General features: G+C 41.7%; 1 protein-coding gene across 2 annotated transcripts; it reads left to right on the top strand.

Annotated features, from left to right (window-relative positions):
- The first annotated feature begins 19,305 nt into the window (after window positions 1-19,305).
- On the top strand, window positions 19,306-26,962 carry LOC114913158 (uncharacterized). 2 transcript variants are annotated; one of them, XM_073252836.1, is made up of 5 exons: window positions 19,306-19,761; window positions 19,889-20,459; window positions 22,560-22,911; window positions 25,618-25,791; window positions 25,877-26,962. In XM_073252836.1, the coding sequence occupies exon 2, from the start codon at window positions 20,005-20,007 to the stop codon at window positions 20,419-20,421; it is 417 nt and encodes a 138-aa protein (XP_073108937.1). In that variant the 5' UTR covers window positions 19,306-19,761; window positions 19,889-20,004; the 3' UTR covers window positions 20,422-20,459; window positions 22,560-22,911; window positions 25,618-25,791; window positions 25,877-26,962. The 2 variants fall into 2 exon arrangements, with proteins under 2 accessions (XP_073108937.1, XP_073108933.1); XM_073252832.1 differs by lacking the exons at window positions 25,618-25,791; window positions 25,877-26,962 and adding an exon at window positions 25,007-25,318 and having other exon boundaries at window positions 19,307-20,459.
- Window positions 26,963-72,089: the final 45,127 nt, after the last annotated feature.

Genomic DNA, 72,089 nt, shown 5'->3' with positions numbered 1-72,089 from the left:
TTCAATTTAAACATATGATTTGAAAAAGAGTAATTTTTAAATCCTGAAGGTTGTTCTACAAATACTTCTTCAGAGATATAACCATTCAAAAAAGTATTTTTTACATCTATTTGAAATAATTTAAAGTTCATGTAGTAAGTAAAAGTAAGTAATAGTCTAATGGCTTCTAATCTTGCTATAGGAGCATATGTTTCATCAAAATTAATTTCTTCTTCTTGATTATATCCCTTAGCTACTAGCTTAGCTTTGTTTCTAATTACATTATCATGTTCATCTAATTTATTTTTAAAAATCTATTTTGTTCCAATTATGGGGTGTCCAATAGGTCCACTAACTACAGTCCAAATATTATTTTTTTTAAATTGATTAAGTTTCTCTTGCATAGCAATCATCCCGATAGAGTTATTTTCAACCTCTTCTCTACTTTTAGGTTCAATTTGTGAGACAAAAACAAGATAATCAAAAGTATCTCTAAATGAAGCTCTAGTTCTTATCCCTTGTAAAGAATCACCAATAATAAGATCTTTTGGATGGTTATGTACATACCTCCACTCTTTGGATAGATTACTATGCTCCCTAGTTACCTCTTGTCCAGCACTCTTCTCTTGTTCATCATTTTTTGTTGCTTCATCATCTCTTTGGGTTGATTTTTCTTCCAAATTGAGCTCCTTCAATCCATTCTCTAGGGTACCTATATCATCATCAAGCAAATCTTCCTTTTCTATGGAAGGATTGTTAACTTCATCAAAAATGACATAAATGGATTCTTCAATAATCAAGATGCATTTGTTGAAGATCCCTGTATGCTTTACTGGATGTGAAGTATCCAAGAAAGATACCCTCATCCGACTTAACATCAAATTTATCTAGATTATTTTTTTCATGATTATGAATAAAGCATTTGCAACCAAAAATATGAAAGTAATTAATATTGGATCTTTTTCTTTTTCAAAGCTCAAAGGAGGTTTTCTTTAAAATAGGTTGGATTGAAACTCTATTTAGGATGTAACATACTGTGTTTATGGCTTCAATCCAAAAATATTTAGGTAAATTTTCTTCACACAATATGGTACGGGCCATATCTACTAGGATTCTATTTTTTCTCTCAACTACACCATTTTGTTGTAGGATTCTCGATGTAAAAAAATTATGTTCAATTCTATTTTTATTGTAAAAGTTTTTAAAATTTTGATTTTCAAATTTTGTTCCTTGATCACTATGAATACAAACTATTGTAGTATTCTTTTCATTTAAAACTTTTCTATAAAATTTTAAAAAAATAAAAAAAAATTATTTTTATGTGCTAAAAGTAAAATCTATATAAATCTTGAAAAGTCATCTACAATCACAAGTCCATATTTCTTACCACCTAGGCTTGTAGTCCTAGTTGGTCCAAATAAGTCTATGTAAATTAATTCAAGTGGCCTAAAAGTTGAAACTATATTTTTAGATTTAAAACTCTTTCTAGTTTATTTTCTTAGTTGACAAGCATCACAAATATGATCATATTCAAAATTTAACTTAAGTAATCCTTTAAGTCATTTGCAGCTAATTTAGATAAAGTATGCAAACTTGCATGTCCTAATCTTCGATGCCATAACCAACTATTTTTTTTTATTTTACCATCATTAGCAATAAGACATTGGCCACTTTTCATGACTATCTCATCTAGATCAACCAAGTAAATGTTGCCACGTCTATGTCCAATAAATTTGATACTATTATCAAAGGGACTAGTGACTATGCATGAAGATAACTTAAATATTATTTCAATTTTTTTATCACATAATTGACTTATATTAAGTAAGTTATGCCTTAAGTTATCAACTAAGAGAACATTATTAATGAAGGTAGTGTGAGTAATCTGAATTTCACCAATATCAATAATCTTGTCTTCATCGTTGTCACCAAAGGTGACTACTCCCTCTTTCTTTTTTGTTTTAAGAGTTAAGAACTGCTCCTTGTCATTTGTCATATGCCTTGAACTGCTGCTATCCAAATACCATTTTCTTTTTGATCCATTGGCTGTAAGGCATTCCTGTAAAAAAATCAAGTAACTTTCTTAAGTATCTAAGTTTTCTTGGGTCCCTTAAAGTTAGCAGTCATAGTTTCTTTTGAAATTTAATTTTTTTTAATTATTTTTTTATTAAATTTTTTTGTATTGCAAACATAAGCCTTATGTCCTACTCTACCACAACTAAAGCAAGTGATGTGTGAGGTGCTGCCAATAAATGGTGAGGCATTAAAGAAATTTTTAAGAAATTTTTGCTTATTGTTTGGTTTATAACCTAGGCTAGCTCTATCATATACTTCTCTTTGATTGTTTAGTATCATTTGTAATTTCAGAGCTACATGTGAATTTTTTAGTCAATGATTTTAGTCTATCTACTTCTTTCTTTAAGATCTCATTTTCTCCCTTCAATTTATTATAGTTTTCAAGGGTTTCTTCCTTCTCTTTAATTAGCATCTCCTTCTTAGTTTTCAAATTTTTATTTTTCATACTATTCTTCTTAAAGTCTTCCATCAAATCATAGAAAGCATCATGTAGCTCATTGAATATAAATTCTAGAGAAGGTTCTGAATTTATCTCATCCTCTTATACCATAAAGCATAAGTTGGCTTTATTTTGGATCTCCTCATCTGAACTTGACTCATCACTATCGCTCCATATCATGACCATTGCCTTCTTCTTGCTCCTTTTGAAGGTCTTCTTCAATGTTGGACAGTCGACCTTGAAGTGACCAGATCTTTTGCACTCATAGCACAAAGATGGCTTATTTTTCTTTTCTTTTTCTTTATCCCTGCTTGGCTCACCTTCAGATAGATTTTTCTTCTTAAAATCTTGCCTTCTCCTTCCCATGAACCTCTTGAATTTTCTGATCACCAGGGTCATATCCTCATCATCTTCAACTTCGATGGATTGCCCTTCATCTTCTCCAGCTACAGTGGACTTCAAAGCTATTATTTTCTTCTTTCAGCTCTTCTCTTCCATGTGCTACCCCATCACCAACTCGTGTGTCATCAGCGATCCAATGAGCTCCTTAAGTCGCAACTTGTTCAAATCCTTCAACTCTTGGATAGCTGTGACTTTTATCTCTCACGTTCTAGGTAAAGACCTAAAAATTTTTCTTACTAATTCACTGTTAGCATAGACTTTTCCTAAGCTCTTAAGTCCATTAATAATGTTAGTAAATCTAGTAAATATGCTAGTAATAGACTCGGTAGAATCCATTTTAAACAACTCATATTGGTGAAAAAGCATGTTAATCTTAGATTCTTTCACTTGATTTGTCCCTTCATGCGTTACCTCGAGCCTATCCCAAATTTTCTTTGCAGAATTGTATGTGAAAATTTGGTTGAACTCATTTGCATCAAGGGCACAGTAGAGGACATTCATTGCCTTGACATCCAATTGAGTATTTTTCTTATCCATTTCATCCCAATCCTTTTCAGACTTGGGTGAAGGAATACCATCTATAATGATTGTCTATATGTACAGGCTATTAATGATTATATTCTACATGTCATAGTCTAATGCTTGTATGAAAATGCATATGTAAGCTTTTCAATAAGTATAATTAGATCTATTGAAAACAAATGGCCTATTTGTGGACTGTCCCTCGACAAGTGAGCCTCCTAGTTGGATTGTCATGAACTTTAGCTCTTGACAGTTAGGTCAATAAGTAATATTAGAGTATCTACTCTGATACTAATTATTTTCTAGCCAAACAACCCAAGAAGGAGGGGGGATGAATTAGATTTTTAAAACTTAAAATAAGTATATGCTGAATTATCTAATTTGCCTTTAGTATAATTATGCAGTGAATGCAATATATGAATGAAAGAATGAAGAAAACAAGCACACAAACAAAGACAAAAAGATTTTTATAATAGTTCGGTGTATGTCCAGCACCTACGTCCACTCTCCAAGCAAGACTCTTGAAAATTCTACTATAATCCCTTAAGATTATAGATGGATAGTTTTAACCAAGCTCACTATTCACAAACTTAGTTGATTGTTCTTTAAGTTCACCAACCACAACCTTTACACACTTTGATCAAGACTACACAATTCAATTACAGGGGTGGATTAAATCTTTCTCTTAGTTTCAGCCCTTGCTAAAACTAATTACAGTAAATAGACAAGAACAGGAATGTTACAACAAAAGAAACTCCTTAGCTAAGCAAATTTGTTATTGATGTAGCTTAGTAGTTATCCTCTTGAATATTTGGAGTTAATACTCTTCAAAGGCTCTTTACTGCTCTCAAAGAAATAAGAGATTTTGGTTTGAAAGTAGGTGAACTCTTTTGAATATTGAAAGTTCAGAAATTTCTTGTTTTCTCTCTGTTGGTGCAAAAATCCGTCTGCGTCGGAGAAGCTGGAGTCAAGGGAGTCGCGGTCGCCGCCGAGACCTGCAAACGAAGTCTAAACCAGAGTTGAGGTTGCTCCGGCAAGATCCCCAGACGCTCAAGTCAGTTCTCTGCCTCAACAAGAATGGAGTACTCGAACGAAAATTTTAGCAGAATTTTTGAGATAGAAATTAGAGCTTGGAGAATAACGTATCTGGGATCCCCCTTTTTATAGGCGGAGAGGGCAACAGACTGATAGCGACATTTATAACCGTCTGGCAGTGGGCCGTTCAGAGCCAGAAGGAGTTTGTTATGAAGAGTAGTGGAGTGGAATCGTGGCCATCACCGTGACCTGCCACATGAAGTCTGAAGTAGTGTCTGTTGTCGCGACTTGCCAAAAGGTGGAGGAGCCGCGTGGTATCCATCGCAAGAAGTAGAGCAGAGTTGTGGCCATTACCGTGGCCTGCCAGGGAGTGATGGAGCCGCACGAAATCCGTCGCAGGAAGTGGAGCAGAGTTATGGCCGTTACTGTGGCCTGTCAGGGAGTGATGGAGCCACGTGGAATCCATCGCAGGAAGTGGAGCAAAGTCGTGGCCATTATTGTGGCCTGCCAGGGGGTCCAGGCCTATCGACCGAAGTTCGGTTGAGGTGCCTGGTGGAGAGAGGTAGCTATCCATCCGAGAGGAGCTCGGATGTTGCAAATCCTGTTGAGTGCCTTGGGCGTCAAGGCTGCAGGCGAGGACCACTTGCCGTAGGAGCTCAATCAGAGGCTTTCTGCAGATGCAGTCCGGTTTCGTGCAGCCTTCGGCAGAGGGTCGACCGACGGTGGATGTCGGATGGCACTGGAGAGGTTCATCCATCGGAGGGGTCCAGCTGCTGGATTTCGTGAGCTCGGCATTTGCCCGCTTATAGAAGTTCGGTCGGAGTCTGATTTTCGTAGAAGTCCGGATGGGGATCATTTGTCGAGGAATCCCGACCAAGGCCTGTCTGCAACAGAAATTCGAAAGGAATTCATCCATAATGGAAGCTCGGGTGAAGGCTTACAGTGGGAATCCGGCACGGATCGCTCATGGTAGAAATTTGAAGTAGATCATTTGTAGCGAAAACTCGAAGTGGGTCGCTTACAGTAGAAGCTCGGGGTGAGGTCTACCTACAACAAGAGTTCAGGGTGGAAGTCCAGCTCCCGTGGGAGCCCGGATGAAGTCTACCTGCAGTTGGAGTCAGGGGCGAAGTCTGGCTCCCGTAGGAGTCCAGATGAAGTCTTCCTGCAGTTGAAGTCGGGGACGAAGTCCGGCTCCCATAGGAGTCCAGATGAAGTCTACCGGCAGTTGAAGTCGGGGATGAAGTCCGGCTCCCATAGGAGTCCGGATGAAGTCTTCCTGCAGTCGGGGTCGGGGATGAAGTCCGGCTCCTGTAGGAGTCCGGATGAAGTCTTCCTGCAACCGGAGTCGGGGATGAAGTCCGGCTCCCGTAGGAGTCCGGATGAAGTCTACCTGCAGTTGGAGTCGGGGACGAAGCCCGACTCCCGTAGGAGTTTGGATGAAGTCTACCTGCAGTTGGAGTCGGGGACGAAGTCTGGCTCCTGTAGGAGTCCGGATGAAGTCTACCTGCAGTTGGAGTCGGGGATGAAGTCCGGCTCCCGTAGGAGTCCAGATGAAGTCTTCCTGCAGTTGAAGTCGGGGATGAAGTCCGACTCCCGTAGGAGTCCGGATGAAGTCTACCTGCAGTTGGAGTCGGGGACGAAGTCCGGCTCCCTTAGGAATCCAGATGAAGTATTCCTGCAGTTGAAGTCGGGGATGAAGCCCGGCTCCCGTAGGAGTCCGGATGAAGTCTACCTGCAGTTGGAGTCGGGGACGAAGTCTAGCTCCCATAGGAGTCTGGATGAAGTCTTTTTGCAGTTGAAGTCGGGGACGAAGCCCGGCTCCCGTAGGAGTTTGGAAGAAGTCTAACTGCAGTTGGAGTCGGAGACGAAGTCTGGCTCCCGTAGGAGTCTGGATGAAGTCTACCTACAGTTGGAGTCGGGGACGAAGTCTGGCTCCCGTAGGAGTCCGGATGAAGTCTTCCTGCAGTTGAAGTCGGGGATGAAGTCCGACTCCCGTAGGAGTCCGGATGAAGTCTACCTGCAGTTGGAGTCGGGGACGAAGTCCGGCTCCCGTAGGAGTCCGGATGAAGTCTTCCTGCAGTTGAAGTCAGGGACGAAGCCCGGCTCCCGTAGGAGTCCACATGAAGTCTACCTGCAGTTGAAGTCGGGGATGAAGTTCGACTCCCGTAGGAGTCCGGATGAAGTCTAGCAGGTAGAAACTTGGGTGGAGTCCATTCGTCATGAAGAATCCGATCGACGCTGGTGGGGGTTTATCCATCGACAGAACTTGAGAATGTTGCGGAGGCTCAGCCATCAGAGAGGTTTGAAAAGATGTCGCCGAAGGTCGGACGTCGGTAGAACCCCCGGAGGGTCACTCCTGATACGAACTTCGACTGGGGGGGTATTTTATGTCCAACACTAGTCCCCCTACTTCCGAGTTCGAGTTTCGAATGAAGAAAGTACAGAGAAATTTTCACAGCTGAAGTTGTCCCCCTGAATCCTGTGCACGATCGTCCTCAGATATCTTCGCATTTAATGCGCGCGTGCCGGAGTCTTTTTCCAATTAGGATGATCCGAAGGGTCCTTTCGGAATTTTCGTCGGAGCGTAGTCCCAAGCGCCACACCATAATGGTCCCGCCAGCAGTCAGCCCTACGCCGCGGTGAGTGGGACACGTGGCGGGCATTGGTTGACCTAGGGATATCCACCACCATAACTGTGCCAGACCCCATCGCTTATTTAAGCCCTCTCTTTCCCTCCGGGGACTTCATCTCGCCTAAGAGTCGATGCCTTTCTTCTGCCTGAGAGTTTAGCCACCCCATCGGTGCCCTTTTTGACTCTGGGCATTCTTCGCACCAATTTTCACCATCTCCATCGGCTGCCCGCCGCCTTTAGTCTTTCGAGCCCTTTCGAGGAGTTCTCCCGCCGGGGCTTTTGCCCCGGAGCCCAATCTCGAGAGGATGTTGCGGATCGAGAGGAGTAGGAGGGGGAAAACAGTGGTCTGCGAGTTCAGCGGCTACTGAACCGTCACTAAGGGTTTCCACCACCTCGAAGGGGGCTCGAGGAAGAATTCCTTCAACAACAGGAATTTAATAATGGAACCAACCGGTGAGCGCATTCCGTCCGAGAATTTTGAAGTAGTTGAACGAGGTGACACCGGTCAAGGGGGTAGAGTTGTCGTCATAAGCTGTGGCGGATTTCTTGACATCGTCGGGGTCAAGGGACCAGAGGCGGTCGGTACTGACGGTGGGGCAGTAGAACTTGTTACGGGGACAGTGGAAATAGCGCATGCCGAACTTGCCGAAGTACTTAGGATGGCGGTCGTCGTGGAGCACGCGGTGGTGGTGCATGCCTCCGGCGTCATCGCGACCTTCGGGGTACTTCTGGTTCTTCCTGATGCAGGTTGTCGTCGCCGCTGCCGTCGCCGTCGCTGCCCCTTGAATTCTATCCCTCCTTTTCCCCCTAGGATTGGGGTTTCGGCAATGGAGCGGAACGAGGCGGGGGGTGAGAGCCGAGAGGTTTATTACACGCACTAGAAAATGCTGCTGAGAAGGACAAAATCGGAAGGAGAAGTCGAGAGCTTGAAGTGGTCCCTAACGTGTTCCTTTCGAGTCTTGTAGTAATGTTCTTTTTCCTCGGCCCTCAGGGTCTTGTAATGTACATCTTGTTAATCGAGAATGAGAAGGAGATCTTGTTACTTTGTCCGTACTTTGCATCAAATTGTCGCCTGCCGAACTTCTTTCATTCACCATTGTTATTGTTGTATTCCCCTCCTCTTTTCCTTTTCGTCTTCTTTCTCTCTTCTTCCCCCCCCCCCCCCTTTTTTTTTTGTCGACATCGTTTGGAGGTTACTGGTCGTTGCCGCATCGGCCTACTTTTTCGGTCATCTTTCTTCTTCAGCCTTAAGGGCTCTATAATGCATATTTAGTAAATAACATGAGAAGAAAATTTTTCGTTACCTCTTTTGCTCACGTGTTGAATTGTCGTTTGCCGAGCTTCCTTCGACTTTCGCCTTGTTCGATATCGATGCCATTCGGAGGTACCTGATCGCCGTCGCATAGACCCATCCTTCTGCTTATGGCCGCTGATTGGTCTGGGACCACTCGAGTTTGACGCCTCCTTTCAGAGTTCGAGCTCGGAGATCTAAGCTTCTCATCGTCCTGAGGAAGCCGTCTTATCCTTGGCCTGCATTGAGAGCTCTTTTGGAGACCAGAGATTTCGATGAGAACCCCCATCCTCGCTGAGATGAGGTCCCCTGTATTTTTAATGTAATTTATTTTTTATTTGTCCCTGATGTAGTTCGTCGCTTTCCTTTTTAACCCCTTCCCCCCTTTTTTTCTTTCCTCGAGTGAGGGTTTTTCCCCTGCTCTTAGTGGGGTCGCGGGAGCGCAGAGGGGTCGCTGGGAAGGTTCCCTTTTTCTTATCCGATCTTGAATGACCAGACCTTAATTGATGTCAGGATGAGGTTCTTCCCCTATTTCTGACATAATAGGTTTCAGCTCAGGTTAGGACGAGGTCCTCCTCTTATCTCTAACAGGGCTATGGGGGCATATATGGGCATTGCAGGGTCTCTCCCCCCATCCGATCTAAGTGTAACCGGGCCTTCGACCTTGCTCATGTTAGGACGAGGTTCTCCTCCTGTTCCTAACAGGGCCATGGGGGCACATGTGGGCATTGCAGGGCCTCTCCTCCCTTCCGGTCTAAGGGTAACCGGGTCTTTGACTTTGCTCAAGTTAGGACGAGGTTCTCCTCCTGTCCCTAACATAGTTTGTTTTGACTGTCCTATCGATACAGGCTCATGTCAAGAGAGAAGACATGTGGATATAAGACTTTTATTTAAAATAAAGTTATCGGTAATACATTCGTAAGTTTTTCGAGCTCCATGGTCGCGGGTGGTCTGCTCCTCCGAGCTCCTTGAGGTAATAAGTTTCGGACCGGACTACTTCCTTGACTTCGTATGGGCCTTCCCAATTTGGGGCAAGCTTCCCTCGATCCTGAGGTTGCGAGACAGCGGCTCGTCGAAGCACTAGGTCTCCTGCTCTAAAGACTTTATTTTTGACCCGAGAATTGTAATAGCGGGCAACTTTCTGTCTGTAGGCTGCTATTCGAACTTGAGCTACCTTCCGCTTTTCTTCCAGCAAGTCAAGGTTGGCTTTAAGACCTTACGAATTGTGATGTTCGTCGAACGCCACGACTCATGCCGACGGGAGCTTGAGCTCAATTGGGATAACAGCCTCCATTCCGAAGGCCAGAGCGAAGGGGGTCACCCTCGTGGGCAGTCTTTGGATAGTTCGATACATCCACAATATATGATAAAGCTCGTCTGCCCAAGTTTCCTTCATTTTTTCGAGCCTTGTCTTGATCCTCTACAGCAGAGTTCTGTTGGTCACCTCGGCTTCGCCGTTCGCCTGAGGATGGGCTACCGATGTGAAGTTGTGGGAGAGATGTTTAGGTCTTCACAAAATTTGATGAATCTCACTCCCACAAATTACCGTCCATTATCAGTAATTAGGGTTCTCGGCAGGCCGAACCTGCAAACGATTGACTTCCAGATGAAGTCTTGCACTTTAGCTTCTGTGATTTTCGCCAGCGGTTCGGCTTCGACCCACCTGATGAAATAGTCAATTGCTACCAGAAAGAACTTCCTCTGCCCCGACGCCATGGGAAAGGGTCCGAGGATATCCATTCCCCATTGCACAAATGGCCATGGGGCACTTAAGGGTGTAAGCTCGGCGACGGGCTGTCTCTGGATGTTGGCATACCTCTGACATCGATCATACTTTCTGACGTATTCAATGGAGTCACGATACATTGTCGGCCAGTAATACCCTTGACGGAGCAACTTATGGGATAAGGATCTAGCCCCTAGATGGGTTCCGCAGATTCCCTCATGCACCTCCCCCAAGGCATAGTCAGCTTCCGAAGGTCGGAGACATTTTAAAAGGGGCAAAGAGTATGATCTCTTGTACAGCTTGTCCTCATAAAGGATGTACCGGGAGGCTTGATTTCTGAGCTTTCGAGCTTCTTTTGCATCATGAGGGAGAACCCCGTCCCTGAGATATGCCACTAGTGGGTCGATCCAACTGGGCTCATGATCAATTTCCATCACGGACCATGATTCTTCCGTACTTGGGCACTTCAAAACTTCAAAGAGAACACCTTTGGGCAATTCAGCCGGAGCCAACGTAGCCAGCTTGGAGAGAAGATCGGCCCTGGTATTTTCCATTCTTGGAATCTGCCTGATGTGGAAGCTACTAAAGGTGGGGACGAGCTCCTTTACCTTTTCAAGATACTTAGCCATGCTGTCCTCTCGTGCTTCATAGTTTTCGCTGACTTATCCCACTACCAATTGGGAGTCGCTGTGAACTTGGAGCCGATCTACTCTCAATTCTTTGACAATCCTCAATCCTGCGATCAGAGCTTCGTATTCTGCTCCATTGTTTGTTGTGAGGAATTCAAAGCGCAGAGCGTACTCCATGATGATTTCCTCCAGACTGATCAAGATCAAGCCCGCGCCTGCGCCCGACATGTTGGAGGATCCGTCCACGTAGAGGGCCCAAAAGCAATCAGGGGGGTCTGCTTCTTCTTCGGAGGAGTTCGGTCGGGAATCCAAACCGTCAATTTCACCCTGTTCATGTTTGGCTTCCTCCATGATAGTGCATTCTATTATAAAATTTGCCAATATCTGGGCTTTCACTGTCGGTCTGGGTCGATAGTTGATGTCGAATTCTGTGAGCTCGATCGCCCATTTCGCTATCCTCCCGGAGGCATCTGCCTGGTGCAGGATCGCCTTGATCGGCTGGTCGGTGAGCAACATCATGGTGTGCCCTTGAAAGTAGGGTCGAAGCCTCCGGGCTGCAATCAACAGGGCGTAAGTTAGTTCTCCAATTTAGTATACCTGATTTCGGCATCTCTCAACGTGCGACTGATGTAGTAGATCGATCATTGAATTTTTGCTTCTTCCTTGACAAGAACTGCTGCGAGAGCCATAGGGGAGACCGTCAGGTATAAGAATAGCTCCTCTCCAGGCTCGGGCTTCGCCAATAGCGGAGGTGAGCCGAGGTAGTCCCTTAGTTCTTCGAACACCTGTTGACACTCAGTGGTCCAACAGAAGTTCTTCGGCCGCTTGAGGGTTCGGAAGAAGGGTAAGCATCGTTCGGCCGACTTTGCAACGAAGCAATTCAGGGCTGCCACCCTCCCTGTAAGGTGCTGGACCTCCTTTATCGACTTCGGGGTGGCCATCTCCTGGATGGCATGAATTTTCTCTGGATTGGCTTCAATCCCGCGCCCCGATACCATAAAGCACAGGAACTTCCCCGAGGTCACTCCAAAAGTACACTTAGTTGGGTTCAGCTTCATCTTATATTTCCGAAGGGTGCCGAAGGTCTCCTCGAGGTCGGCGACATGGTTCATGGAAGATTTGCTTTTCACGAGCATGTCATCCTTGTAGACCTCCATGTTGCGGCCGATCTACTCCTTGAAGATTTTGTTTACCAATCGCTGATAGGTTGCACCTACATTTTTTAGGCCGAAAGGCATGACTCTGTAACAGTAAAGACCACGATCAGTGATGAAAGCAGTCTTTTCTTCATCTTCTGGCACCATCCTGATTTGATTATAGCCAGAGAATGCATCCATAAAGGTGAGAAGCTCATGGCCCGAGGTTGCATCCACCAGTTGATCAATTCTGGACAGAGGGTAGCTATCCTTTGGGCAGGCTTTATTCAGTTTTTTGAAGTCTATACACATCCTCCACTTTCCGTTTGCCTTTTTGACTAGGACAATGTTGGAAATCCAGTCAGGATAATTGACTTTTCTAATGAATCCGACTTTTAGGAGTTTGTCCACTTTCTCGGCTATCGCTTTCTGCCTCTCCGATGCATGACCTTGAATTTTTTCTTTCGTCGGTCGATGCTTTGGATCGACGGCCAGACGGTGTTCCATGACTTCTGCGTCAATCTCCGGTATGTCTGCTGGAACCCAAGCGAAAACATTCACATTCTTTCGTAGGAAATCAATGAGCTGCGTCCGCACCTTTTCCCCCAGGTTGGAGCCGATCTTCTCCACATGCTCCGTATTCCCATCATTCAAAGGGATCGAAATCAGATCTTCGATTGGGCTGCCCCTTTCCTCAACGAGATCGTTGCGGGCGTCCAATCCATCAACCAGACAGAGGTCAGATTGGTCACTTCTTTGCAAGGCTATGTTGTAGCAGTGTCTGGCCAGGGCTTGGTCTCTCTTGACTTCTCCGACCCCCTGGTTGGTAGGAAATTTCAATTTCAAATGATAGGTTGACACCACGGCCCAGAGAGCGTTGAGGTCAGGTCGGCCAAGGATTGCGTTGTAGGCTGACGGCGCCTTCACCACCAGGAAATTCACTAAAGCCCTGGATTATCTTGGATATCGACCTGCAGCTACAGTCAAAGTTATTACCCCCTCCATCGGGACAGCATCGCTGGTAAACCCTACCAGAGGGGAGCTAATCGGTCCCAAATGACCGTCAAAGATGGATATTTTTGAGAAGGTGTCGTAGAATAAAATGTCGGTCGAACTTTCATTGTCGACAAGAATGCGGCGGATATTGTAATTAGCTATATTTAAAGAAACTACAACTGCGTCGTTATGAGAAAATTGAACTCTCCGAGCATCTTCTTCAGTAAAGGTTATGGATTCCTCAATCCTTTGTCACTTGGGAGGTCCGGCCAATATGCCGGTTGTTCTCTGTCGGGATTCTCCCGAGATAGTGTTGGCGAAATCTGTCGGAGGCCGATCATCGGACTGCTCCATGCCGAATGCTGTTGTTGGAGGAGGAGGAGCCTGGGAGATTGGAGGTGAGGCTGAAGCTTGAGATCTGGCCGCGGAGGCTGTGGATCGCCATGTGGATGCTTTGCGGGGAGGCATCGGGTGAAGACCTAATGGGGGAAGGAGGAGAGGACGTCGGAAAAGATGACCGAAGGCAGTCCCGTTGAGCGCTCCTTTAAGAATAAGGGTACTGCGAAGACACAGACCCCTTCCTCTAGCGCCAATCCTGTTGGTGCAAAAATCTGTCTGCGTCGGAGAAGCTGGAGTCGAGGGAGTCACGGTCGCCGTCGGGACCTGTAAAGGAAGTCTAAACCAGAGTTGGGGTTGCTCCGGCAAGACCCTCCGACGCTCAAGTCAGTTCTCTGCCTCAACAAGAATGGAGTGCTCGAACGAAAATTTTAGTAGAGTTTTTGGGATAGAAATTAGAGCTTAGAGAATAACGTATCTGGGATTCTCCTTTTTATAGGCGGAGGGGGCAACAGACTGATAGCGACGTTTGTAACTGTCTGGCAGTGGACCGTTCGAAGCCAGGAGGAGTTTATTATGAAGAGTAGTGGAGTGGAATCGTGGCCATCACCGTGACCTGCCACGTGGAGTCTGAAGCGGTGTCCGTTGTCACGACTTGCCAAAGGGTGGAGGAGCCGCACGGTATCCATCGCAGGAAGTGGAGCAGAGTTGTGGCCATTACCGTGGCCTACCAGGGAGTGATGGAGCCGCGCAAAATCCGTTGCAGGAAGTGGAGCAGAGTCGTGGCCGTTACTGTGGCCTGCCAGGGAGGGATGGAGCCGCACGGAATCCATCGCAGGAAGTGGAGCAGAGTCGTGGCCATTATTGTGGCCTGCCAGGGGGTCCAGGCCTGTCGGTCGAAGTTCGGTTGAGGTACCTGATGGAGAGAGGTAGCTATCCATCCGAGAGGAGCTCGGATGTTGTAAATCCTGTTGGGTGCCTTGGGTGTCAAGGCTGCAGGCGAGGACCACTTGCCGTAGGAGCTCGGTCAGAGGCTTTCCGCAGATGCAGTTTGATTTTGCACAGACTTCGGCAGAGGGTCGACCGGCGGTGGATGTCGGATGGCGCTGGAGAGGTTCATCCGTCGGAGGAGTCCAGCTGCTGGATTCTGTGAGCCCAGCATTTGCCCGCTTATAGAAGTTCGATCAGAGTCCGATCTCTGTAGAAGCCCGGATGGGGATCATTTGTCGAGGAATCCCAGCCAAGGCCTATCTGCAACAGAAATCTGAAAGGAATTCGTCCATAATGGAAGCTCGGGTGAAAGCTTTTGGTGGGAATCCGGCACCGACCGCTCGTGGTAGAAATTTGAAGTAGATCATTTGTAGTGGAAACTCAGAGTGGGTCGCTTGCAGTAGAAGCTTGGGGTGAGGTCTACCTGCAACAGGAGTTCAGGGCGAAAGTCCGGCTCCCGTGGGAGCCCGGACGAAATCTACCTGCAGTTGGAGTCAGGGGAAAAGTCTGGCTCCCGTAGGAGTTCGGATGAAGTCTTCCTGCAGTTGAAGTCGGGGACGAAGTCCGGCTCCCGTAGGAGTCCGGATGAAATCTACCTGCAGTTGAAGTCAGGGACGAAGTCCGGCTCCCGTAGGAGTCCGGATGAAGTCTTCCTGCAATCGGGGTCGGGGATGAAGTCCGGCTCCCGTAGGAGTCTGGATGAAGTCTTCCTGCAGTCGGAGTCGGGGATGAAGTCCGGCTCCCGTAGGAGTCCGGATGAAGTCTACCTGCAGTTGGAGTCGGGGATGAAGTCCGGCTCCCGTAGGAGTCCGGATGAAGTCTTCCTGCAGTTGAAGTCGGGGACGAAGCCCGGCTCCCGTAGGAGTCCGGATGAAGTCTACCTGTAGTTGGAGTCAGGGACGAAGTCCGGCTCCCGTAGGAGTCTGGATGAAGTCTACCTGCAGTTGGAGTCGGGGACGAAGTCCGGCTCCCGTAGGAGTCCGGATGAAGTCTTCCTGCAGTTGAAGTCGGGGATGAAGTCCGGCTCCCGTAGGAGTCCGAATGAAGTCTTCCTGCAGCCGGAGTCGGGGATGAAGTCTGGCTCCCATAGGAGTCCGGATGAAGTCTACCTGCAGTTGGAGTCGGGGACGAAGTTCAGCTCCCGTAGGAGTCCGGATGAAGTCTTCCTGCAGTTGAAGTCGGGGACGAAGCCCGGCTCCTGTAGGAGTCCGGATGAAGTCTACCTGCAGTTGGAGTCGAGGACGAAGTCCGGCTCCAGTAGGAGTCCGGATGAAGTCTACCTGCAATTGGAGTCGGGGACGAAGTCCGGCTCTCGTAGGAGTCCGGATGAAGTCTTCCTGCAGTTAAAGTCGGGGACGAAGTCCGGCTCCCGTAGGAGTCCGGATGAAGTCTACCTGCAGTTGGAGTCAGGGACGAAGTCCGGCTCCCGTAGGAGTCCGGATGAAGTCTTCCTGCAGTTGAAGTCGGGGACAAAGCCCGGCTCCCGTAGGAGTCCGGATGAAGTCTACCTGCAGTTGAAGTCGGAGACGAAGTCCGGCTCCCGTAGGAGTCTGGATGAAGTCTAGCAGGTAGAAACTTGGGTGGAGTCCGTCCGTCGTGAAGAATCCGATCGACGCTGGTGGGGGTTTATCCGTCGGTAGAACTTGGAAACGTTGTGGAGACTCGGCCTTCGGAGAGGTTCGGAAAGATGTCGTCGAAGGTCGGACGTCGGTAGAACCCCCGAAGGGTCACTCCTGACACGAACTTCGGCTGGGGGGGTATTTTATGCCCAACACTCTCTTTTTGTCAATGGAACAATAACTTCTCTTTCTTAAATGCTCCTCTTGCTTCTCTCTTTAAATCTGAAGTTTTTTTATCAAGTTTGAAGTTGTTTAAGCCCAAAACCAATAGTTTCTAATCATTAGAGGTAAGATATAGCCATTAGAAAAAAGATTGTGTAGCTACAGAACTAGCTATTAAAGGCTGTCAGTCACATCTCGAGTCGACTCGACTGTTATCTCGAGTTGTCTCGACTGCTTTTCGAGTTAGCTCGCTCTCAGGCATCCAAAATTAGCTCTCTGAAATTTTTGGATCTCTGAGATGGAGTTGGCTCGGATCCGTCGGAGTTGACTAAGTCGACTCAAAAATCTGAAAGTTGACTCGGTCTCAGTGGACAGAAACATGCTTTCTATTGCCTGAGATGGAGTTGACTCAGATGATTTCGAGTCCGCTTGACCCCATGCAAAGCCTGTGTACCAGTGCCCAAATTATGCCAGAGTCGACTCTAAAATCTCTGGAGTTGACTCGAACCCTTCCCTAGGCCATTTTCATTGGATTTCAACTCCATTTTAATCTTACTTGGGCTCTCCACTAATTACACTTAGTTTCTTCTTTTTCTTGTTCAAAGAGCTCTCTTTCTACAAAATAAACTTAAGAAAATTTGAAAAGGATTAGTGAATGCATGCTCTAATGTTTGGTCATCATCAAAATCACTAAGAGGGTCAACAAATCAAAATTCCTGAGCATGAAGTCAAGTCTGGAACAATTTGATGGGCACAATTTTAACAAATGACTTATCAAAATTCATCTCCCTTATTATGCAAAAGGTGGCATGCATATTGCAAACATCATATTCAGAAAGTTATTTGGTAGATGGTTCGTACACACTAAAGCAACTCAAATGATTAGAGAATGATTATCTTTAGAGGCATGATTTTAGATGTAATGTCCAACAACCTTTTTGACATCTATTCGCACCATCTAACTGTGGTAGAATTATGGAATGCTCTTCAAGCAAGATACTTGACTGAAGATGTAGGAAATAGATCAAATTGATTAACAAGTATATCGAGTTTAAGATGGTCGATGAGAAGTCCATATAGAGCGATTTTAAAAAATGATTCATATGGCACAAGACATCATCGTAATTGGAGAACCAATGACCAAGAATTTTCAAGTGTCTACTAGCATTGACAAGTTGCCTCCATCTTAGAAAGACTATGGAAAAATGTTGAAGTAAAAGCATCATCTTCAAACTTTGGAAGAATTATTTTTACATATTCAAATTAGAGGCATGTGTTCGAGATAAATTAGAGGAAATGAAAAATCAGATTCTAATTTTACTGGAGGTTGGCCGGTCACACTTGGTGAAGGACTTGCTGCTTGGTCATCCAAAAGCAAACATGCAACACAATGTCTTCAATGGAATTAGAATATGTGACTATGTTACTAGCAAGTGAAGATTTACTTGGGACAAGACAATTTTTGAGACATATTCCTTTTATAGAAACACCAATGCAACTAGTAATTATCTACTGTGACAACAAGATAGCTATTCACTTGGCAAAGAACAAAAAATTTATAAGTCAGTCTAAGCATATTTCAAAAATAATATATCACCAAAAAAATTTAAGAAAATACTACTATAGTAGAAAATTAGTAAGAAAGGGTAAAGTCATGTTAGAATATCTATGGAGTGATGAGATGCTAGTTCACCCTTTTACTGGAGCCATAACCATGGTTGTGGCCTACTCTTATTGATAATATTAGTTGAATATCTCAAGTTGAGAGTTCAAAAAAAATTAATCATAGGTGTTTTTGATTGGATTTGCAATGAGGTTATATTTCCTAGGTACATTAAATTTTTGAAATTTGAGAATTCAGAGCAAATTCATTTTTATAAGGTGATGGAGTTTTTCTTTCGGTGAAGTGTAGAATTAGACTTTAAGTGTAACAACCCAGGCTCATCTAAAAAGGCTAGCCACAAAGTTTATTTGAGTTCTTTGATCCTATATAAATATCCAAAATATTTATAGCAAATAACTAATGTTGAACTAAATACACTCTTGCACAGGTCATCACATAACCCCAATTTAAGCCCTATCATCCTTACCAAACTAAGAGTTTAAATTTATACAAATCTATTTATAAATGCCACGATCGACCTATGGTTAATCCCAATGAATGTGTATTATGGTGTCTTTTAGATCATATGGGCTATGGATTGGATCAGCTCAGATATTATTTATAACAACTCAAGATTTCATCCAAAAAAATAGCTAAAAATGATTTTTGGGTTTCTTGGTGCCTCATAAGCATCCAAGGTCTTTCCGACAAATAATCAATATTAGACTAAATATATGTTCGCATAGATCCTCACATTAAGTCTTTAACAAGCTTATAGATATATATGTTGGAGTGAGCAAAAGCATCCTTGATAAGCTTGCTTATATAAGTGTGGAAGTCAAGATTGCTTCCTATGGACTCAACCGGTAAAATCCTAGTGTACTTATGAATACAAGATAAAGCATTTGCCCTTTTCAACCACAATCCTTTAGATATCAATATCCAAGTATGATATGAATACAATTCTTCAAACAACTCTATTAACAAGATCCATGTTTAATTTCTTGTCCTTAGAGTCCGATTGGATATATTTAACATATAAGTTAAGAAGTTCTCTACTTATAGCATTATATCATACTAGCTCTTATGAATTTATATTAATTTTTGTTCTACTTATAGCATTATATCATACTAATCTTATGAATTTATATTAATTTTTGTTTATTTTGAAAATAGCTAGGGATTGCCAAAGTTTTTTATATTTTCAAAATAACACTTGCATTTTTATCCATTAGAAGTAGTTTTGTTTTGAGATTTTGACTAGATATTTCTTTTTACAAAGAGATACTTTGTTTCTTCTTCTTATTCTTATCTGTTAGGGGGAAATTTAAAAAAAATCTTACTGACTATATGATGAAAAATCAAGATTTTTTATTTTTATATAATATGGTGTGCTTTGGCGTATCCTAATAAATCTCCACTTCATTCTTACAATCTATTTCTTTTTCCTCATAACCATTCTCTTTCTATTTTGTAAATTAATAAATATGTGGGTATTGACGTGCTATACTCGAGGAAAAGCCTAAAGCATAGAAAAATATGGACTTTGCATTCTGAAGATAATATTTATATGAAAACATATGTAGAGTAGAAAAATAATTATTTTTAAAAAAAAATCTTACACCTAATCCAAATTCATAATTTATAGGACTTTTTTTTGAATTGATGCGCGAAGTCCGCAATAGACTTTCCTTCCTCAGTTTCCCACCCTTCATTGATTTCTGATGGACCGGTTCCCACAATGGCAGATGGACGGGGTCTAGCAGTTAGGGTCGACGTGGGAACTGCAGAAGAACCTGATCCAGGCAATTGGGTCACCGAACAAGTTCCATAAAACCTACGACCATCGCTTCAGGTGTATATTTGCAGTCATCCTTCACGTAGCCGACCCTTCCACACGGCAAGCAGAAAAAGTGAGATGTTTTCATATTGAAATTGCTGCCAAGCCTTCTTCCCTTCTGCAACCAAGTTTGCTCGAGGATGTTACGGCATCGGAAAATTTCGTTTGAAGAAGAGCGAACTCCTTGCAAATCTTTTAAGTCTCCTATGCTTCCTCCATTTTTCCGTAATTTCCTCTGGTTTCTTCCAAGCAATCTCCTGCACCTCCTTGGGTGGTGACGACTTCTGGTAGATTATTATATAGGAATCTAAAAGATTCCTATATAATGATTTCGTATTAGTTCCTCTGGTGGAGTAGAATCTTTTAGTAAAAAAAAGAAACTAAATCTCACACATTTCCTCAAAGATAATCCTTTCGAGATCGCAGTTATGAAGGCTATTTTCATAGGACGTCGCTATCAATTATTAAATCTCAGGGACATTTCAGTAAACACGTAATGGAGATCATGGAGTTGAAGCCAAAGCCCCCACACGAGCGTAGACGATCCAATCCCCTTTGCTTCTTCCCCCACTTTCCCACTCGCCTGAGACGATGGCAGCGAAGCCGGAGGAATCCCCGGCGGCTCCAGCCTCCATTCCGTGTGCCGCCGCCCGAGATCCGGGGGTGGAGTTCTCCGGCGAAGAGGTGGAGGAGGAGAAAGAAGGAGAACGGGAAGTGAAGCGGCGGAGGACGTGCCCGCCGGTGGCTCTCCAGAAGATCTCCTCGCCGCCGCCGCCGGCGGTGGAGGAGGTGGAGGACGAGGAGGCGAGGGGTTTGGGGCGAAAAGGATTCTCGTTTTCGGTGGACGCCAGGGGCATCGCGCCGATCGAGACGACGCCGAAGTTCGGATCGTTCAATTGCTCGGCGGATCCAGTAGCGTTGGGAGCTGCGAAAGAGAGCGAGGAGAAGGCGAAGAACGGAAAGGAAGAATGCGGGGAGGTAAAAAACGAGAGCAAAACAGTAAGCTGATTATTAGAAATGGGGAGTTGGGAAAGAAAAGAGGGAGGGTGAGTTTGATCTGTGCTTTGTTACCACTTCCTGTTTTCTTCTTGTATGAGAAGTTAATAATTAATTAATTAATGATGTTAAGACAAGTTTCTCTCCTTCTGTCAATGTCATTTTTGTTACATGGCTTGGATCTGCAATTGGATGATACCAGATAGAATTTTGAAAATATGCAACCCTGTGAATTCCTATAGTTTGGTGCACTGTAATTTGATTTATTTCATCAAATCTTTGAGATAATTGACTTTTTTTTTTTTGGCGTTTTACATCGGAATTGTTATCTGAGGTTTGTATTGTTGAATCCTGTTCTTCTGTAGCTTGTAGTTTTAACTTAGGATTGTGTTCCTCCTTCTGTTCTCTTATACAAATATTTTTGTCATATCTTGATGGAAAAGATAGTTATTCTATCATGTTCATTAAGGTAATGAAACAACCATTCAATCCCAATCATGGGCTGCAGAAAAAAAGTAACAGAAACACAAGATAACATTGGAAGAAACACAAGATAACATTGGAAGCAAGATGGGAGCCAGGTGAGGGGACCCATAGGACAGACTATGGTTACCAAGTTTCTAGCCCTTGAGTCATATAAATTCTAGTATTAACTTTTTGGGCTCTTCTGCTCGAAAGGAAATAATCTGGGCACTCATCGATCAGAAAATTCCAGTCCAAGAACTCCTTTATCACTTAAAAATTGAAACGATGGATGATGAAAACTCCTTTCTAGCAAAATCCACAAAGAGGGTTACAGTTGAAGTGCCCATCTTTGAAGCCCCTTGAAATATAGGAGATGAGCCAGCAAAAGACTCTTGGCACATAATTCAAAGAAAAAGTCCAATGTTTGGGAAAATTGTAATAAAAGAAGATTTCGTAGATTAGCACCATTTACCACATCATTGAATTTGCCAGATTTTTTAAAGTAACTTCAGTTTTTTCTTCTTATATGAGCATCTGTCGATTAAAGATAGCATGAACAAACTAACCAAAGGTCTCAAAAGAAGAAGAAGAAGAAGCAGCAGAAGGTTGATAGCAAAATGATGTCAAAACTGTCCTAACTCTCCTTAGTTATTCATAGCTTAGGTTTGTTATGCATATGCATCACGACAAATTTGCAACTTGTCTACACTTCTTTTCAAACCAGCAGAAAATTTCAGTCAACATTTCAAACGAAGGTATGGAAACAGCTCATTTTGTGCTTTAATACTCCAAAACAAAATGGAAATTTGAGATATTTTATGAATGGACCGATTGTTCTTGGAGCAAATATTTAAGCTCTTCTACATTTTTAGGCTATCCAATGCACCCATCTGATTTGCAATAAGGTGAAAAGGCTTAACGTCCTATGTTCAATTCAGTTAGATCATGTATTGAAGTGAACAAAGAACCTAATTTCTTCTAGTTTGAGTATTTACAGATAATGAAATAGTCTTTATATATTCAATTCTTTAATTTGGTAGGAATGAAAGGTTTCCTTTAGTTATGTATGGAACAACAAGATCTATTGTAAGAAGACTGCATCTATGCCATAATTACCACAAGGTGGCAATATCAAATTCAAGTATATGTAAGACTAATGAAATAAATTTATCCAAGCATTTATTAAACTTCATTTCAGTAGATGTCATGAAATTTGTTTTTGATATGCCTTTTCTTTGCTTTATAACATCTTGAATATGTAAGACATCCAGGACTCCAAAACAAATTTGTAAGTAATTTCAGTAGCAATAATTCTCAAAAGAAAACAATTCAGCAGCAGCAAGATCTAGCAGAGCTATGTTTTTTCAGTCATCAGGTTTTTCCTTGAAGTAATCCAATATATATGTGGCTCATCATTGCTAGCTTTGGGTCTGCTTATGCTCATAAAGGGCTGTTATAGGACTATACCAACTGTACATGATTTCTGATTTTAGCAATGATAGTTTCATGCATCTTCCCAAACAAAATAACTACTTTTTCATATATTTTCCTGATAGTGAATGACTTTCATGGGTATATGTAGGAAATCATTGTGATTCAACTTTACTAAAAATGCTACTAAAAAGATTATTGTTCTTTGAAACTTTTGCTAATGTTCTTGTTGAATTGTTGTTTGATTAATCTAGTTGAACAGTGAGGAAATCATTATTCGGTTGATGTATGGTGGAAGGTTATTAAAAGATCCAGATGGCAAAGTATCTTATGATTGTAGCTTCCGTAAGCCAAAGCATATCACATATATGACAATATTTGCACAGAGTTGTGTTCATTTGCCAGGGAAGTAAGTGACATAGCCGACAATTTGATATTTGAGCTCAGATATTTTGCGAGTCATAAAGATCAAGTTAGAGAGAGATCATGATTGAACAACAATGGTCATATGCAACTCTGGATGTTCCTTTAACAATGTGGACACGGTCACTGAAGAATCAGGGATGCAAGTCACAGGTTCAGCTTCTCATATGAATTTGTGTTCAGGTACATTGACTACTCAACAATTTTTTTATTATTGTTAATTATTTTGATGCAAGAATAATGATGTATCTTACTTGTATATTTTTGGGTTAATAATTTTAATATTTTGACTTTTAGAGAGAGTCAAAATGATTCTTCTCAATCTAGAATGTTGGATATATGGAAGAATGAAATAAAAGGCTTGGGGCAAATCTTTGACAACAACAAAGAATGTTGAAAAATGCTCTTATTATGTCTGCAATTGGTCAGGGTTTTGATTACATGCTTCTTAAAAATGAAACATTCAGTTTCGAGGTAATTGAAAGCTAATATTGTAAACAGTTGATATGAGCCTCCAAGGTTGCAAAACGAGACCAATTTATAGTTAGAATCTGTGATGGAGATTATGCAGGTTATGCATGTGTGTTATCTGTGGCTTTATGTGGCCATCTGAAGGCATAACAAAAGTTCCTTGCAAAGCTGGTACAGTGTAAGTTGAAGATTTTACTATAAAGCTAGAGAGATTATCAAAGATTTAGAAACCTAAGGTGTGAAGGTGAAGAATAAAAGGCACGTTGAGCCAAGAAGCCTGCAAAATTTGAATTGTTCAGATCAAATCAGGAGTCTTATTAGAAGCTTGCTATATATGCAAATATAGTTCTGCGGAAAACCCATGGAGTGTTGTAAAAGTTTCAATCACTGAAGAAGGTAGATTTAAACATTTTTCCTAGCATATTATGCATTGGTGCAAGGGTTTGCATATGGTTGCAAGCCAATGCTTATATTAGATGGGACATCACTAAAGCTTATTATGAGGAAATCATGCTTAACATGGTAGCTATGGATGTTGTGAATGACCTATTTCCTGTTGCATTGGCTATTGTCGACTTGGAGGGTGATGCTAATTACCATTGGTTTAACAAATTACAAGATGCAATTGAGGATAATCATGAAATCACTTTTATCACTGATAGAACAACGGTCTAATTCAAGGTTCAATGTCTCGTTACCGGACCCTATACTGGTACCATCTTATTATAGTGTCAGTACATGATTCGGTATAATACAAGATAGCATACCGAATGTCAATATAGTATGAGACAGCATACCGGTAAGGTACATTTCGTACCGAGCAGTTTGGAGTGGTACAGCAGATCATTTACCAATATTGTTATTGTTTTCCCAAACAGCCATCATTTCTATTGTGTTAGACATATATAACAAAAAAATATTTGCTCCTTGAAGTGTTATTCTAAGGCTTTGAGAAGGGCAACCAAAATGCATTAGCAGACATGGCTTATGCATGTATTGAAAAGGAAATTTTGGATACAAAAAAGATCTTAGAAAAGATCAGATTTTGCATATGAATGCCTAATGAAATATGCCAAACAAGAACATTGGTCACATGTCCTTTTCTTTGGTCATTGGTTCATCCAGCTCACCAGTAATACTGCTGAAAGTTTTAATGCTCGGATGAAAGAAGAGAAGGGACTTCCAATAATTCCACACATTGATGGGATTAGTTCTAAAATGGTCAAACGTGCAATGGTTGGCTGTTTGGATGGGGCTCAAATGACTAGTGCTATGTGTATGAAACGGGAAGCAAAACTTACACACTATCACTGATCTATTTCAAGTATTTAAGCTTGATTGTAGTGCATGATATTGCATGTTTTGAAGTTTATGAAGATGCCTTTAGTTGATTTATTATGGCCATGGTGCAGTCAAAGATGGCAAGCCTATGGACTTCCATGTCAACATGCTTGTGTGGCTTGTCAAAATACCAAATTAAACATATTATTGTTGAAAGCCTTTAGAGACAGAGGTGTATAGGATGTAACATTCATTTTCTATTCACCCAGTACCAGAAGTGAATCTTGAATCTCAAGAGAATGTGGAGACTATAAGGGAACAACCGATATGTAGTAGATGCAAAAAAAAGGATTGGGCACAACAAAAGCACATGCATGGAACTAATATGAAACAGCTTGTTCACATGCAAATTCACTCTGTAATTTGACATTACTGTAGCCAAATGGATCAATGACTTCACTAATTTTGTTTAGCTATCATTAATGATATTACTAATTATTGTTTTTTTTTTTTAAATATGTAATAGACGCACAATAATGTTGCAAGGATAGGAGGGATCGGCTTCATGGAGATGAAGTACTTGGATGTGGCTTACTTGGGGAGATGAGATAAATAAGGGATACTTTTGTACATATGTAGGTTTAGACATTCATTAACGTTAGATGGCTAGCTAACGTTTTGTTTGTTTCGTGTTCTTGGATTCCAACATCTGCCCATTTGATCGTGTTTGTTATTTTATCCTTCTTTGGATTCAATATGTCGAAGGATTCACTGTTTCTTGTGAATGACATGTACAGATCTGGAGTCTTTAATTTCAGAGTATCAGGCAGTTTTTCAATTTGTGATTGATATATTGAGTTCACACTATCTTTGTTGAGCTTATATAACTGTTGTCAGACTCCTGCCCTCCATGTTACTTGACTTTTTAGAAATAAAATGATTGAGCAGTTTCTGGTCTTAATTCAAATGTCCATGCGTGCTGGTTTAACTACCATGTTGCCAAAACTTTTAAAGATTTCTAGTGTTGTTGGCAAGTTCAATAATTTAATTTGAGCAGGCTTACAAGATATAGAAGGTTTTAGTATACTCAGGTATTGTATATGAACTGATCTACAAACTACTGGTGATCCTGCAAAGGTTATGCAACAAATTCTGCTTACTTTGATAAAGACAAGGCCAAGATCATGGTTGCTTCTCTAGGGTGAAGCAAGGTGAAGGCAGCCGCATTGTAATCCATATTTTGGATCTAAATGGGTTGGATCCATGCTATGCGTCTCATTGGATGGAATTCGTGGCACTTTGTTCTTAAAGGTACCACCAAGAAGAGCTTCTTCCTTATTGTGGCCCTCCTTTGTGTTCATCTCAATGTAAATCTCACCATCACGACTGTTTACAGGTCTTATGAGAAGGAGCAGAGGGACATGTTCTTCCAAGAACTTCATGAAATTCAAGGCTACCATCCAGGGCCATAAGTTGTTAGGTGGCGACTTCAATACCAATTCTCTGAAAGATAAAAGGGGTCATCCTCAAAGTATCAGAGATAGTTTGGAGTCTCGATCTCAAGGGCCAGAACTTCAAATGGAGTAATGAAAGAGAACATCCCTCCCTTACCTATTTCGATTGGTTCCTCCTATCATTGGAATGAGAGGATATCTTCCTTGCTGCAGTTCAAAAGGCCTTTCTTAGCTCTACCTCAGATTATGTTCCTATTGGTGTGGATTGTAATGTGAAATTTCAAGGGCCTAAGATATTCAGATGTGATTTTGGGTAGTTAAAGGAACCGGATCTGGTGGATGTTGTGATAAAATGTTAGAAAAGCATTAGAGGCAACCCAAACCCAGCAGCAGCTTGCGTGGTGAATTTGAGAAGCTCCACCTTGCTCTTAAGAAATGGTCTGCTTCTAAATGAATTCAAAAAGGGAGCTTAACAAAACACTTCTTCATGATGTGGACTTATTAGATAAGAAGAGTTGAGGGATCTCTTATGTCATGAATTCACCACAAGGAAGATCTTAAAGGAATCTTTTGATGATCTTTATCTCAAGGAGGAAACTTACTGGAAATAGTGAGCAAAGATCATTTGGCTCAAGGAGGGGGATGGAAAGACATCATTCTTTCACAAGGTAGCATTTGGGAGGAAAAGGAGGAACTATATTGCAGTACTTTTGGAGGATGCATGGAGTTTGACGCTCAGGATGCCATTGCATAAAAGCTCCACTCCTTCAGCAGCCTCTTCAGCAAAACCTTTTCCCCAACTTGACTATCTACTAGAATCTACTTTTTGAGGGCTCTTCATGGACAAGTGATTTAGATCAGGTCTTTTCATTGGACGAATTGAGGGAGTTGTTTTTCCTCCCAGTCGGAAAGATTTACTTTCCCTTTTATTTAGAGATTCTGGGATCTACTCCAGGATGAAATTTTGATACTTCTTGATGATTTCTATAACGGTGGCTTGGATATAAATAGGTTGAATTTTGCCTTCATTTCTCTTATTCCCAAAATAGAAGGTTTACTCTCTGCTCATGATCTGTGCCCGATTAGTCTCCTGAATTGCATCTATGAGATGATTGCACAGATCCTGAATTGCATCTATCCTCATTGAAGACTCTCAATCCACCTTTTTTAACAGCAAATGCATATTGGAAAATTTTTATTTGCTCTTGAGATGATTGCACATTGTAGGAGATCCAGTAACAAAGACATTTTATGCCAGCTTGACTTGAGAAGGAATTTGATAAATCAAATTGAGATTTTTCATTTGAGGTTCTTTGGGCTAGAAGCTTCCCTTGTAGGTGGATTACTTGGACACGATGTCTTCTATCCTCAGTGCTGATGGCCCTCCTCATGAATGATATTCTGGCAGATGGATTTGATGTTACCAAGGAGTAAGGCAGGGTGATCCCCTTTCACCCACCCTCTTCATCCTTGCTGTGGATGTCTTAAGCTCGTTCCTCAAAAGGCAGGCACTCTAGGTCTGATTGAAGATTTCGGAAGCAAGATGGAGTATAGTGGCATTAAAAGTCTGCAGTTTATGGATGATACTTTTCTCTTTTGTGGTGGTAAGGAAGATAGTATTTTTGTGACAAAGCAATTCTTTTAGCCTTCGAATGTGCATCCAGATTAATGATACACTTCCATAAGAGTTTTATTATGTGGTTGAATATGGATGCTTCTAGAGCAAGTTGGGTTGCCTTATGGATGAATTGCAAGAAATGTTTCTTTCCCCTTGCTTACCTTGGCCTATATCTCAGTGACTGCAAGCTTTCCAGGCATGGTTGGCTGCCACTAGTTGAAAAAAAATCAATTTCAGACATCTTGGGAAGGAAGATGTCTGTCTTGGAGTGGTTATGTTATTTTGATCAACATAGCGTTGTCGCCCTCCATACTACATGCCTATGTTCGAGCTTGCCAAATGGGTCATTATCAGAATCGAGAAGATTAGAAGAGCCTTTCCATGAAAAGGTAAGGACAAGGTTAGTGGTTTTCACAACCTCATGAGTTTGGACAGTGTATGTAGTTCCAAGGAACAGGGAGTGCTTGGCATAAAAAATATTAAATAGATGAATAAGGCCTTGCTAGACAAGTGGGCATGGAGTTATCTGAAAGGCTTTGACAACCCTCGGTAGAAATAGGAAAACTCGGTGTGAGAGCAAGTAGGAGTTTTATTAGACTATCCCTGATTTGACGGGATGTCTGCAAAAAGTTGGTCACCTTGTGGAACATCTCATTCAAGCTTTGGAGAGGGGAGAACATTTAGATTTGGCAGGACATGTGGATTGATCAGGTGCCTCTTTGCGTCCTTTTTGAAGATCTATATGAAAGGGCACTTCAGCAGCATGTCGCTATATCCTCACAGTGAAATTGGAGATCCCTTGGCATATCAGGTTAAGAGGACTCTTACCTCTACAAGAGACAGCATAGTTGCAAAGACTTCAGATCATCCTTGATCTAGTGAGGCCTTTTCGCCTTGTGGATATACCTTTTTGGAAGCTCACCACTAATAGTGCTTACTCAGTCGACTCCTATTGCTTCATCAATTCTGGTAATTTACATTGTCTTTAGCACTCTATCACATATCGACCTATTGTTCCCGAGAAAATCAGAATATTTTTCTGGTTCGTGTTGAGAAATCGATCAACATAGTCGAAGTGTGGAGCAAAAAAGTTTGGCAAGCAAGCTTTGGCTACCCCCCCTGCGGTTCACCATCTAAAATAGTACACCACCTCTTTGCAAGATGCCATTTAGTAGAAGAATTTGGATAGACATTAAAATACTCTGGAAGCAGAAGGTGGGTCTCTCAAACCTACATCACTTGTGGATGGATTGAAGAGCAAGGAACCGACAATTTTTATGCAAGAAAGCTGGTGATTAACTATTTACTCCAGTGTGTTGGAAATTTGAAGGGAAAGGAATGTCAGAATCTTCCTTTAGAAGATCAAGTCAGCCTATTCTATGCTCCAAAGAATTCTTAACTCATCCAGCTTGTGGGAGCACCTATGCACGGAGAGGGGCAAGATTCCTCACCAATAGCTTTAAAACTAGGAGTGAAAGTTGTATGAATATTATCCGTCATGATCTGTTTTTATATTTAAATCAACTTGGATATAGATAGAAATTTAAAAATTTAATTAATATCTATATCCGTATTTATATCCATCAAAGAAAAATAGATATGGATATAGATAAATAACTATCCGATTCGTATCTGAATATTCGAATCTATATATAATTCTATATAATTTTATATAGTATCTATTAATTTTTTAAAAAAATATATAATCATATAAATTTATTATTAACTTGATTTATTATTTATTTAATAATATTTTTAATTTTGTAATCATAAAATTTAATTATTTAAGCTATATCCATAATTATACCTATATTTTCAGTATCCAAATTGTACCTGTATTCATTTAAAATAAATATGGATATAAATCTTTGCATCCAATCCATATTCATATTCATTAGATAAAATAAATATGAATATGAATATATTAATATTCGATTCATATTCGATCCATATCTGATTCATTTTTAAACCTATTTAGAACAAGTTCGAATCTTTAATACCTCGGAGATCCAACTGAGGATTTAGCACTTTTGCTTTGTATGCATGGCGTCCAGAGAAGGTTTGCTCATGATTGGATAGAGTCTCCAAGTCGTTGAGAAGAAGCTTGAAGTCCATTTCATTTGATGTGATTGTTACCCTCTATATCTCATGGAATGTGTCATCCCCGTCTTCTTTCTCTATCTCTGCCTTCCTTTGTACATCAAAAAAAAAAAAAAGAGGAATGTGGTCGAGGATTTCCCCCCGTCTTCTCTTAGGCGGTACAGTGCCACTGTAAGGTGAAGAAAGTGTTTTCCTCCTAACCTAGTCTCTTCATAGAAAGTTTACCATTCGAGAAAAGGTGAAGATCACCATCACTCCATTGATAACATGAAATGATATAGGAAATAGGAGAGGAGTTCTTAGCAGAGAATACCCGTAGAATAGAATAAAAGAAATTAAAGAAACAAAAGGAAATCTGAGGCTTTATATACCCAACAAAATGCCTATGATCCTCATGAGCACCCTCCGTTGGTGTATACAGAAAAAACTCTTATGCACTCTCTCTACGCCTAGGAATAAAAAAAGACAATAAAAGCAAGCCATCTTTTCCTTTGAGAAAAACTGTTAAAAATTTCCACTTCTCATTTCGTTAGAAAGTGAAATAAGAAAAAAAGGCTTTAGATCTTGGACACTTGGACCTGAGATTCTCAAGACAAAATAGAAGCCTTTGCAGCAACTTAACAGCCTTGAAACACTCTAGGTTACGGATCGATCGTGCCACCATAGGCTTTCATAGACGGTGTCTTAAAGTATTTTTATCTATATAAATTAATAAATTAAATATATTCATTATTTTAATTATATATGTTAATTTTTTTTATTAGAATAAAAAAAATAACAAATCAAGAGAGGTGTATTACACACAAAAAACTCTAATTTCAATTTTTTACATATATACCCTTCTAAACATTTAAATTTATGTGAATATTCTCATAAAATTACTATTTACATATATATTCTTATAAATTCTTCTTTTTACACATTACATATAAAAGAATTTTAGTCATTTTAATTTTAAACTGTTAATTTTTAATGACGTTAGATGATGTAGGTACATATAAAAAAAATATTTTATGAGGATATACATGCAGATGTCAATTTTGATAGAGCATTCATATAAATTAAAATATTCAAGAGAATATATACATAAAAAATCTTATTTTTTTAATTGAATTTAGAGTCATTTTTACCTCATCTTGAACTTCATCCCTCTGGCACAAATCTGTTACATTTCGTCCCACTAGCACAAGCGAGTACATGACAACTATTGCAAATCCTGCAAGATTTAACTTGTAGGATGTGCAAAGCCCATGAAAAATACTAGCCTGAGTAAACTAAGATACTTAGAATTTCTTAAAATCATAAATATTTACAATATTTTATGATCCAACATTATTTTAAACTTGATCAACATTGATTGCATAACATTTTATTTAAATTATAAATATTTTTTTTAGGTCCTAGCTCTCTACTCATAGGGCTGGAACTGGGCCAGGCCATACCCCTACCCGAGCCTGGCCCGAGCCCAGGCCTGAGCTCGATTGGGCCAACCCAAGCCCAATTGCACCGACCCTCCTCCTCCATGTCTCCTCCGTCCCCCAGCCGCGCCCGCACAATCACCGTCGCATCCACCTACTGTCACTGGAGCGTCCACCCACTGCCATCACATCCACCCGTCGGCAGTGCAGGAGGAGGAGGCGGAGGCCACGATGGTGGCAACCATGTACTAGACACCGGGGCTGGGTGGAGCATGAGGGAGACCGAAAGAGGACAAGCTAGGAATAATACACAAGCAAATCAGGTGGGGACTAGTACCAGTAGACAGAATTCCATATCAGGCAAACTGAGAGCTAAAGCAAGAGTATTTGCTATGACCAGGCAGGAGGTGCGGGCTACTCCCGATGTGGTGACAGGTATGTTATCCATATTTGATGGTGATGCATATGTGCTAATTGACCCTAGGTCCACATATTCATATTCATCACCTGTATTTTTCATGCATGTCAATAAAAGTTAGAGCCGATTAGACTGTAGTTTGGTGATGTCTATGCCTGTGGGAGAGCCATTTATTGCAAACCAGATATACAGGGGTTGTTTGGTTCGAGTGGGTGAGTATGAATTAGCAACAGATCTAATTTCTTTAGATATGCATAAGTTTGATGCTATTTTGGACATGGATTGGTTATCTGCATATCGAGCAAAAGTGGATTGTTTTAAAAAGAAAGTGGTTTTCAGACCCTAGACGGCAGAGAGGTATGTTTCTTAGGTGAACATCGTGTACTTCCCTCATGTGTGATTTTAGCTTTGATAGCTAGTAAGCTACTCAAAAAGGGGTGTGAAGCCTATCTATCATATGTGGTAAATACAAAAGTAAGCAAGCTGGATTTAGCAGACATCCCAGTGGTTTGTGAGTTTCCAGATATCTTTTCAGAAAAACTTCCAAGGCCACCACTAGATAGGAAGATTGAGTTTGGCATTGATTTGATTTCAGATACCAGACCAATATCTAGAGCACCCTATAGAATGGCTGTAGTAGAATTAAGAGAGCTCAAGACATAGTTGCAAGAGTTGTTGGATAAAGAGTTTGTTAAGCCAAGTATTTCACCTTGGGGAACTCCAGTGTTATTTGTTAAGAAGAAGGATGGCACCATGAGATTGTGCATTGATTATTGGCAGCTTAATAAGGTAACTATCAGGAACAATTATCCACTATCATGCATTGATGATTTATTTGATCAACTCCAAGGGGTTAAGGTATTCTCAAAAATAGATCTCAGATCAGGGTATCATCAGCTGAAAATCAGAAGCAAGGATGTGCCGAAGACAGCCTTTCGAACCAAGTATGGCCACTATGAATTTTTGGGGATGCCATTTGGTTTGACAAATACCCCAACAGCTTTTATGGGTTTGATGAATCGGGTATTTCAACCATATTTGGACAGACTTGTGGTTGTCTTTCTTGATAATATACTAATATACTCTAAAAATGAAGCAGAGTATGCAGAACATTTTAGGATTGTTTTGTAGATATTTTGAGAGAAATAGTGGTATGCTAAATTGAGTAAGAGTGAATTTTGGCTGAATGAAGCAGTTTTTTTCGGCCATGTAATCTCAGTAGAAGATATATTGGTTGACTCACAGAAAATTGGTGTCATTGTAAATTGGGAGCCGCCCTCTAGTTCAATAGAGGTGAGAAGTTTTCTAGGTTTGGCGGATTATTACTGAAGGTTTGTTGAGAATTTCTCCATTATTGCATCTCCAATGACAAAATTGCTTAAAAAGAATGTTAAATTTGAATGGACTGATGAATGCCAGAATAGTTTTGATGAACTGCAAAAATGGTTGACCACTACTCCAGTACTTACTTTTCCTTCTAGTGGAGAAGGTTATGTAATATACAGTGATGTTTCCCGCAAAGGTTGGGGTTGTGTGTTGATACAGCAGGAAAAAATAATTAGTTATGCTTCACGATAGCTTAGACCACATGAATTGAATTATCCTACTCATGATTTGGAGCTTGCTGCAGTTGTGTACGCCCTTAAGATTTGGAGACATTACCTATATGGGAAAAAGTGTCAGATATTCACAGATCATAAAAGTTTAAAGTATGTGTTAACCCAAAAAGTGCTGAACCTTAGACAACGAAGGTGGATTGAGCTTATCAAAGATTATAACTGTACAATTGAATATTATCCTGAAAAGGCTTATGTGGTGGCAGATGCATTAAGCCGAAAGTCCACAGCCACTTTATCTCATATTAAGGCTGTATATTTGTCGTTGATGGTGGAGTTGAGAGCATTGGATGCTGAATTGTTAGTAGGAGATTTCAGGTCTCTGTTAGCTAATTTTCGAATCAGGCCTATTTTGGTAGATGAGATATGTAAGGCTCAAAGTCAAGATCTTCAATTAATGAAAATTATGGATGCTGTTCAAAATGGATCTCGAACAAATTTTATCATTAGGAAGGATGGTATTCTGATATATGAGAATTGTGTATGTGTTTCAGAAGCAGAGGACTTTAGAAAATAGATAATAGAAAAAGCTCACTGTTCAGCTTATGCCATGCATCCAGAAAGTACCAAGATGTATCGAACTATCAAGCAAAATTTTTGGTGAAATGGTATGAAGAGGAAAATAGCTGAATTTGTATCTAGATGTTTACTGTGCCAATAGATAAAGACAGAACATCAGGGCCCAGTCGGAAAGTTGCAGGCGCTTCCTATTCCTTAGTGGAAATAGGAGCACATCACCATGGACTTTGTCTCTGGCCTTTTAAAGATAAGGGTAATGATACAGTGTGGGTGGTTATTGACAGATTGACCAAATCAGCCCACTTTCTTCCTATTAAAATGACTTTTGCACTAGACAAATTGGCAAAGTTGTATGTTGATGAAATTATTAGCAGGCATGGAGTTCCTATTTCAATTATATCTGACAGGGATCCCTGACTTTGGCTGGATCTACAAAAGGCATTGGGTACTAAATTGAGTTTCAGTACTGCATTTCATCCACAGACTGATAGACAGTCAAAGAGAATTATTCAAACTTTAGAAGATATGCTGTGGGCATGTGTTATGGATTTATCAGGTAGTTGGGATGATCACATACCACTAATGGAATTTGCCTACAACAATAGTTATTATTCCAGAATCGGTATGGCACCATATGAGGCTCTATATGGTAGAAAATGTAGAACTCCAGTGTGTTAGGATGAAGAAGGGGAAAGAAAACTTTTGGGCCCAGAGATAGTACGGATTATGGTTGATCAAGTCAGATTAATTAAGAAAAGAATATGAAGGTAGCACAAGACAGGCAGAAAAGCTATACAGATCCAAAACATAGAGATGTAGTATTCAGTGCGTGTGACAAAGTATTCCTTAAAGTCTCTCCTTGGAAAGGTATATTATAATTTGAAAAATGAAAGAAACTGAGTCTAAGGTACATCGGGCCGTATAAGACACAAAGTATATCGGATCAGTAGCATATCATTTGGCACTACCATCAGAACTTTCTCAGATTCATAATGTGTTCCATGTTTCTATGCTATGGAGGTATATTTCAAATCCATCACATATTTTACGGTTCGGATTAGTTGAATTAAAAGAAGATGTATCTTATTCAGAGGAACCAGTGTAGATTTGAGTAAAGAAGTGAAATAGTTGCATTTTCGAGTTATACCATTAGTTAAAGTATTCTGGCAGAATCACAGTAGAGAAGAAGCTACATGAGAGAGAGAAGATGAGATGAAAAACAAATATCTACATCTATTCCAGACTAAAGGTAATAGAATTTTGGGATGAAATTCTTTTAAACAGGGGGAGAAATATAACACCCCAAATTGAGGATGTGGTGGCCTGAGAAACTTGTATTTACATTTAGTATTCATATATGTAAATATTGTGGGAAAAATTCAGTGCAGGGGTAAAATGATCATTTTAAAATTTTTTCAAAATTATTATTTTACAGTGAAAATTATTAATTAATCTAATTAATTAATAAAAATTTATCCTACACTAGGATCTAAATATGATATATAGCATGCATATATTTAAATTTAAAATTCGAATTTAAACAGTAAACATTTTATTGTAATATGTTCAGAACACAATACCTTTGTGTGGGTAGCAGATCGTCGCAATCTGATCACCGTCGGGAGAGTCTGATCATCACGATGTAGCCACACAGCATGTCTGGCCTCTATGGATCGTCCATACGAAGCTCCCGATCTGATCGACTCCTCACGAGTGCTAGCTCGTTGTAGAGCCTTTTCGATGGTCGATGCTGATCGAACTCCTTCGATCGATGTCTATCGATTCTTTAGATACTCCAGATCATCAACAAACGTGCTTGAGAGGATGTTGAAGATCTTTCTAAAATTTGGTGGGCTCACGACACTCGTAGCTCACCTTCTCACTTCCCGAACTCCAGGCTGAAACCCTGAAGAACTCACTGAAACCCTGCGCATACTTTTTCTTTCTTTTCTTTTTTTTTCTCTCGGAAGGAAATAGACCTTCACCTTACACACAAGGATTTCTCACGCCCAGATTTTCTCTCCAAAATTTTTCTTGCACACGCCCCACTCTTCTCCTCCTTTTAAAACAATGTCAAACGTCTTATCCACGTGAGAGGATAAAGATGAGTAATTGCACATTTGAATTCAAATCAATTTTTGAATTCAAATGGAAATCAATTTATCCCTATCTACAAAAGAAGTGAGAAGAGGAGGGCGTGGCTTAATTTGTGCATGAGTGATTTCATGAGAAACATTTTATCGTATAATAAATGGGGTGCTAAAAGAGGATAAGGTCAAGATGCTAAGATTGGTTGCTCATTCAAATTCAAACTTTATTTTGAATTTGAATGGCCAACCAATCATCCTTATCCACTCATTTGGCACATTAAAGTAGGGCGTGAGAAGGACTTTGCGTGAGAAAAAATTTATGAGAACTTCCTTCTCGTGAATTCAAATGGGCGCAGTGGAAGTGAGGTGGCGTAGGGAGAATGGGTCAAGGTGGTTTCATTATTTAAACCAACCTAATTGAACCAAATAAGTTAGGCCCAATTAGACTAATTTAAATCCAACTTAATTAGGCTTAATTAGGCTCAATAAAATCTTAATCAAATTAGAAATTGATTAAGCCCAACCTCTGATCAAATCAGGGACCAAACCATCTCGATGATTAGGTCAACTCTTAACCTAATCGGGTCAAACCCAACTGAATCCAATCCAATTAGACTTGATCCAAAAATAATTACTCAATCAAATTGAGTTAATTAGTGATCAAATCACTAATTAAACTTCTCATAAATATTGAGTCCAAATTCGATGGGTAATCGGACATCAGAATTCATCGATATGTAACCCTGATCGAAGAGTCCCAAACCAGTGGGACTCTTGACCCCGGTACCCAAAATGTGTGGGACTCGTGATCAGAGAATCTTGATTCTCGATCACAGAGTCTCAGACACGTAGGACTCATAGTCCACGAGCATTAGGACTCTTCATCAGCCATCAGATTAGATAGAAACCTCTAATATGTGTGACCCCACAGGTTCGAACCTAAGCCGGTAGCACAGGAACCAATTCCTGTACTAATCGAAATGACCATCTAGCAATGGTACCCGATGATCGGATAAATCGAATAGTCGCAATCGCAATATTCAAAACCAAGGTGAATATGGTTACTGTATAATTCATCCTTTTGACCTCTGTGTTTAGGACGACTCAGGGTTAAACTGTCAACCCTGATTAGATCATCCGAATCGTGTTCAACTCAAACAGTCATGTGACTCCTCACAAAGACTACCCTAGCCAAGGTTTTGCTAAATTGAAACACGACTGTACACAACTTCTAAACTGAAGTGGTCAATCCCATCTTGACACGTGCACCGACAAGTCAAGTACTTGACTACACCCAGCAGCCTTCCATCATTGAATTAGAAATTCAGGTAGTCCAGTGCCTAAGTGCAGTGAGTTGCTTGCAAGTCACCATGGCGGTCTCAGGTCGGAGGGACATTTATACCCATATTCCATCAGAGTAAATCTTGATAGCAGAAATAGCTTCGGAGTCGGTCACGTTCAGTGCAGATGTACCCTTACATCTCACCTGTATGCCATACCAGTGTCTCCACACTCATTGGTTAAAAGGACAACCAACCTATATGGCACACAATGACCTATGCTTGATAAACATTGTCGTCCTTGGTAACAATGTATCATTTGGTCGTGAACAGATTTAAGGACTAAACGATAAATCCTCCTTTGTCGAGTCTAAATAGTCCTAAAGACTTCACCACAACATAGGAGTTCATTAGAAGATGAAATATTTTGTGATGAAAAATATCAAAATAATTTTTATTAATTCATAATTCATGTACATATACAAAAATGAGCACAACCGTCAACAGACTGACGATTGACTTTGGGACACTATTCCCAACAATCTTCCACTTGGCCTAAAGCCAATCGGTGTAGTATCTAATACCCATCTTCGTCTTGTAGTCGTCGAACTCCTTCACCGCAATGGCTTTAGTGAATGGGTCGGCCAGGTTCTCCTTTCCATCGATCTTCAAAAAATCGACGTCACCTCGATTTATAATTTTCTAGATGAGATGGTAGCAGCGCAGAATATGCTTCGTCCGCTGGTGTGCCTTGGGTTCCTTCGCCTGAGCAATGGCTCCAGAGCTGTCACAGTAGAGCAGAACTGGACCAACAAGGGAGGGTGCTACTCTGAGCTCGGTGATGAATTTTCTCAGCCACACCGCTTCTTTGGCAGCATCTGATGCAGCGACATACTCCGCTTCGCAAACTGAATCAGCCACTGTGTGTTGTTTGGAACTCTTCCAGCAGATAGCCCTACCATTAAGGGTAAAAATAAATCCCGACATACTTTTGCTGTCATCGTGATCAGACTGGAAACTAGAGTCTGTAAACCCTATAAGTCTCAAGTCCGATTCACCATAAATAAGCCACTGATCCTTAGTATTTCTTAAATACTTCAGGATGGTTTTAACAACCTTCCAGTGATTCTCTCCTGGATCAGATTGGTATCTACTCACTACCCCTAGTGAGTATGCCACATCTGGTCGTGTACATGTCATGGCGTACATGATAGATCCCACTGTCGAAGCATATGGATCCTACCCATACGCTCTCTCTCTTGAGGTGTTGTCGGACAATCCCTCTTCGAGAGAGAAATTCCATGGCCTATCGGTAGATAGCCTTTCTTGAAATTCTCCATGCTGAACCTCTTCAGCATAGTATCTATGTACGTAGACTGGGATAAACCAAGCAACCTTTTAAATCTATCCCTATAGATCCTCATCCCTAGGATATAGGAAGCTTCTCCCAAATTCTTCATGGAGAGCTGTGACGACAGTCAAATCTTTATTCCCTGTAATGCAGGGACATCATTCTCAATTAAGAGAATATCATCCACATACAATACAAGAAATACCACTACTGGACCATTAGCCCACTTATAAATACAGGGCTCTTCTCCGTTCTTAACGAAGCCATACGTCTTGATCATCCTATCAAAATATATGTTCCAACTCCGGGATGCCTGCTTAAGTCCATAAATGGACCTCTGTAGTCTGCACACCTTAGACTCATCAGTGGATGTGAATCCTTCAGGTTGTATCATATACACCTCTTCATCCAGCTCTCCATTTAGAAAAGCTGTCTTCACATCCATCTGCCAGATTTTATAGTCCAGATGGGCAGCTATCGCAAGCATAATCTGAATGGATTTGAGTATTGCCATGAGAGAAAATGTCTCGTCATAGTCTATACCATAACGTTGACGATATCCCTTGGCAACCAGACGGGCTTTATAGGTTTCCACCTTTCAGTCTGTGCCCCTCTTCCTCTTGAAGACCCACTTACACCCTATGGATTTTACTCCTTCGGGTGGGTCAACCAATGTCCACACATCGTTGACCTTCATGGACTCCATTTCGGATTTCATGGCCTCTAGCCATTTCTCAGAGTCGGATCTCTGCATTGCATCCATGTAGGTGATCGGATCCTCATCATTTTCATCAAGTTTGATAAGATCATCATCCCGGATCAAGAAACTATAGTATCTGTCCGGTTGACGTGGTACTCTACCAAATCGCCTTAAGGGTGCTTGAACAATGGGCTCCAGATCTGATCTAATCAAATCCGATTCAGGTTCAGCAACTTGTGTTGATTTTTCCACCTGTCGAACTTCGTCAAGTTAGACCTTAGAGGTAACAGTCCCTTCACCAAGAAACTCTTTTTCTAAAAAGATTGCCTTAAGGCTGACAAACACCTTTTGCTCATCAGTCAGGTAGAAATAATACCCTTTGGTCTCTTTTGGGTATCCTATAAAATTACACTTGTCAAACCTAGGTCCTAGCTTGTCCGTAATTAAACATTTAACATAAGCCAGACACCCCCAAACCCTAAGGTGCAAGAGTACTGGCTTTTTGGTTACAGACTTACTCGAAACTCTATTTAGAAGGTAACAAGCCGATTCGAGTGTATATCCCCAGAGGGAGATCGGCAGACCAGCAAACTCCATCATGGATCGAACCATATCCAACAAGATCTGATTCCTCCTTTCAGATACACCATTATGCTGTGGTGTTCCAGGAGGAGTCCATTGAGAGAGAATTTTATTCTCCCCAAGATATGTCAGAAACTCATTGGAAAGGTATTCACCTCCTCGATCAGATCGAAGAATTTTAATACACTTCCCAGTTTGTTTTTCTACCTTATTTCAGAATAGTTTGAAAATTTCAAATGACTCCAACTTATGTTTTATTAAATAGACATACCCATACCTCAATAGGTCATCTGTGAAGGTTATGAAGTAGAAATATCCACCTCTTGCACTTGTGCTCATGGGTCCACATACATCAGAATGTACCAGACCCAAGAGTTCACTAGCTTGCTCACCTTTTTCAGTAAAAGGTGACTTGGTCATTTTACCAAGAAGACAGGACTCACAGGTTGGAAGTGATTCACAATCACCTATTTCAAGAATTCCTTCTTGAGCCAATCTGTTTATCCTGTTCTTATTGATATGACCTAGCCTACAGTGCCAAAGGTAGACTTCTGACACATTATCTATTCTAGGGCATTTACTGGAGGTTTGAACCACATTAATAGGTTGTGATAGAAAGTAAATTCCATTATAAAGTTGTCCAATAAACATTATAACATCATTCAAAATGATATTGCAAACATTTTCTTTTATTAAAAATTGATAATCGTTCATGGCCAAAAGGTCTACAGAAATAATCTTTAATAAAAAGCTTGGATAATAGTGACATTCACTCAGAATTATATTTCGAGAATTGATTACAAGGTTCATGATTCCTAATGCTAGAACTGAAACTTTGCTTCCATCTCCAACGTTCAAGAACCTCTCGCCTTCATCAAATCTTCTACTGACCTGCAGACCCTGCATCGAATTGCAAATATGATAAGGGCTTCCGGTATCCAATACCCAGGCAGTAGTATCACAAATGGAAAAGTTGCAAGGTGTTATCATATAAGTACCTTGCTTCTTCTTTGGCCTATTCGGGTCCAGTGAGGCAATATATAGAGGACAGTTCCTCTTCTAGTGCCCCTGCTTCTTGCAAAAGAAGCACTCCGTCTGGCTCTGGTTGGGCTTGCGCTTCTTGGTCTGACCCTGTGCAGATGTCCCAGCATGCAGCTGCACCTTCTTCTTCTTCTTCTTCTTGTTCTTCTTCCCTTTCTTAAAGGGTCAACGACCAGAAGAAGACCCTCCCACAACATTCACCGACTCCTTATAGAGCTGGTGATTCTTCTCAAAGTTCTGCAGTAACCCCAACAAGCCGTGGTAGTTCACTGCAGGCTTTGTCATTCGAAAATGAGTAAGGAAGGGAAGGAAGGATTTGGATAGAGAATTAAGGATCGTATCCTTACCGAGCTGCTCGTGCGGGGGAAAATCCAGTTTACTTAGGCGCTCAATCATTTCGATCATGTACAGTACATGATCAGTGACTGAGGCTCCATCTCTCATCCGAGCATTGAAAATGGCACAACTAGTTTTGTATCTTTCAACGTCGTCAGACGTGCCAAAAGAGTCGTTCAACATTTGAAGCATCTCCTGTGGCTGGGCGTTCTCGAACCTATGACTGAACTCATCATTCATTGCCGCCAGCATTATGCACCAGATGTTGGTGCGGTCGTTGAGCCACTTCTGGTAAGTATCTCGGACCGTCTCTCTAGCGTTCAGGGCTGGCTCCTCAGGTGCCGGATCCGTTACTACATAAAGGATCCGCTCATGCTCATGGACGATTTTTAATTTTCGATACCAGCTATCGAAATTAGATCCCATGAGCTTGTCATTATCTAATAATGATCGGAGCGACAGGATAGTGGCCATAGCTGCATAAAGGAAAACCAAACCTACATTAGTACATAAATTATTAATACTAAAGACTTGGACTTTAGTCTAAAGTTTCTCCCAGTATTTTTACGAATTGGTAGTCTCAACCTTCAATTCGAGGAATTACTTTAATTCCTTAGTGGGTACTAGAATCCACACAGACTACACACGAGCCCAACTTTGGTTGGTCAACCCATGTGCATCTATGGATAGCTTCATAACCAGTTGTTTGTCTAAACAACTTCTAATAATTAATTTTGCCCCAGAACCTAATCAGTAGGCTTTGGCCTCCACTGAAAAAATTTGGTTAGGTCCAACCATTAACATGATTTGATTTGGTGAATCGGACCAATAAATGATCAAGCCCGACTTTGGTCGGCCAACCTAACCACCATCAGAAAGACTCAAACCAAATTATCATACTATGAATGATAATTCCATTAGTCAATAAGCACCAGACCTTTGGGCCTCCAATGATTATTAAACTAATGGACTCATTGTCACTCACTTAATGGGAGGCTATGACTTAGTTATTAATATAACTTAATCATTTTTAGGACCTAATAATTTTTTTTTGAGGATTTTATTAAAGAATAGATGAGAAAAAAATATCCAGCCAATTTCAATCCTCCCACTGACTTCACCAAGTCAGATTAAAAAGGATTTACTTAAAGCTGGCATTAGGAGCACCTAAATCAGTCAAACTGATTTACCTAATGACATGGGTGAGCCCTAATCACCAAGTGATCTAATCAAAACCTAATTCACCAGGTTGGCCAGGTAAGTGAGATCAGTGGTGGAGATAAGCCATTAACTCGTCAGAGATCGAATCACTGCGAGTAGCTCCCGCTTAAAAACCACTGGTCAAACTGCCAAACTTATCTTAGACACCAACCGGTTCATTAGTTTTAATTTGATCAACTTAGTAAATAGGGTTCCACCGCGTAGCCATGAATTAAGTCCATCTTGGTCTAGTTAAAGATATGGACCCATTCAACTACAACTATTGGAGTTGAGTCTAGAGTATCCTTGACCTAATCTAATTCAACTTTTGATTAGATTTGACTAATTACTCTAATTTAGTCTATTTCTTTAAGCTAACCTTAGGTCTAACCCAATTATGGACCTAATCCATCTAATACATTGACCCATAAGTTTATGCAATTGTCTTAGGTCTTAATTCACAATTCTAGACCTACTAGACAATACTTAATTCTTTTAATTAAGTATTTGGACTGATGGGTCAGGGTTTGGTATTTCGAAAATAATTTTTAAATTTGAAAGGTTTTATTTTCTGTTCACCAAATATGTTGACTTATTACACAAATATATCAGCACATTTCATAAATAGCAATCTTATTGCTAATTACATAACAGAAAATAACTCAATCAAAATAAATCATAAATATTTCTTTCGCTGCTTCATCTGCATGGGATATAATCGCATCGGCACCCCTACCGCCATAGGAGACCCCATCGAATGGGAAGAGAGGGCCTTTAAACCCTACTTTTCTCCTATGATCGGACGGCCACGGCAACCAACCCAATTCGTTTACTTGCTACTTGGATCAAGTATATCTAAATATACCAATTTCAAAATTTAAATTTTAAATTTTAAATTTCAAATTTTAAATTTTGAATTTCAAATTTCAAACAAATTTCAAATTTTTGAATTTCAAATTTTTGAATTTCAAATTTTGAATTTTAAATTTTGAATTTCAAATTTAAAATTTCAACCAAATTTCAAATTTCAAATTTTGAATTATAAATTTTTGAATTTTGAATTTTGAATTTCAAAATTCAAAATTCAAATTTTAAATTTTGAATTTTAAATTTTTGAATTTTGAATTTCGAATAACTTTCAAAATTCAAATTTTAAATTTCAAATTTTAAATTTTAAATTTTAAATTTTAAATTTAAACTTTTAGATTACAACTTAATCTACGCATGCAAATATATATATCATATCTAAGAACCCGCTCTGATACCATTTATGGAGAAATTTCAGTGCAGGGGTAAAATGGTAATTTTAAAATTTTTTCAAAATCACTATTTTACAGAAAAAATTATTAATTAATCTAATTAATTAATAAAAATTTACCCTACACTAGGATCTAATATGATATATAGCATGCATGCATTTAAATTTGAAATTCAAATTTGAACAGTAAATACTTTACTGTAATGTATTCAGAACACAATACCTTTGTGCGGGTAGTAGATCGCTGCAATCTGATCACCGTCGGGAGAGTCTGATCATCACGATGCAGTCACATAGTGTGTCTGGTCTCTGTGGATCGTCCACACGAAGCTCTCGATCTGATCGACTCCTCACGAGTGCTAGCTCATTGTAGAGCCCTTTCGACGGTCGATGCTGATCGAACTCCTTCGATCGATGTTTGTCGATTCTTTGGATGCTCCAGATTGTCAGTAGACGTGCTTGAGAGGATGTTGAAGATCTCTCTAAAATTTGGTGGGCTCACGACACTCGTAGCTCACCTTCTCACTTCCCGAACTCCAGGCTGAAACCCTGAAGAACTCACTGAAACCCTGTGCACACTTTTTCTTTCTTTTCTTTCTTTTTATCTCGGAAGGATATAGACCTTCACCTTGCACACAAGGATTCCTCACGCCCAGATTTTCTCTCCAAAATTTTTCTTGCACACGCCCCACTCTTCTCCTCCTTTTAAAACAATGTCAAACGTCTTATCCACGTGAGAGGATAAAGATGAGTAATTGCACATTTGAATTCAAATCAAATTTTGAATTCAAATGGAAACTAATTTATCCCTATCCACAAAAGGCATGAGAAGAGGAGGGCGTGGCTTAATTTGTGCATGAGTGATTTCATGAGAAACATTTTCTCGTGTAATAAATGGGGCGCTAAAAGAGGATAAGGTCAAGGCGCTAAGATTGGTTGCTCATTCAAATTCAAACTTTGTTTTGAATTTGAATGGCCAACCAATCATCCTTATTCACTCATTTGGTACACTAAAGTAGGGCGTGAGGAGGGCTTTGCATGAGAAAAAATTCATGAGAACTTCCTTCTCGTGAATTCAAATGGGCATAGTGGAAGTGAGATGGCACAGGGAGAATGGGTCAAGGTGGTTTCATTATTTAAACCAACCTAATTGAACCAAATAAGTTAGGCCCAATTAGACTAATTTAAACCTAACTTAATTAAGCTTAATTAGGCTCAATAAAATCCTAATCAAATCAGAAATTAATTAAGCCCAACCCCTGATCAAATCAGGGACCAAACCATCTCGATGATTAGGTCAACTCTTAACATAATCGGGTCAAACCCAACTGAATCCAATTCAATTGGACTTGATCCAAAAATAATTACTCAATCAAATTGAGTTAATTAGTGATCAAATCATTAATTAAACTTCTCATAAATATTGAGTCCAAATCCGATGGGTAATCGGGCATCAGAATTCATCGATATGTAACCCTGACGAAGAGTCCCAAACCAGTGGGACTCTTGACCCCGGTATCCAAAATATGTAGGACTCATAATCAGAGAATCCTGATTCTCGATCACAGAGTCTCAGACACATAGGACTCATAGTCCACGAGCATTAGGACTCTTCATCAGCCATCAGATCAGATAGGAACCTCTAATGTGTGTGACCCCACAGGTTCGAACCTAAGCCGGTAGCACAGGAACCAATCCTGTACTAATCAAAGTGACCATCTAGCAATGGTATCCGACAATCGGATAGGTCGAATAGTCACAATCGCAATACTCAGAACCTACGTGAATATGGTTACTGTATAATTCATCCTTTTGACCTCTGTGTTTAGGATGACTCAGGGTTAAACTGTCAACCCTGATTAGATCATTCGAATCATGCTCAACTCAAACAGTCCTATGACTCCTCACAAAGACTACCCTGGCCAAGGTTTTGCTAAATTGAAACACGACTGTACACAGCTCCTAAACTGGAGTGGTCAATCCCATCTTGACACACGCACCGACAAGTCAAGTACTTGACTACACCCAGCAGCCTTCCGTCACTGAATTAGAAATTCAGATAGTCCAGTGCCTAAGTGTAGTGAGTTGCTTGCAAGTCACCGTGGCGATCTTAGGTCGGAGGGACATTTATACCCATATTCCATCGGAGCAAATCTTGACAGCAGAAATAGCTCCAGAGTCGGTCACGTTCAGTGCAGATGTACCCTTACATCTTACCTGTATGCCATACTAGTGTCTCCACACTCATTGATTAAAAGGACAACCAACCTATATGGCACACAACGACCTATGCTTGATAAACGTTGTTATCCTTGGTAACAACGTATCATTTGATCGCGAACAGATTTAAGGACTAAACGACAAATCCTCCTTTGCCAAGTCTAAATAGTCCTAAGGACTTCACCACAACATAGGAGTTCATTAGAAGATGAAATATTTTGTGATGAAAAATGCCAAAATAATTTTTATTAATTCATAATTCATGTACATATACAAAAATGAGCACAACCGTCAACAGGCTGACGATTAGCTTTGGGACACTATTCCCAACAAATATGACATAGCATTTCATTCATGATACACTTGAGTATTTGTGTAACACCCCATCCCTAAAATCGGTCGAGCATGCTACACCCCACCCTTAACTAAGGGCAAAAGGAATTACTAACTATACTTGAACTGAACTGTTAACTTGTCCACAATTAATTCAACATAAACTAAAAACAACATCGAACTTTCATTTATCACTTCATATCTTTATCACAAAGGGTTTAATATATATACAACATTGACTTTGTCTGGCCTATACAATACCCAACATAGAGTACACTACAAAAGCATTACTCAAAATAAATACTCTCACTACTAGCTGACATAGCCACCCCCTCTAGTATGCAACCTCTAAGCTAAGCTATGGTGATTCAGATCTATCTAGAGAAAAGAGAGAAAACACATAATTAGACTAAAGCCCCAGTGAGTGACAAATTATCTACCAATGGAGAAACAGAAAAGCTGAAATGCTCATAATAACAAATATTCTACAATACTGATATGTTCTTAAATATTTGCATACTAAGCAAGAATAAACCATATAAAAGAATCATTTTGAAATACAAGTAGTTGTTTACCGCTGGCTATGCTATGACATGATCATAATTCACCATATAGACAACACATCCCATAGACGAACCACTCCTATGGGCAGTCTACCTCACCACCAGGGCAATACATCCCATAGACGGACCTCTCCCATGGACAACCTGTCACACCTCATCAATTGGACAACACACTCTCATGTTATACCTATGAGCAGCCTGCCCTATCATCCTTTGGGACAACACACTCTCATAGTATACCCATGAGCAGCCTGTCCTCTTAATAATTCAAAAGCCCCACAGCATATAAACAAGAATCAATCATATGAAAGGTCAAGCCACGTAAGAAAATACTTTAGAACACATTTAAAATCACAAATGCCATGTTGTTCTAACCATATACACATATACTTACAAATGCTGTGCACATAAGCTGTTACACAAATCATTTCTGTTTCCATGCTTCTATACATACATATAACTAGCTTACTAGGCTGCCAATAATAGGAGACTAATAAATCCTTTTCATAACAAAAATACAATAAAAACATCAAGGTTAGATGGAATTCACTCACCTCTTATGGCTGCTAGATCACTTTAATGCTTAACTCATCCAAAGCACCCTCTTCTTAAACTCTTTCCTTTCCCATAAAGTTGATACATGCTGATTAATGTCATATTAACGTAATACATACTGATTAATACACCCTTCAAGACATAAGAACATAGGAACACATGTTTTACTTCTAAGGCTGATTTCTTAGTTTTTCCTAACTTTTACTTTGCTTTATCTTACTTGCCCTACCTTAGGGTTAGTTAAACCCTTAACATAACCCAAGGATTTTTCACTAATTTAATCTGTTTTTACCTAGTTAGGGTTAGCCAAATCTCGATACTAACTCAAAAGTTTCAATAATTCGCCTCATATTTCATTCCATCATCTATTTCAGCATAATTTCAGCCTATTTATCAAAAATTTAGATTGTTTTCAGGTTTTTAGAAAATTACAACTGTAATAAATTCCTAAATTCAAGTTTATACACATGCTTTAATTCCCCAAAACATCCAACACAGTTTCAGCATATTTATTGAGCTAATTTCAGATCAACTTTGGCAAGGTTGGTAGCAGCACCTATTTTCTAATTTAAATCCAGAAAAATTTCATATCTCAAGTCACCTAAGCATGGAATTAACAGAAATTATTTCAGTTCAATTTAAACCTAGTTTAGGGATCAATATTCATTCCTCAAATGATGGAATTTCTGCTGCTTATCCACCAAGCCTTTCTTTACTCACAACAGCAACCTCTTCTCTTCACCTCTTCTCTTCTCTCCCAAACCAATCCTCAAGAATTTACTTATTTATAGCTAAATTCCCGCTGGAATTTTGACTGAAAATTGTATCTTTCTCCGACTCTTCTCCCTCTCTACTCCCTCAGGGTTTTACCCAGAAATCAGAACAACAAAACAATAGCAATCGGTGGAAATATGAAACATTGGATGTAACCTTGATAATAAAATTTTAAATAATTTTTCTTGCTAAGTGTCAAGTTCATGAAATAACCAACAAGACACTTACTTTTCCACCCCTTTCGTCATATTAAATGACTGCTGAATCATCCCCCCTGGAAATAATTTTTAAATCCTCAAGTTTTAGAAATTCTGCAGAATCCCACCACTTAGCTTTTCCTGCAGCTCGAGTCGACTCCTCTGAGACTCGAGTCGACTCCCCAAACATGAGTTGACCCCACTTGCACTCGAGTCGACTCCAACCCTTGATTTTTAGAAATTTGATTAAATCATGAATTTCACTTCAAAATTGGCACCCACACCAACATTATCTCAAGAATCTTTCAAGATACCATTGATTCTATGCTTATTAACTACCAAAATTTAGCTTTAATGCCATGCTTATTGATCAAATTTATCAACTATTTCCTCTTCTCATTAACAACTAGATTAATGCTTTATCAATGCTAACTACTTAAAATTCAAATACTTGAATACATCATGATTGAAATGCTAATTATATATATACATCATACATACATACATACATACACACACACACACACACACACACACACACACACACACACACACACACACATTCATATATATACGCATATACATATATATACATTCTTTACTTCTCCTTTTCCCCTATTTCTTTGTTTCACTCTTCCCAATCTCTCTCTGTCTGAGTCCATTCAGATCAATCGGTCGGTTTGGTTTGGTGTCTTCAATGCTATCATTCTCATCGGATGCTTTGGTGGAAATCAAGCCCAGCGAGGTAGGAATCAACTCTAGCCCAGTGACGGGTACCGTCTCATTCTTAATCCTTAACGCTTAAACATATACAATTGTCTTCTTGAATCTTGAGGCTTTTATCTGTATTGAGTTTATACAAAGAAACACTGAACCAGGCCTACCATATAGACAGGCTTTAAACCAGCATGTGTTATTTTTGTTATTGGCTCAGTGTTTGTGCACTTTGGGGAACTGTTTCATGTATGGGTGTGTGATTAATGCATGCTTGTCATTGCTCATCTATGTATGCACACACACACACACTCACACATTCATGCAGATATATAGATTATCTTTCACTTTCATGGTTTGGACCGGACATAAGGGTTGGCACTAACACCATGTGACGTATATAGAAGTTTGGATTTATCATGCTCTGTTATATTGGAATCTGATTTGGCAAAATATTGGCATAAGCTACACATAAAAGGTGGTCAATGGATGTAATTTAGAAAATTAAACCAAACCAAAAAAATGAAAAAAAAAAGGGAAACTGTCTCTTGCAGACACAAATTTTAATTCTAGCTCTGTCCTTATTATTGATTTTGAGGACTTCTTGTTTTTGTCTAAGTATGAGAGTTTTGTCAGTCCTTAAATCATAGGACATCCTACATTTGAGCTTTTCTATTCTTCGTGCAAAATTTGATATCCGTAGTTAATTTACATGAAACTATAGTTTATTGATAATTGACAAGCTAGTGGTTATTTTCATGATTTTATTCTATTTTGAGGTTGTAGCATATGCAAGTGTTGTTTCTGGTTGTGCTAAAACGAGGCTGTAATTTTATTTCATATACAACTTTATTGCTTGTTGGATTGTTAAGAACCTAGTCAAAGAACACATAAGATGGAATCTTGGACTAGGAATAAATAAGAATCAAAGAACACAAGCAACTATGGAGTTTATCTTTATCAAATACTAATATAATAGGTCCAGAGGAAGATGTTGTGGCACCTACTTCAGCTTCGGCATCTAGTATATCTACATTACTAAATAGCAATGAGACTTCCCCTATTACAAGTTCCCCTAGAAGAGATCTTAGTCCTCCTACTTTAAGGAATAGTGAAAGTGAGTATATACGTGTGAATGAATAATTACATCTATTTAAAATATTATTATTTACAAATATAATTTTATAGTTGTATAATAATTATATATATGCTTGATATTAATTATATTGATATTTCTAGATTCCTCGTTATCTAGAAGAGGTCATAGTACATCACGATGCATAGTATTAGATAAGAAAGTCAATAAGGTTGTCCCTTTTATACTTCATTATTATATAAGTGCATGAATTATTTATATATGCTTCATTATTTATATTTTAAAAGATAATATTTTTGATTTAACTTTATAGCTTGGGTATAAGATGAGGATTGAATTTGGTGAAGGAGAAGTATACCATTAGAAAATGATGCCAACATTGCAAGAGTTGGATTCATTGTTAAAACGTGCCCCTCTTCATGGTGTAGGAAGATGGAAAGAAATCTTAAGGGAATAAAAGAAAATTTATTATCCACATTTGGAGGTTATTATAATTTTTATATTAGTTATGTTCATTTTTCACTTAGTTTAATTATTAATATATAAAAAAGTTGTTTAAGTGACATTATCATTAATTATTTCAGAGATGGTTTGAAATTGTAGATTGGCCAGTTTCATATGTGAAGGAATGTGTTTACAAAGTATTTCAAATATATTATAGGCATTGGAGGAACACACTCAACAAGAAATACAAAAAGCCGATGGCCAAATGTATAAATCCATAAGAAAAATCTCTATGCCCAGAAGTTGGATTGAAAGATTGACTTTCAGTGTGTGATCAGATAGAGGATGATGACTTTAAGATAATAACTTATATGTAATATATTTATATATATTTTTTATATTTTTATTAAATTTTTTATTTATTATTATGGAAGCGATCACAAATAAATTCATGTAATTATTTGCAACTTCCATACATTCATACTTCGGGCTCTAAGACCTTTCTTAGTCGACTTTGGAAGATGGTAATATAATATTTTTAGCACTTTTATATTTTTGAAGTATTTAATGTACATTAAGATTAATGAATTATTTAATTTTTTTTTATCAAACTTTACAAGGAAAATCTAAATATGGTTGATCTATTTAAGGATATACACACAAAGAAGGATAGTCAAGAATTTAGTAATGAATTGCTCAATCAAAATTTATAGGTACAAGTACACTCTTCTAATATTGCTTATTTATAAAAAAATTATCTTGAGGTCTAAATTATCTTTGAAAATTTCACAAGATGAAATGACTGAATTAAAATAGCAACCTTTAGAAGAAGGTGTAGATCAAAGGTCAGAAAATTATATTTTATTTAGTATGCTTGGCAAGAAGTCAGGATATTTAAGAGGGATGAAACATGGCATTAAAGTTGGTAGTTCAAATTTATCTTATTAATCAAGCGCATGTGATAATGAGCTAGAGATCGACTTATTACTACTAAGTCTCAACTAGAAAGAGCTAATGAGAAGATTGTTGAAGCCAACGAGAAGATTGCCACATGTGAAGAAAAACTGAAGATTTATGAAGATTAGTTGAAAGAATTGCAACAATTCATGAGATAGATGCAGCATAATCAAGCTTAGTAGTCTACTTTTCTGAGAGTAAAGTGACTTATTTACTATCTTTTAGCTATAATAATTTGATAATTATAATTGCTGATTGTTTGTGATGGTGATTTGAAAATTGAAAGTTAATATGGTTGTTATGGTAATGGTTGAATAGTTGTAAAATGATTATAGTGGTAGTGGTTGTGGTGGTAGCATTATCATTATTGTATTTTTGAATCGATATATATATTAGCATGGCTACATGTTGTAATACTTGTGCTTACTTAGATAGTTATGGAATGATTATGATGGTAGTTGCTGTAGTGGTGGTTTTCACTTATGGATATTTTTGAATAAATAGATATATTAGTATAGTTATATATTGTATTACTTATAGTTGTTTAGATAGTTATGAAATGGTTATGGTGGTAGTGATTGTGATATAGTAGTTGTTATTGTTATATTTTTGAATAGATAGATGTATTAGCATGATTATATATTGTATTATTTGTGCTTACTTGGATAGTTATGGAATGATTATAGTGGTGGGGGAGTGGTGGTGGTTATCATTGTTGTCTGATAGTAGTTATTTAATATTTGCAATGATATCATATAAATTAACATAAAATATCTTATATGCATGCTTATAGATTTTCTAATTTCTCATACATGCTTATATTATTTTGATTTTTTAGATTTATTTATTTTTTATATTGTAGGTTGTTAAGAAGGAAATTGACTTCCATGGAAGCTTTGTGGAAGCTTTATGGCTTTTATGGTTGAGAAGGAAATTGACTTATATAGGAGCTTTGTGAAAGCTTTATGGCTTTGTGGTTGTTACTTAAAACTTGGATACTTTATAACTTTGTAGGTATTGTATGAGACTTATCATTTTATTTGTGAACTTTTATTATAAAGATGATACATGGAGGAATATATAGGAATCCTTATATGACCATGTATTTGAAGAATATTTAAATTATTATGAATAGGTTAATTAATTTAAATTTTAGTATATTTTGTTGTTTATTTGAAGAAGAAAATAATAGATTAATTTTTTATGATAATAAATTTTATCACTAATGATAGGTTAATTTTTTGTGATAATAAATTTTATCATTAAGAATTATTTTTTAATGACAGGTTAACTTTTTGTAACAATAAATTTTATCACTAATGGTATGTTAACTTTTTTGTGACAATATATTTTGTTACTAAAAAATTTTTTTACTAGCATGTTAACTTTTTGCGGCAATAAATTTTGTCACCAAAAATTATTTTTAAATTATAGATTAACTTTTTATGATAAAATATTTGTTATTAAAACTACTTTTTTTAGTGACAAAATATTTTATCGTGTAAAGTATATATCCTATTGTACTAAAAATTCTATTATGACAAAAATATTTTGTTACTCAATAATCTATTGTGACAAAATATTTTATCATAAAGTAGAATTTTTAGCCACAAAAATTTTTGTCACAAAGCTATATTTTTAGTGACAAAAAGTTTTTGTCACTTAATAATGTCTATAGAATAAAATCTTACTCTTTTAAGGGATGAAAAATACTTTTTATGATAAAATATTTATTGCTAGATGAGGCTTTTTTGTGATAAAATACTAATTTATTGCTAAAAGTATACTTTTTATGATAAAATAAGTTTTGTTGCAAAAAGTCAATCATGACTTATCGCAACAAGGCTTTAGCAACAATTCTACAATGAATTTTTCTCATTGCAAAAAGTTTTAGCATCAAAGATTGGACTTTTTGTGATAAATTTTTTTGCTATAAAATTTTTTTTTTCTGTAGTGACTTAACCTTACTTAATGTGAATAATTTTTATCTGAAGAAATCAGAGTGAATCAGATCTTAAATATAGTTTCTTAATCTAAACTTCAACTATCACACATATAGTATAGAATTCTCCATCACGAGTCTGTGCATTAGTGGCCGTGCACATATATCTTAATTTTCATGAGAGTTACTAGAGATAGCTCATATCTCATATCCACTATCATGTACAGATACTCTTATATAGTGAGCCCCTCTAGAGATATATATAATATCACATCTTAAGGAATACCTCTTGAATCTCATTCAGAAATAAATTCTTTCTAATCATTACATAGGAGTACTAATCACCGGAGGGATGGGATAAAGTTTATGACTCCTATATCAGATAAAGCATATATACTCTCTGACTATCGGTGAAAGTGATATAGATATTATCCATCCGGATCCATTTTCATATTCGAATCAATTCGGATATGGATAAAAATTTGAGGATCCGACTAATATCTGTATCCGTATTCATATCCGTTAAAAAAAAATAGATATGGATATGGATAGATAATTATTTGATCCGTAGCTAAATATTCGAATCCATATATAACCCTCTATAATTTTATATAGTACTTATTAATTTTTAAGAGAAATATACAACCCTATAAACATGTTATTAACTTGATTTTCATCTATATAGTAATATCTTTGATTCTGTAGTCATAAATTTTAATTATCTAAGTAAGATCCATAATTATATCCATACTTCTAGCATCCAAATTATATCCGTATCTATTTAAAATAAATATGGATATGAATTTTTGTATCTAAATAATATCCATATCCATATTTGTATTCATCAAATAAAATAAATATGGATATGGATATGCTGGTATCCAATCCGTATTCGATCCGATTTCAACCCTATTCCTAACCAACCAATCAGCTTGTTATTACCACATCAAACCTTCTTCAAGGGATCCCTTATCATAGAAGTTGGGTTCTCACTGTTGGAAGGCTTTTATAGGCTAAGCCCATCCCCCTCGATGACTCTAGGGTGTTAGTTCTATTTAGATATTTTATAAGGTAGACTGATAAAAAGGGCCTCCCCCCACAATTTTTGAGGTATACCTAGAACTTATGACATTGATTATATCCTATAATTGTTCAACCATATCATTAGAATAAAAAAAATAAATAGAAGATAAATAATAAACATATTTATAAGAATAGAAAATATGTCAATCAATGCAGTAGTCGTGCATGATAATTCTTTATTTTTATATTTAGATAGAGAAAATATAGATACAATTGATTTGCTGTTTCAAACAAATATGGATATATGTAATATTTTATTCACTTCCATATCTTTTTATAATAAATATGGAATTAAATAGTATATGTTGTGTCATGTAGATAAAAGGAAAAAATCTCAGTGTTGAAAGTGATTCACAAATTATATCTAAAATTAATATTATAGTAATAAAACTAAATTATAGGAATATAAGGATAACATCAAATAAATAAATAATCATCTTACAAAGGTCCACAAATAGTAATGAATCATCTTGAATATGTACAACAAAGCTAATAGATGTGCCTAAGTTTACATATATACATATACACATTTTTCCTTGAAGCACATAGGTATTAAATATATTTAGGTAAGCATCTCCTTGAATGGAAGAATTTTTTTTTCTCAATTTTATTTGTTTAAGCAAAATCATTCACACGCTAGAATTGTTCGCTGGCATGGCAACAACCAAACAAGCAAATCAAAGTAGTTAGTTTACAACTGGTGGAAATTAATCACCTTGTTATACCACCAAGCATGTTTCTAAAAATTATAATGATGATGGGCACAGAATACTCCATTTTATATCATGCAATCCTAATTGTTTAGAAAATCCACCGGTCATCTTTAAAAACTTGCTGGAAAATCCCTAAACTTTAGACTTGTATAAGACCAATAGCAACTGCTAGGTTCCATGCTTTGGGATTAATTACAAAGTCACCTGATAACGAAAATTTAACTGAAATTAACAAGTTAGAGAGCAACACTACCATGATGCATGTAATAGAAAGCAGGAATACTGTAAGATCACTAACAAATATCAGTTTTCATGTTAATAGCTAAGTATAGAAGTAAAATATGACGTTATCCAAGGTAGCACTGTCAGATGATAAAGCGCAATTTTTTTTTTTTGAAATAATTTATAACAAAAGAATCTAACACAGAAGGCAGTAAATAAACTTGCCTGAACACCTTTTACTTTCATTTGTTATATCGGTTCGGTAAAAACACCCGGAAATGTAACCGACTTCTTAGGTAAAACACCATGATAACTGAGATGATATGCCAAATGCTAACAAAGAGAGATTTCAAATTTGCAGCAATCTAATGGAGCATGTCAAAATACATCCCGCTATCATTTACTCTGTTACCTGGGTGACTGCAATTCCGCCCACCCCCGCCCAAAAAAAAGCAAAAGAAAAAAAAAAAAAAAAAAAAACTCAGGAGCAGAACATAGTGATATTCCTATAATGCCACATGATCATCATAATACTCGAATTGTTTCTATAAGCAAACCATTCAAGTGAACAAACAACCTACAGGATCTATTTCATATTCTAAACCTCTTCTGTCTACAATCGGATGCCAAGTTGATGATACTAATTATCCACCACCAGATAATGCAACCAGTGAAATCCAAAAAAAAAAACACAAACAAAAGCAAAGAAACAGACAGATCCAGAAAAAAGCATAACATCATGAATGGCTTTGGTAGTAAAATTAATTGGGCTGCAATAACAGGCCGAGTCTCACTCGACGGGCAAAAAGTGAAATTCTTTGTACACCACCTCCGGTGTAGACAAAATACACTACTTCATCTGATTGAGCCACGTAGCTATCACTTTTCAACACATATTTAATACCTGCAGTTTTACTTTTTCATTTGAAATTTTGAATAGCGAAAATACCTCTCTTCTTCTAAAAAAATTATGATATCCTATGACCATATTATGACATTCTACAGTCAAATTATGACTTCCTACACAGGATATCATATTTTTTTTTTCAGAAGTCATAAAGTGGAAAAGGTATTTTCATTATTAAAAATTCACATAATTTTTAAGTAAAAAAAATGGCCCTCCCTTATTATGATATTTTGTGAAAAACTTATGACATCCTCTGCAAGAATTCATAATTTCACCATAGGATGTCATAATATTGACACAAGATGTTATAATTTTTCTAGATATGGAGCGGTATTTTCATCATTCAAAATTTTAAATAAAAAAATAAAACTGCAGACATTAAATACGCATTAAAAAGTAGTTGGATAAAAATATCCCTTCCATATTCTGATATTCTAGGGTCAAATTATGACGTCCTATGCAGGAAATCATAATTTGACCATAGAATATTATAATATGGCTACAAAATGTCATAATTTTTTTCAAAAATGAGAGATATTTTCGTTATTCAAAATTTCAAACGAAAAAGTGAAGTTATAGATATTAAATGCACGCTGGAAAGCAGTGGCTATATGGATCAATCGGATGAGGTGGTGCGCTCCACATCGAATTTTCTACACTAGGGGTGCCGATGTACAAAGAACTTCTCCAGGCAAAAAAACCCCGCTTAGGCATAGTTGAAATTGGATTGGGCCTGTTGGGTATAAAATACCCACAGCCGAAGTTCTCAGCGGGATTAACCCTTGCGGGCTCCGTCCCCAACCCCGAGGGGGACTCCGCCCGAACTCCTATGGGGGCCGGGCTCCGTCCACGGCTTTAACTGCAGGAGGACTCCGCCCGGACTCCTATGGGAGCTGGGCTCCGTCCACGACTTCAACCGCAAGGAGGACTCCGCCCGGATTCCTACGGGAGCCGGGATCCGCCGCCAACCTCAACTGCCGGTAAGCTCCGTCCGGACTCCTACGGGAGCCGGACTTCGCACCTGACTTTAACTGCAGGAGGACTCCGCCCGGGCTCCTACGGGAGCCGGGCTCCGTCCATGACTTCAATCGCAAGGAGGACTCCGCCCGGACTCCTACGGGAGCCGGGCTCCGCCGCGAACTTCAACTGCTGGTAAGTTCCGTCCGGACTGCTACGGGAGTCAGACTTCGCACCTGACTTTAACTGCAGGAGGACTTCGCCCGGACTCCTATGGGAGCCGGGCTTCGTCCACGACTTCAACCGCAAGGAGGACTCCGCCCGGACTCCTACGGGAGCCGGGCTCCGCCGCCAACTTCAACTGCCGGTAAGCTCCGTCCGGACTCCTACGGGAGCCGGACTTCGCACCTGACTTTAACTGCAGGAGGACTCCGCCCGGACTCCTACGGGAGCCGGGCTCCTTCCACGACTTCAACCGCAAGGAGGACTCCGCCCAGACTCCTACGGGAGCCGGGCTCCGCCGCCAACTTCAACTGTCGGTAAGCTCCGTCCGAACTCCTACGGGAGCCGGACTTCGCACCTGACTTTAACCGTAGGAGGACTCCGCCCGGACTCCTACGGGAGCCGGGCTCCATCCACGACTTCAACCGCAAGGAGGACTCCGCCCGGATTCCTACGGGAGCCGGGCTCCGCCGCCAACTTCAACTGCCGGTAAGCACCGTCCGGACTCCTACGGGAGTCGGACTTCGTACCTGACTTTAACTGCAGGAGGACTCCATCCGGGCTCCGTCCACGACTTCAACCGCAAGGAGGACTCCGCCCGGACTCCTACGGGAGCCGGGCTCCGCCGCCAACTTCAACTGCCGGTAAGCTCCGTCCGGACTCCTACGGGAGCCGGACTTCGCACCTGACTTTAACTGCAGGAGGACTCCGCCCGGACTCCTACGGGAGCCGGGCTCCATCCACGACTTCAACCGCAAGGAGGACTCCGCCCGGACTCCTACGGGAGCCAGACTCCGCCTCCAACTTTAACTGCCGGTAAGCTCCGTCCGGACTCCTACGGGAGCCGGACTTCGCACCTGACTTTAACTGCAGGAGGACTCTGCCTGGACTCCTACGGGAGCCGGGCTCCGTCCACGACTTCAACCGCAAGGAGGACTCCGCCCGGATTCCTACGGGAGCTGGGCTCCACCGCCAACTTCAACTGCCGGTAAGCTCCGTCCGGACTCCTACGGGAGCCGGATTTCGCACCTGACTTTAACTGCAGGAGGACTCCGCCCGGACTCCTACGGGAGCCAGGCTCCATCCACGACTTCAACCGCAAGGAGGACTCCGCCCGGACTCCTACGGGAGCCGGGCTCCGCCGCCAACTTCAACTGCTGGTAAGCTCTGTCCGGACTCCTACGGGAGCCAAACTTCGCACCTGACTTTAACTGCAGGAGGACTCCGCCCGGACTCCTACGGGAGCCGGGCTCCGTCCACGACTTCAACCGCAAGGAGAACTCCGCCCGGATTCCTACGGGAGCCAGGCTCCACCGCCAACTTCAACTGCCGGTAAGCTCTGTCCGGACTCCTACGGGAGCCGGACTCTGAGCTCCTCTCAAATGGATAGCTAACCACCCCTCTCTGCCAGACACTCCAGCCGAACTTCCGCCGACAGGTCTGCGCTCCCTGGCACGACGCAGCAACGGCCACGATCCTGCTTCACTTCCTGCGATGGATTCCGCATGGCTCCATTATTCCCTGGCAGACCGCTATGATGCCCACGATCCTGCTCCACTTCCTGCGACGGATACCGCATGATTCTTCCATCCTCTGGCAAGTCGCAACAACGGACGCCACTCCGCTCCCTGCGGTAGACTCCACGTGGCGTGCTTCGGTGATAGCCACGGGTCTACTCCATTACTCTTCGCAACAAATCCCTCCTGACTATGGGCGGCCCACTACCAGACAGTTACAGACACTGCTATCAGTCTGTTGCTCCCCTCGCTTATAAAAGGGGGACCCCAGATACGTTATTATATAGGCTCTCATTTTTACCTAAAAACTCTACTAAAATTTCCGTTCGAGCACTCCATTCTTGTTGAGGCAGAGAACTGACTTGAGCATCGGAGGGTCTTGCCGGAGCAACCCCACCTCCGGTTTAGACTTCTTTTGCAGGTCCCGACGGCGACCGCGACTCTCTCAACTCCAGCTTCTCCGGCGCAAGTGAATTTTTGCACCAACAGGATTGGCGCTAGAGGAAGGGCTGTGTCTTCACAGCATCCTTGTTCTTAAAGGAGCGCTCAACGGGACCGCCTCCGATCATCTTCTCCGACACCCACTCCTCCTTTCTCCACTTGGTCCTTGCTCGATGCCTCCCCGCAAGGCGTCCATGCGACGGTCCACGGCCTCAGCGGCCCGATCTCAGGCTCCGGCCTCCCCTCCTGTTTCTCAACCTCCTCCTCCTCCTCCTCCGGCGACGGCGGTCGGTGCGGAGTAGTTTGACCTGCTGGCGCAGCAGGTCAGAGGCCTCACAGAAGCTGTACAGGCTATGCAGCAGCAGCAGCCGCAGGCATCAGTACGCCTGGAAAGGGTGTCTCCGGAACACCAGAACCCGGCGACAGGGCGGGCCACTTGGGCCAGCTGTCCCGTCCTCCCTGGGAAAGCGAACCCGAGGGTGGAGAGCCCTCAATCGGACCACGACTCCACCCCTGGAAGATCCCTGCCTCCATTCTGCCAGAGGACCCTCGAGACTCGAAGTCGGGAGGATTTTCTAGAGCGGAGACTCCAAGAGATGAACCGGCGGATCGAAGAACTCCGCCATGCTCCCTCCGCTTATGGTGAGGATATTTGTACTGACCCTCCCTTCTCTCAAATGATCATGCAGGAACCGATCCCGCCAAACTTCAAGCTCTCCCAGTTCGAAAGCTACGACGGGACTTCGGACCCGGTGGATCATCTGGAAGCCTTCTGGACGATGATGCTGCTTCACGACGCTCCTGACGCCATTCTATGCCGGGCCTTCCCATCCACCTTGAAGGGAGCGGCGAGAAACTGGTACTCGGCTCTGAAATCGGGTACCATCTTTTTCTTCGATCAAATGAGCCACCAATTTGTGGCCCATTTTGTCAGCAGCCGGCGCCCCCGGAAGGGTTCGGAGTCCCTCATCAATATCAAGCAAAGGGAAGGGGAGTCCATTCGGGCCTACATCAACCATTTCAACATCGCTGTGCTGGAGGTCCGGAACTTGGACCAATCAGTTGCAATGGCCGCTCTGAAGGGTGGCCTTCAGAAGAATGACCTTTTGTTCTTCCTGGAGAAGAAGTATCCCAGAGATTTTGCTGATTTATTGGCTCGGGCTGAAGGATACGCCCGAGTGGAAGAAGCCTTCAAAATGAAGGATGAAGAGACAGCGAGGGAGCGGCAGGCGGGAGACTCGAGTAAGCCCGCAATCGAAAAGAGGTCGAGAGAAGCCCGACTGCGTTCTCGATCCCCTCCTGGGCACAAGCGTGCCCATACTCCACCCTGGGTGTGCAGGCAGAGAAGTCCGGATCGTGGGGTTCGGTGGGGTTCTCCACCGGAAAGGTTCCGCAACTACGCCCCCCTCAATGCCTCGAAGACCCAGGTACTGATGGAGGTCAGGGAGCAGCTCCCTAGGCTGGAGAGGATGCGCACACACCCCGGGAAGCGCAATCTCAACAAGTTCTGCCTCTACCACCACGACCATGGCCATGACACGGAGGAGTGCATCTAGCTCTGAGATGAGATCGAGGAGCTCATCCGGCGAGGTCGACTCGACAGGTTCATCCAACGCTGGCCTGAGGGTAGAGGAGATCGGCCAAGGGCCCTGCCGCAATCTGAACCGCCAAGAAGGGAGGAGTAGCCCGGAGATCGGCCTCCCATCGGGACCATCGACTCCATCGTCGGAGGGCCTCAAGGAGGAGCAGACCTCCCGCAACCGTGGGACTCGAGAAACCTGTAAATGTATCGCTTACGATTTCACCTTGAATCTAAATTCCTTTCTACTTGACATGCTCTTCCCATTTGGCATGGATTTGTCACGACTGGGTATAACCCCTTCAAACGCCTAAAACAAAGTTATGCTAGGAACGGGGGGAGAACCTCATCCTAACATACCTGAAATGAAAGTCCGATTATCTCGAGATCGGATGGGGGGAGAGGCCTTATAACGCCCTAACGTGCCCCCACAGCCATGTCAGGAACAGGAGGAGAACCTCATCCTGACATGAGCAAAGTCAAAGGCCCGATTCTTTTAGACCGGATGGGGGGAGAGGCCTTACAACACCCTAACGTGCCCCCACAGCCATGTCAGGAATAGGAGGAGAACCTCGTCCTGACATGAGCAAAGTCAAAGGCCCGGTTCTTTTAGACCGAATGGGGGGAGAGGCCTTACAACGCCCTAACGTGCCCCCACAGCCATGTTAGGAACAGGAGGAGAACCTCATCCTGACATGAGCAAAGTCAAAGGCCCGATTCTTTTAGACCGGATGGGAGGAGAGGCCCTACGGTGCCCTAACATGCCCCCACAGCCATGAGCAAAGTCGAAGGTCTGATTCTTTTAGACCGGATTGGGAGGAGAGGCCCTACGGTGCCCTAACGTGCCCCTACAGCCATGAGCAAAGTCGAAGGTCCGGTTCTTTTAGACCGGATTGGGGGGAGAGACCCTGGCGATGGCCCTTACGTGCCCCCGCGGAAACGGGAGGAGAACCTCATCCTGATAGTGACGAAACCCGGCCGCCCGACAAGATCAGGCGAAGGGACAAGGCCCCTCAGCGGCACCTCTACACCCCTGTGCAACCCCACAAAAGCGAGGGGAGGGCCCTCACTCTGAGAAGAGGAGGGATATTAAGGAGGAAGAGCGGCGAGCTACGGCAGAAATAGATAAAGAACGAACCACACCAAATACCTAAAGAACCTTGTCTTAACAAAGATGGGGAGCTCCTACCAAACACCCCCGGTCTCTGAGAAAACTCTCGACACAGGTCAAGAAGACAGCGATGCCCCTGAGGTAATGTAGAGCTCGGACCGCCAAGCTCGAGCTCGCAGCCATGAACGATGAGGAAGGCAAGCCAACGTATCAACGACTGGGCGCCTCCCAACGACGTCAACATCAGACAGGTCGGACGACAAGAAAAGTTTGACGGACGACAATTTAATACAACACGCGGATGAGGTAACACAAAATCTCCTTTTCATTCCATTTTCGAATTACACACTACAAAGCCCGGAAGGCCAAGGAAAGAAAAGCAAAACGATAAAAGCGGGACGAAACAACGAAAGGGAAAATATATACATGAAAGGACAGAAGGACGAAAAGAGCCCTAGGGAAGCTTTGTTCCCTCCGACCTAGAATTATCTGCTCCACCCCTCATCCAGGACTGCCTGAGATTCTCAATTTCTTCTTCTAGCTCTCTCCTTCTCTGCAGCGCGTCCTGGAGCGCCCGACGAAGTTGCTGGTTCTCGGTCTCCGCCTCTCGATGCCTCTTTCTCAAGACCTTAGATTCTACCAATGCATCCGTGACGGCCCACTGCTCGTATGCCAGCTGGATCTTCAGTTGTTGCAGCTCAGCCATCTTTTCCCTGAGGGCGACGAAAATCCCTTCAACGATTCCTCTTAGGGATTGGAGCTCATCAGAATCCCGAGCGGAAGTAAGCTGAGCCCTGTCAGCCAGCTGCCTCTGAAGACGGGCGACTTCGTCGGTCGCCACCCTAAGTCTCCCTTTATATTCATCCACCTGCCTACGCCAACCGGCCCGGTGCACGTCATAGCTCATCTCGACGTCTTGAAGCTGCTGCTGAAGGGCGGAGACCCTCTTCGACCACTCCCGGTCGCCGTCGGCCCGGGCCAAGAGCCGGGATGAACTCCCTTCCAGCTGGCCGATCTTCTCCTTCACAGCCGACAGTTCCACCTTGAGGGCGCTAATCTTGGCGGCTTGAGCCCAAATTCGATCGCTGGCGCTCTTCTTGCATTCCGTGAGCTCCTTCGCAAAATCCGCCTTCCTCCGGCTATACTCCATGATCCCCTTCACGTGGAGATTCCAAAAGTGGGTGGCCTCCGCGGTGGCTTCAGAATGACCTTCTCTCAATCTGCGAAGCTCGCCTTCCATCTTCTTTGACTTCTTTGTCAAGTGAAGGACTTCCTTCTTCAGCCGCTGGATCATCGACTTCAGCGGGACCCCCAGGGGCGGGGGAAATGCTTCTGCAGGACACTGCCATCGGAAGGCAAAAGCGTCAAAACACGACTCATCAATATCAAGCAGAGAGAAGAAGGGGAGGAAGGAGAAGCCACCCACGATAAGAAATTCAACTTTATTGATTGGATGATTCTTGAAGATAAAAAAGAAAAGAAAAATTGTGATGAAATAAAACTACAATATCGGAGGTCTCAGACCTCAGGGGCCGGGGTTGGAGAACTCGGCGTCCCCGGCAAGGGGGCTGCAATAGCAGTGGTAGCGGGCGAGGGACCGACCTCATCTTCAGACTCCTCAACTAGGAAGCCGAGGTCGAGCTCCGAAAATTTTCTGGCCACCTTCTCTTGGCAGAGCTCGAACCCCTTAATGAACGCCTCCTGGCCGAATTGGACATTCAGGTCCCTCATCTCCGCGGAGGTCTTGAATTCCTCTACTGCAAGGACTCTGGCCTTCGAGACCAGGACTGAAATTTGCTCAGCCAAGTTGGCGACCTCGGCCTCCGCCTTTCTCGCTGACTCCTCCAAGGTCTGCCTCTCCTCCTCCCGGGCTTGTTTCTCACTTTCCAGAGCTTCTTGGAGGGCTACTACTTCGGCCGTCTTTTCTTGGAGGAGAGCAACCTCGGCCCGACAGCGCTCCTCCACCTGGACGATGTCTCTCCTCGCACGGTTCGTCGCCTCAATATTGGTGAGGAGCTGGTGCCCAATCTGCAAGGGCGGCTAGGGGATCAGAACAAGGGCCGAATAGCCAGGTAAATGAAGATTTGCTTACCTCAAGGAAGGACCCTAAAGAGTCCCAGACCCACTGCTCAGGATCGGTGCGGTCGATCCTCTCGACGACGTCGGGCAGAATGCAGTCGTCGATCAACCGCCTGATCAAGTCCCTGTCGTTGAAGGGATTCTCCAGCCCCTCTTCGGAGCCGAGGGACTCATCAGCAGCAGTTCGATGGCTACTCACCCTGCGGGCCACCGACTTCCTTCTCTTCCCCCTCTCGGCTACGGGCGCCTTCGTGGAGCGGACCCCCGAAACGGGGGCCCCAGTCGGCGGACTCCTCGAGGAGGTCCGGGGAGCCGTTGCCTCGGCATCCGAGGAAATGTCAATCACTGGAGCCGCCTGGACGGGTGCGGCCAAGCTCGACTCCTCCGCCCTGGCCCTTTTCGCCGATCCGGAGGTCGCGGCACCCTTTCTTTTGTGGGCCCTGAGGCCCCTGGCAAGCATCCGCACTGCTTCGGCGTCCATTCCTTAAAAAAAAAAAAAGAAAAAAAAGAAGGGGGAAGCAGACCAATCAATCAAGAGTCAGAAATCGACAATGGGGTAAAAAAAAAAAGAAAAGAGAGGAGAGGAGAAAAAGAGAGAGAAGGAAGAAGAGTGAAAAAAGAGAAAGAAAAGAAGAAGGGCAGAAGAAAAGAAGATAGAGGAAAAGATGAAGTACTCGCAGGATCCTGGGGGCTCAGGCCAATGTTGAACAGAAATTGCTCCCTCAGAAGATTGGAAAGGAAAGGAGCGGAATAGGCAAGAAGCTTCCGGGCGGCCCGGAGGTCATCCTCCCCCAGGTTGGGGGCCCGGCGGACAGAATCCCTCAGAGAGCCCCAAGGGGGCAGGCCCAGCCTCAGGGTCGGACAGTGGACGAAGAGGTATTTTTCCTTCCAATTGTGGATTGAAGAAGGGGCACCTTTCAGCAACCCCTTCTTGCCGAACTGAGGGGAGAAGTACCACCAGTCCTTCGCCGAAGGATGGCGCTTGAAAGTATAGAAGTGCCTAAATAGGGAGAGGGACGGTTGGACCTCGACTACGTGGCAAAGGGAGAGAAATCCTATTAAAAACCTAAAAGAATTCGGAGCCACAGAAGCCAAAGAGATGTCTAAGAAGCGGAAGAGGGCGACAACAAAGGACGGAAGCGGAAGCCGGAGTCCGGCACGGAACGCCTCCTGATACAGGCAAAAACGATCGGATGGGGGGGTGCTAGCCCGGTCAGAGGGACTAGGCAGCTCCAGGTCATACTCCGGAGGAACTCCGTACTGAACCCTTATTAGAAGGAGTTCCTCCGGAGTCAGAGAACATGAAACAGCGCCCGACGCAAAAATCGGGCGGAGCCCAGCCCCAGATGCGGGTTCGTCTACAGAACGAGGGACCTGGGGGTTTGAGGCGGAAGAACTCCTGGAACTGCAGGGAGCGGAAGAGCCGGACAACATTTCAAATAACTCTGAATGAGGGCTCTAAAGACCCCGAAGAAGACGGATAGGATAAGGGGCGAGAGGTCACAGAAAACTAACCTGGAGGAATACAAAAAATATATAATGGCAAAGAAGAGGTCCCTAAGTGGCGGGAAGAAAGATGAAGGCGCTGGAACTAACCTAGATCGCTCTGAGGGATGCAGAGGGATGAAGACAGGGACGATTTGAAGGGCGCCTATGGCTCGAGAGAACACCAACAGGAACAGGGCTCTCAAAGGGAGGGCAGATATTGCTAAAACTCTGGAACGGAATAAGGCCCTTGAAGGTGGAAGGATGGGTTTAAATAGACCCTGGGATTCGGCACCATAATGATCGCGAATCCCCCCAGGCCAGCCCGCACCCGACGCGTGTCCCACTCCCCCCGACAGGTGGCTAAAAGCGACTGACGGATTGGCAGGGCCATTATGGCACCGTACCTGGGCCAGTGCACCGGTGAAAATTTCGAAGGGTCCCTTCGTATCGCCCCGATTCGAAAAGACTCCAGCACGCGCACATTTAATGCCAAAATATCTAGAGGCGGTCGTGAACAGGATTCGAGGAGACAACTTCGGCTATGCCAATCACTCTGTACTTCATTCAAAATTCAAATTCGGAAGTAGGGGGGCTAGTGTTGGGTATAAAATACCCACAGCCGAAGTTCTCAGCGGGATTAACCCTTGCGGGCTCCGTCCCCAACCCCGAGGGAGACTCCGCCCGAACTCCTACGGGGGCCGGGCTCCGTCCACGGCTTTAACTGCAGGAGGACTCCGCCCGGACTCCTACGGGAGCCGGGCTCCGTCCATGACTTCAACCGCAAGGAGGACTCCGCCCGGATTCCTACGGGAGCCGGGCTCCGCCGCCAACTTCAACTGCCGGTAAGCTCCGTCCGGACTCCTACGGGAGCCGGACTTCGCACCTGACTTTAACTGCAGGAGGACTCTGCCCAGGCTCCTACGGGAGCCGGGCTCCGTCCACGACTTCAACCACAAGGAGGACTCCGTCCGGACTCCTACGGGAGCCGGGCTCCGCCGCCAACTTCAACTGCCGATAAGCTCCGTCCGGACTCCTACGGGAGCCGGACTTTGCACCTGACTTTAACTGCAGGAGGACTCCGCCCGGACTCCTATGGGAGCCGGGCTCCATCCACGACTTCAACCGCAAGGAGGACTCCATCCGGACTCCTACGGGAGCCGGGCTCTGCCGCCAACTTTAACTGCCGGTAAGCTCCGTCCGGACTCCTACGGGAGCCGGACTTCGCACCTGACTTTAACTGCAGGAGGACTCCGCCCGGACTCCTATGGGAGCCGGGCTCCGTCCATGACTTCAACCGCAAGGAGGACTCCGCCCGGACTCCTACGGGAGCCGGGCTCCGCCCCAACTTCAACTGCCGGTAAGCTCCGTCCGGACTCCTACGGGAGCCGGACTTCACACCTGACTTTAACTGCAGGAGGACACCGCCCGGACTCCTACGGGAGTCGGGCTCCGTCCATGACTTCAACTGTAAGGAGGACTCCGCTCGTATTCCTACGGGAGCCGGGCTCCGCCGCCAACTTCAACTGCTGGTAAGCTCCGTCCGGACTCCTACAAGAGCCGAACTTCGCACCTGACTTTAACTGCAGGAGGACTCCGCCCGGGCTCCTACGGGAGCCGAGTTCCGTCCACGACTTCAACCGCAAGGAGGACTCCGCCCGGACTCCTACGGGAGCCGGGCTCCGCCGCCATCTTCAACTGCTGGTAAGCTCCGTCCGGACTCCTACGGGAGCCGGACTTCGCACCTGACTTTAACTGCAGGAGGACTCCGTCCGGACTCCTACGGGAGCCGGGCTCCATCCACGACTTCAACCGCAAGGAGAACTCCGTCCGGACTCCTACGGGAGCCGGGCTCCGCCGCCAACTTCAACTGCGGGTAAGCTCCGTCCGGACTCCTACGGGGGCCGAACTTCGCACCTGACTTTAACTGCAGGAGGACTCTGCCCGGACTCCTACGAGAGCCAGGCTCCGTCCACGACTTCAACCGCAAGGAGGACTCCGCCCGGATTCCTACGGGAGCCGGGCTCCGCCGCCAACTTCAACTGTCGGTAAGCTCCGTCTGGACTCCTACGGGAGCCATACTTCGCACCTGACTTTAACTGCAGGAGGACTCCGCCCGGACTCCTACGGGAGTCGGGCTCCGTCCACGACTTCAACCGCAAGGAGGACTCCGCCCGGACTCCTACAGGAGCCGGGCTCCGCCGCCAACTTCAACTGCCGGTAAGCTCCGTTCGGACTCCTATGGGAGCCAGACTTTGCACCTGACTTTAACTGCAGGAGGACTCCGTTCGGACTCCTACGGGAGCCGGACTCCATCCACAACTTCAACCGCAAGGAGGACTCCGTCCGGATTCCTACGGGAGCCGGGCTCCGTCGCCAACTTCAACTGTCGGTAAGCTCCGTCCGGACTCCTACGGGAGCCAGACTCTGGGCTCCTCTCAAATGGATAGCTAACCACCCCTCTCCACCAGACACTCCAGCCGAACTTCAGCCGACAGGTCTGCGCTCCCTGGCGCGACGCAGCAACGGCCACGATCCTGCTCCACTTCCTGCGACGGATTCCGCGCGGCTCCATTATTCCCTGGCAGACTGCTATGATGCCCACGATCCTACTCCACTTCCTGCGACGGATACCGTACGATTCTTCCATCCTCTGGCAAGTCGCGACAACGGACGCCGCTCCGCTCCCTGCGGTAGACTCCACATGGCGCGCTTCGGTGATAGCCACGGGTCTACTCCACTACTCTTCGCAACAAATCCCTCCTGACTATGGGCGGCCCACTACGAGATAGTTACAGACACTGCTATCAGTCTGTTGCTCCCCCCGCCTATAAAAGGGGGACCCCAGATACATTATTATATAGGCTCTCATTTTTACCTAAAAACTCTGCTAAAATTTTCGTTCGAGCACTCCATTCTTGTTAAGGCAGAGAATTGACTTGAACGTCGGAGGGTCTTGCCGGAGCAACCCCACCTCCGGTTTAGACTTCTTTTGCAGGTCCCGGCGGCGACCGCGACTCCCTCAACTCCAGCTTCTCCGACGCAAGTGGATTTTTGCACCAACAGGGCCTAATTTGCTCAAGTCTAATCTTAACATATAGCCATTATTTGTACCTATCTCCTTCTCCTCCTTTTTCTTCTTTTAGACTAAGATATTCTTTAGATTGTTAGAACAATGCTTAAAAAATTTCTGATGTGATTTAAAAAACTAAATAAAACTAAAAAAACTTTATTGTAGAAAAATTATGAATGACTTATAGAATAACAAGAAATAAAAATGATCAAATTCAGAAGTGTGCTAGATACTGTCCTAAGACATATTCCTATTTTTCAAGCAAAAAAATATGAAAAAACCATATCAAGATATGATCAAGATCCTCCACCTATGAGCACGATCATGGAGGAGGTTAATGGAGATTCTTTTAGAACCCTAAAAAATAATCACAAAGAAAAAAAAATTTGAAGAGAAAAAATCAAAACAAAAAGAGGGAGAGGCTTGGATGGGATGTGAAAAATCAGGTCTTAAGATTGTCCTTTTATAACCATCTAATATGACCATTTGGGTTTTTATTACCCCATTAAGACCTATAATTAGGAGCCTAATGGTCAAAACCTTTAATAAAGCAATAGACAGAATAAAAAATGAGATTAAATACATATAACCATTTGGGCTTTTAGTGGCCCATTAAGGCTTGTAATTAGGAGTCTAACGATCAGAAATTAAAATCATGGTAATGAAGAGATTAAAATATTTAAATGATAAAATTAAAAAATAAGGTTAAAATGCTTAGAGAAAAATTTTAGAAAAATTTTAATTTTTTTTTTTGGATTCCTTCCAACAGGAACACCAAGGGTGTAGGTCTATACTTCAAGATTATAAGTGAAAATATGAAGACTACAAGCCAAGGCGCCAAAGGTGTAGGTCAATACACTAACGAAGGCCGATACATGAGGGTGCAAGCTATAGACCAATATACCAAAGATATGGATCGATATACTAAGAATATAGGCTAATACACTAAGATCGATATACTAAGGATAAAGGCTAATACACCAACATCTTATTTAAAGATGTAGACTGATATATACTGTAAGTCAAAATACCTAGGGTACAAGTTGACACACCAAGGACGTAGACTGATACATCGAGTGTGTAGACAAACATCTAGGGTGCAAGCTCGCCACATCAATGATGGAGACTAATACACATAAGATGTAGGCTAATACACCAAGGGTGTAGGCCAAGTAACTAGGAGTTAGACTCATGCGAGTGACAGTTATTGACACTTTGGTGGAGCGAAGTCCAGGGATGATGACGAGCTAGCATTTACCATTACCATAATGTGGGAGAAGTGGTCATACTATCCAAAATGTATAAGTGGTGGAAGAGAGGTAAATGTCAAGCATAATAATAGTCTCCCATATGGCATAGAAGAGCAACAAATATCAAAAATAAGTGCACACATCTTTTCATTACCCAAAATATGAGAGAGGTAGCATTACCTATCATGTATCGCAATAGCGACCTATATGGTATATGTTGCGAGGAAAAGTGTCCAAAGTAAGCAGTGACACTCATCTTTCTATTACCAGAGTATGAAAGAGGTGGTGCTATCTTCTACATATGACAATGATGGCTGATATGGTACATAATAAAAAACAAGCTTCAAAGCTACGAACTGGCACCCATCCAACACCCATCCAAATAGTTAATAAAGGCCACTTATAAGTACCAGATTGCAATGGTGGAAAGAGGACCGTTGAACATCATAATGAATGGATTTCTATCTTTAGTATTTCCACCTCTTCTTTGATATCCTCTAGTTTATCAGTAGTTTAGGTAGCATTTCAATAGCTAAAAGTCCTTAAAAGGTTCAAGGTATTCAAATTCCAGTGACTTCTCTTAGTTTTGATGACAAACCGATGATACAACTATGCAATTACAGAACCCAACCATAGGCTCGTTATCATCTTTCTATCCTAATTTGATAAAAAGAGAGAAACAAGTTTTGGCATGCTCGATGGGACTAAGTATTCGGAATGCTGGCAAAGAAGAGAGGTGATGCATAATTTTCCAACTAGGTTCACTCTAAAATTCCTATAGAAGATGTTGCTACTGTTGAGGAACAATAGGCATCGCTAGTAGTGCTATTGGAAAACAATCCATTAACATAGTAGGCTTGAGCTATTGATTGTGGTATTCAGCATGAAATAAGTCTACAAAGGGATTTTGGCCATGAAGGCTAGGGGGCAAATGGGTTGGATTGACCCGTGACCTGATTAGACTTGCTTAGATGTATCTAAACCATTTTAAAGGATCTATAGAATTAAGTTGGATTCTAAAATTAGACATATTCTATTTTTCAAATCTGATATGAATTTATTGAATTCTAACTCAAATTGACCCAACTCAATTTGTTTGATTTCCAGATTGATTTGGATCTTCTGCTTAAGGACTTGACCTGATTTGAACCCAATATATGGATCCAAACGGCCAAATCAATTATTCTCCTGAGTCCCGACCCAAGCTAATTGTAAGCTCTTCTTGCACTTCACAGGAAGCTATTCTTAGGTTGCTCAAGCTTTAAACATGACCATGGATAAAGGTGGCATTTGGAAGGACTCTATGGATGGTGAAAGAGTGGACCCTCAGGACTTCCGAGTTATGCTCCATCCCACTATAGGCAAATGACATTAATTGCAAACTAAACCATATCAGTCCTTACAACCACCTATTTCAGACCAATGACATGAATGAGATGGATTACAACAATGGCACAAGGGACAATAGACGCTCTTGTGAGACTGATACAACACTAGAAACCAAGGCTGATGCACTCGAACCCAAGCCATGGAATAATAAACCCAAGAATATATATATATAGAAGCTTATTCGTATTGGTTCCTTAATTAGCCACTCCAGTTTGCTAGAAATGGCAGTTATCTGAATTTGTTTGTATTTTCATGATTTTGATTTGAGTAAAATAGCTCAAGTTTTGACAACTTCTAGTATTATTGTTATTGATAGTATCACTATAATTTTGATTGAAGGCTTAATAGAACATAACTACATATTTACTTTTAGACGTAGCAAGCTGGGTGAATGTTATAAATTATAACTTATATGTTGAGTATATATTTTACAAAAAATCATACGTAGCTGTGCAGTACTTAATGTTGACATAACCAGGTATCCTAATGTCATTACAATAGAATAGAGTATTAGTGATAAAAAAAATTTATTACTAATAATCAATTTTCATCGCTAATGATTATTAGCAACGAAATTATCGTTGCTAATATTTAGTCGCAAATAATAGCATCATTGATAATTTTTTACGATGAAAAAATTTTCGTCGCTAATAATCGATATTACCGATCAAAAATTTTCATCACTAAATTTTTTTTTTGAAAACTATTTACAACGAAAAATTTTAGTTATAAAAAAAGATAATTTGCAACAAAATATTACGCCGCTAATAAAAAATAATTATTTACATTGAATAATATTCATCGC

The sequence above is a fragment of the Elaeis guineensis genome, chromosome 1 (assembly GCF_000442705.2).
Source record: "Elaeis guineensis isolate ETL-2024a chromosome 1, EG11, whole genome shotgun sequence".
Classification (NCBI taxonomy): Eukaryota; Viridiplantae; Streptophyta; class Magnoliopsida; order Arecales; family Arecaceae; genus Elaeis; species Elaeis guineensis.
This window is presented reverse-complemented; position numbering and strand designations above follow the sequence as displayed.

What these genes read in the sequence shown, in the direction of transcription:
- LOC114913158 (XM_073252836.1), top strand. Translation starts at nt 20,005, where the DNA reads ATGGCAGCGAAGCCGGAGGAATCCCCGGCGGCTCCAGCCTCCATTCCG.